Genomic DNA, 71,260 nt, shown 5'->3' with positions numbered 1-71,260 from the left:
TCATAACCAAATGTATGTAATAACTAATAATCACTACTCATAACCTGATTGTTCACTTGGTGCTTCCATTCAGGGGTTGCTCCATATTGAAGCCAAGTTTGTGACCTCCCTAAATTTTTTTAGGCTCAATATAATTAAAGTTTAGCAACAAACTTGATTATAGACTAAGGTTAAAACTCTACTTAATCTTTTTTTATTGGATGTAAATTTTGACAAATCTACCATTAGATTATATTTTTTTTCTTCTATTCTCCATGCTTCCAAAATTTCTAGAAGATCAATGGTCAATAGCTATATCATCAATTAAATGTTTAAATTTCAAGTTTTTATAGTCTAAAATTATACATAAAAAATAAGTTTATGGATCAAATAGTAAATAATATCCGATTAATATGAAATTTGATATGTGTTTTAAGAACATTAAAAACAATCAATTCAACAGTTAGATTTTTAAAATGTGTAATCATGTCAATTTGTTTCGTGAGAATTATAGTCTTAGGTTACAACTAAATTTGCACCCAAACTTCGTTCTTATACTTTGGTCCTCTTAGCAATATATTAGACCCTTACCCAAAAAAAAAAAAAAAAAAAAAAAAAAAAAAAGCCCAAGAAAATTTTTCTCTAACTAAAATTTTGAAAGAGATATAACTTCTATCATTAATAATGAGATTATCATGCAATAATTTCAAAATAAGAAAACTTGTAAAATGAAATTGTAAGACTTTATGTATTTACATGTTTTTTTTGGTCAATACATGAAATTATCTCTTTATCAGATTTTGTATAATTTAAGTTGGAAAATTATTAGATACTCCTAGAGTACCATAAATGGTGAGTCCCACATGGATGGTGGGTCCCACCATAAATTTAATTAGTGGGACCTACCATTTATGCGATAAGAGGGACTACACATTTTTGGTAATCCGGGAGTACACAATAATTTTCCATTTAAGTTTCTTAGAGCATTAATTGACATTGGGGATTGTAAACCCCTTCAAATTGTAAATTTATAGCATCCAAACCTTAAAATTGTGCATTATCAGGAACTCTAATTGGAAAAAAAAAAAAAATTGCAATTGTGCTACAGTATAAGATGGTACTGTAGCATAATGGTATTTTAAAAAAAATAATGTTTTATTGGGTTTTGAGTTTTATTTAGATATTGGGTTTTGTTTGGATATTGGGCTATATTTTTTTTATTGTGTAAACATCATATACTATATAATAAAAGTTAAGTTTAGAAGTCGTGGTTGCGCCAAGTGACTGCACTAAATTGCACAATTTTTTTTTAGAATTTTTTTTTTTTAAATATAATTTTTTGTACTTATCTTTTTCTCCTGTAATTTTTAAATTGATAAAAATCTTAATTTGATTACAATCCAAACTCTTCATCCAATCCTTTTATTATTATAATTTATAAGTTGATAAAAATTTAAATTTGATTACAATTCAAACTCTTCATCTAGTCATTTTTTTTTATTTAAATTATATTATTGCGTGTAAAAAAAAAAAAACAACATAGTACACTTAAAAAAGCAAAATGCAGCAACAATCTCCATCTATTTCTTTTTTAAAATTTAAATTATATTACTTTGTGTAAAAAAAAAAGAAAAGAAAAACATAATACCCTAAAAAAAATAGCAACTTATTCAATAGCAAAATCTTCCTCTTCACACGTGAATTTTTTTTTTTTTTTTTTTTTTTTCAGATAATTATTGTTCATACCGATTTATCAATTTTTATTTTTTTATTTTTTGCATAAAGTTCTTGGTTGCACCAAGTGGCTGCACTAAGTTGCATAAATTTTTTAGAATTTAAAAAAAATGAATATAATTTTTTTGTACTTATTTTCTTCTCCTATAATTTCTGAATTGATAAAATTTTTAATTTGATTACAATCCAAACTTTTCATTTAATCCTTTTATTATTATAATTTATAATTTGATAAAAAATTTTAATTTGATTGCAATTCAAACTATTCATCTAATCCTTTTTTTTTTTTTTTTTTAATTATATTACTACATGTAAAAAACACAACAACATAGTACACGTAAAAAACAAAAAAACAGTAACAATCTCCATCTATTCATTTTTCTTTAAAATTTAAATTATAATACTTTGTGTAAAAAGACAAAGAAACATAATACTCGTAAAAAAAAAAAAGGCAACATATCCAACATCAAAATCTTCTTCTTCACACGTAACTTTTTATTTTATTTTTATTTTTAGATAATTATTGTTCATACCGATTTAACAAAAATGTTTTTGCATATTGTAAAAAAAAAAAATGTAAATAAGTATTTTTTTTTTTGAAAAGAAGGTAATAAGTATTTGAGTTTAAAGTAAACACCTTCTCTTTCTTTTCCAAAAAAAAAAAAGTATCTATATATAAGAAACGTTTGTTTGTTTTTTTTTGGTTATAAAAGAAAAGTTTCCTTTTTTCCATAAAAAAAAATGTTTTCTTTTTTCTTTCTATTCATATGACCTTTTTTTTAATCCACCTTTTAACGGATTTATGAGATAGCAACAAACAAATTGATTAGAAATCTTGATTTCAATAGGATTTAAATTCTATATCAAATGAAACTCTACCTATATATATATATATATATATATATATATATATATATTTGAAGTGAAGTTTATTCCAATATGTGAATGCCTAAATCCCATGACAGGTGTGCATTCTTTCTTCATTATTACTTTTTCATTTTGTTTAAGTTATTTTTCTTTAACTTTAAAAAAATTAATAAAAACTTCTCACATACGTTTTAACCCAATTCATATATATATATATATATATATATTTGAAGTGAAGTTTATTCCAATATGTGAATGCCTAAATCCCATGACAGGTGTATTCTTTCTTCATTATTATTTTTTCATTTTGTTTAAGTTATTTTTCTTTAACTTTAAAAAAATTAATAAAAACTTCTCACATACGTTTTAACCCAATTCATAATATTAAACTTTTGTACTCATTTATTCTCTTCTACAATAATTGGTTCAAGTTTTAGTTACATACTCACACTTTCATCTCTCAAAGTGATAAAGAAAACAAATAGGTTTGTTCTTAGTTCTTTTTCTAAATTTATATCTTAATTTATAATTTGTGTTAATTTCTTAATTTTAAATTATGAATAAGTTTGATTATATTCTTTATATTGAATGTAAATTTTGTACATAGGTTTTTGGTTGTGTTATATTCTTCGGAAAAAAAAAAGAAATAAAATAAAATAAAAGAGTTTATATAAATTTGGCAACAAAACTAAATAGATTAGCTTAAAAATGTTTACTAATAATAGTTTTATCAATAACTTTTTATTAACATGATTTAAAAAAAAAAAGAATAGAAAGATGATTTATTAACGTGATTTCAACTCCACTAAAACTTTTTTAAGGGATTGGTTTAAAAAAATTTCAAAGTAATTTTCTAATTATTAACTACTATGTGCTAATTTCTAACCACCAAAACCCACAATTGAAATACTAATCCGTATGAGATACCTCTTTCAAAGATTAATATCTTAGTTATTATTTATTATATGTTGACTTTTTATTTTTATTTTTTCCTTTCAAAAGAACGGTTTCTCTCTCTCTCCCTGCAAAACAAAGGGATTATAACAAGAATTAGCTAGACATAGGTAAGACTATACCACCTCTATTCTACAATAAATGTTAAATTCATATCATTTTTCATGCACATACACATGTTACACGGAGGGATTATAACAAGAATTAGCTTGACATGGGTAAGACTACACCACATCTTTTCTACAATAAATGTTTTTTTATTATTATTATTTTTTAAAATTTTTTATACAATATAGAATTTTTACTCTAGCCTAATCTAAGTGTATATGTGTGTGAAGCTCCTTCATAGAGACTTAAACCCCAGTCCTTACCCCCCACACCCCACAAACACATATATTTGTGGAGTGACCATTGCATCAATGGTGTGCGGTGGTTACAATAAATGTTAAATTTAGATAATTTTTCATGCATATACACGCTACACAAAAGGATTATAATAAGAATTAGCTAGATAGGGGTAAGACTACACCACCTCTTTTCTACAATAAATAATAATTTTTTTTTTGAGAAACTTCTACAATAAATGTTAAATTCATATAATTTTTCATGCATATACACACACATGTAGCGTGCAACGTACAAGACTTAAACTTTAAGTTTAAACTTAAATTTGGTAGGGTGAAACTCACTCAAGTTTTAGTGCCTTCTTCCATGCCTTTAAGGACAAAAATTAAATTCTCATGTGAGTCTCCCTGTACTTCAAATTTTTAAATGTTTAATAATTTAGATTATTCTTAATTATTGAATTGAGGTTCACTTAAAGATGATTTCAATTATTGTTTTGGATAGTTTTTAACTATTAAATTCAAGGGTTTTCCGTTTAAATATATGTGATTAATTAAGTCTTAAAGTTCAATATATTATTGAAAATAATTATATATGTATATATTTTAGGTACTTCTACCATCTTCCATTCAATTATATATATATATATATGCATTTTATGATACCTTAGTCTCACATAGCATGCATTCATTATAAAACTTAAAAGTAAAATATTCATTTACTTTTATTATTTATTTTAACTAAATTAATAAAAAAATTATTTACATATAAATTTTTATTAAGCCGTGCATCGTACAGACATAATACTAGTTTTATATATTTTAATGTGTTACATGGTAAAATATAAGTTAGAATGTAAGTATATTGTTAAATAATATAGTATAATAAATAAAATAGTTTTCAAAATTGTAAAATAAGATAGATGCTCAGATCAACGTCTTAAAAAATATTTTTAAAGCCTTTCACCGCTTCCATTAGGCTCAAACTCTTGCCCAGTACAATGCCAGGTCAGTCAAACACGACGCCATCGCCCATCGGGTGAAGAAAACTAGTGCTTTAGATATTGGGGCCCACGCAGAAACTAGAGCTGTAGATGCATGCATCCAGGAGACACAAGTTGGATGGATCCATTGAATTGTTTTTGTCAGACCAACTTCAAGAAGAATAAATTAAATCGCAAAGCCCCACCTTCTCCAAATCGTCACTGCAAACGTCATTGATACTCTTAGTCCACTTTTGTATGAAATTTTTAATTACACAACAAATTTTATAATTTTTACTATAATTATTTTACATTTTGATTGAGTACATATCATTTTTTCATAAATCTATTAATTACTTTTTTTTTTGACCACTTATAATTTATCATGTATACAATTGTGATAAAAATTGTGACTTAGAAGCTAAAAGTTTTTGCTCCATTTTTAAGCCTTGCCCATCCTCTTATACATTGATCCATCTATATAAATCTCACATATCTCAAGTACAAAACAACTATTCTATTTTTTGTTTAGAATATTCAAAACCCATATCAATTATCAAATAATCATGTTGAAGCACCAGCAAAGCCAATTTGTTATAGTCACATATCCTGCACAAGGCCATATAAACCCTGCCTTCCAATTCGCAGAGCGCCTCATTCGCTTGGGAGTGCATGTCACCTTCTTCACCACTGTTGGCGCCCACCATCGAGGCATGATCAAAAGCCCTCCTCTTGTCGGCTTGTCGTTCGCCACCTTTTCTGACGGCTATGATGACGGACTTGTACCTATGGAAGATGCCCAAAAACGAGGGGATCAGCTCAAGCGCAATGGCTCCAAAGCTCTCATTGACCTCATTGTCTCCGACGCCAATAAACAGTGCATAGTCTACACAACGTTTCTACCTTGGGTTGCTGACGTGGCTCGTGAGCTTCATCTTCCTTCCGCCCTTCCTTGGATTCAGCCTGCAATGGTTTTTGACATATATTACTATTACTACAATGGTTTTGCCGATGTTATTGGGAACGACAGCGATGACCGGCCCTCCTGTTCGATACAGTTACCAGGTTTGCCATTACTCGCTACTTGTGACCTTCCCTCCTTCTTGCTTGCTTCAAACCCTTATGCTTTTGCACTCCCTACAATTCAACCCCAATTTGAAGTGCTTGAAAAGGAGAGCAATCCTAGAGTTCTTGTAAATACTTTTGATGAACTAGAGCCCGAGGCTTTAAAAGCACTTGAAAAACTTAATTTGGTTGCAGTTGGACCGCTAGTTCCATATGCTATTTTGGATGGAAGAGATCCGTCTAATGGCTCAACTCGAAGTCCAAATTGATGAGGTGCAACTTCGTCAGTCTCAGTAGGCAGATGGAACTCCTCGTCGATGCCTGGTCCTCTTATGAAAGGTGGTCACCTGTGTGGTGCCTGTCACAACGGCTCCGATGCCAAAGTTAGAACAATCAAGCTGTTTGCAGAACTAAAAAACAAGAAGTGTATCTTCAGAATCTTAATTGTGTACCTTATGCTGCAAATGTTGGAGCTTTATACCTGTGAGCCTGCCTGCTAGCCGTTGGAGTGTAAATGTTCTTCTTTCATAACGCCTCAAGCCCAATTATGGGGCTTTTATTAGCTTCCAACGGTCTGCTTTGCTGGTTTCGTAACTGCCTAGGTTACTTACTGGCACCATTGAATGACCTTCCTTTCCTCGTCGTTGTTGGTTTGTTGGTCATCATGGGATATCCTCGTCATAACGCTACCTCGTCATCATTACATGTTCTCGTCAATCCCATCAATTGCCCCCCAGGTTCTGTGGTCGTCAGTGACGTGTCAGGAGGGCCACAGAAGGTGAAAAGTTTCGTTCATTTGAGTTGTTTGTGACGCTTGGGATTTCGTTTCGAATTTAATGATGGATGGCGGCGCGGTATGGAACGTGGCCACGTGGCATATGCTGATTGAGGGTATTAATGGCACGACCCTTGGGTTTCCCGCTACTTTTCAGTTTCCTTGGGTTTTTGAGTTTAAAAAACTTTTCTTTTCCTTCATTCTGGTTTTTCCCTTCCTACTCCGAGCATTTGCCCCTTTTGTTTCTGTCACTATTTCGTTCTCATTCCGGTGATTTTGACCTTGCTCCAGCGACAAATTTCTCCGACCTCGACTGCTCCTCTTTTCAAGGTACGTTATTTCTTCGATTTCTCAGATTATTCTTTTATGAACCTCTTTGCAAATTCCTGATTTTCTCTTTGTCTTTTTCTTTTGTTGTTGTTGTTGTTGTTTTTTTTTTTTTTTTTTTTTTTGTGTTTGGGCGTTTAGGATTGGGTACCCCCCTTTTCATGGTTAATTCTTCTGAGGTTTGGGAAGCTTGCCCCTCAGTTTCTTTCTTTTTTGCTCGCTTAGGGGCGGCTTTGGGTGTTTCTGGGGACTTTTTTCCGTTGATTGGGGATTATCTCTTTGAAGGTAGTGGTTTGAGTGTGGTGTTAGGGGAGCTATCTCCGATTTTGGGTCGGTCACTGGCTTGGTTTGAGAGAGAGACGAAGAGGATGTCTGAGGTGAGGTCTAGTGAGTTAGATACTGGGTTGTCGTCTAGCGGCGGCCCAGTTGAAGGTGATACAGTCGTTTCTGCCCCTCGTCAGGTTAGGGCTTTTTATTCTCTCAACGAGGAGTGTGGGCTGGACGCTGATACAGTGGCCAGGTTTAAAGATAGGTTTCAATTTCCTGCGTGGGTCCACGTTTGTCGGCCTGGTCCTGACGACCGGGCTTGTCATTTCTTTCCTGGGGAAGTGTGCCTCTACGAGGCTGCTTTCACTTCAGGACTCAGGTTACCCGTCCATCCCTTTGTGATGGAGCTCCTGGACTACTTTGGCATTGCCCCCGGGCAGCTTATGCCTAACTCCTGGAGGATAGTTATTAATTGTATGGAAATATGGCTAGCGGCCAATGAGGACATGATCAAAGTGAGTGAGCTGGTCCATATCTATCATTTGAAGGAATCAAAGGAGTATGGATATTATGAACTAGTTCCTTGGACGAGGAGGGATAGGATCGTTAAGGGTCTAGCCTCGTCATTCAGGTACTGGAAGTCACGTTTCATTTTCGTGTCCGGGGATGGCTTTGAGACCCCTTCTAGCGAGGCTTGGGGTGATATCCCAAGGTTGCTTCGTCAGTGGGGAACCCCAGACTTAGGTGCGTCCATGTTTCTTCTTGTCTGTTTATTTTTGCCTTGCATGTTTGGTCGTCTTTAACTGCTTGCTCATTTTCTTGTGCAGTTAAGAAACACCCAAAGTTGAAGAGCAAATACCGGGTTCGTGTCCAGAAGGCGATTGAATACGCGAAGACAATTGAGAGCTGGGACGACCTTCTTGATCCACGAACACTTTCTTTCTACTGCTTAGGCCCGGATCCGTCTCCGTACGTTCTGCGCAGTATTACCATCGAAGAGAAGAAGAGTAAGTGTTTTCTTCGTCGGTACTGTCCTTTACCTGCATACTTTGGATTTCTTAAATTTTTTTTTTTTTTTTTTTTTTTTTAGAGATGACGACCAAGTTTAATAATGACATGTACGCCAAGATGAGGGCCAAGAAGGATGAGCCCTTGTCCAATATTGGCAAGAAGATCATTCGTGTTACGGGGAAGGGACCATCTGTTGTCCCCCCTGCAGATGCCACTCCAATCGTCTCGACAGTTGAAGGCGTAAGGGTGGCCTCCCCAGCTACCTCAGTTGAGGAAATCCCCACCCCGTCGTCCAAGAGGCCGAGATTGTCTGCCAAGGACAAAGAGAAGGAAAAGGTTGGCTCGTCCATCTTTGACGACGAGGGAGTGGCCGTGGAGCGGGCACATAACATCGTGCGGGCTGAGGACCTTAAGGTATTTTCTGGAGTGCCTGTCAACGTGGTTGCGGGTCAGCACGTCCACAAAATTGTACAGGTAAGGTCGTCACATGTTTTCCCTGGTTCCCTCTTATATCGATCTTCACTTTTCTTTTTACTGACGCATTTATCTTCCTACGTCAGGTGTTGGGTGAAAGCCTTCACCTTGCCTCTGAGTATCTTACTCAAGAGGCCAAGGTGGCTTCTTTGACGTCCAGGATGGAGGCTCTGGAAAAGGAGAATTCTGCACTCAAAAAGGACCTCATTGAGTCCATGGACGGGGCTACAACCTTGAAGGAGCAAGTCAAGGCTTTGAACTCTGATCTCAGGGTTGAACGTCAGCTGAACTTAGAGAAGGACGACCAACTTCAGGCGGCGAAGGAAAAACTGAAGACGATTTCGGCTAGGTCCGTCGAGGATTTCCAGCAAACTGAAGAGTATTCCACAGTACTCTTCAGTTGGTACTTCAAGGGCTTCGAGCTCCTCCGCAGATACCTCGTCAAGCACCCTGCTGGAGTTGATCTACCGTCTCTGGATTTGGAAGTGGTGGATCAAGAGATGGCTGCTGACGAGGCCACCCAATCCTCTCTGCCTGAAGGTGATGCTCCTGGTGGCGACGCCCCTAGTGCTGAAGACGCTTCTACTGCTGATGGCCCAGTTACTGACGCTCCGGAAGCCCGAGCTTGATCCTTGGAAAAATTATCTCTCATATTTGCCCATTAAGTTTTAGGCCCCCTTTTTTTTTTTTTTTTTTTTTTTTTTTTTGAGATGTACGTTGGTACTTCAAGGGCTTCGAGCTCCTCCGCAGATACCTCGTCAAGCACCCTGCTGGAGTTGATCTACCGTCTCTGGATTTGGAAGTGGTGGATCAAGAGATGGCTGCTGACGAGGCCACCCAATCCTCTCTGCCTGAAGGTGATGCTCCTGGTGGCGACGCCCCTAGTGCTGAAGACGCTTCTACTGCTGATGGCCCAGTTACTGACGCTCCGGAAGCCCGAGCTTGATCCTTGGAAAAATTATCTCTCATATTTGCCCATTAAGTTTTAGGCCCCTTTTTTTTTTTTTTTTTTTTTTTTTTTTTTGAGATGTACGTATATATTTTGTTTTTATTTTTAGAACAATATCTTTTGGCCTTGTTAAGAGAAACAAGGATAATTGCCCTATGTTTTTGGGCTTTTCTATAATTTAACGTTTATCTACTACTGTCTGTGTTTGTGCCCATGTGCGTGACTTTAGTATAAATTTTTTTGGCGTACCTTGTATTTGGCTGGTACTTAGTGCAAATTCCTTGTGATTTGCTCGTTTGTTGTGGATATTTGTCTTTTTTCTTGTTCTTTCCCTTGTCCAAGTCCTTGGTTCGTTCGGTGGGACTTTGCCATTTGCGTACCCCTCGTCAGTGATTTACATCCGTCTTGGCGGAATCTTATCACTTGGCTCTTGTTTTCCTTTGTTAGGGTGACTTATATCCCATTAAGGAATCTCGTCTTTTATGGCTTCGTCAATGATTTACATCCGTCTTGGCGGAATCTTATCACTTAGCCTTTTTTCCTTTTTTAGGGTGACTTACATCCCATTAAGGAATCTTGTCACTTAGGGCTTCGTCAGTGATTTACATCCGTCTTGGCGGAATCTTATCACTTAGCCTTTTTTTTTTTAGGGTGACTTACATCCCATTAAGGAATCTTGTCACTTAGGGCTTCGTCAGTGGTTTACATCCGTCTTGGCGGAATCTTATCACTTAGCCCCTTTCTCATATTCGCTGACTTTGTCGTCAATGACATATACTCGTCAAAGTTGTCGTCAATGACATATGCTCGTCAAAGTGGACTCCTGTTAATTTGACTTACGATTGACTGGACCTGTCTGCACAAAGACATCAAAAGATAAGAAATTTTTATTGAATTCAGGAGCAATTGCCTTTGTCTATTACATTTACTGGTGGTACTTTTTTAAATGCTCAATATTCCATGGTCGAGGGAGTCTTTGTCCGTCCATGGTTTCCAGGTGATAACTTCCTTGTCTTGAGTAGTGAACAACTCGGTAGGGACCTTCCCACGTAGGACCCAGCTTTCCCTGGGTAGGGTCTTTAGTTGCAATGGTGGTCCTGCATAGGACGAGGTCACCTATGTCCAGGCATCTCAGTTTGACCCGCTTGTCATAGTATTCGGCCATCTTTCTTTGGTACTTCGTCATCTTGCTGGAAGCGTTGACTCTTACTTCGTCCAGACAATCTAGGTTCAATCGTAGTTCGTCATCATTGATTTCTTTGTTGAAGGTTCCACGCCTGATACTTGTGACCCCTACTTCGACTGGGATTACTGCTTCTGTACCATAGGTAAGCCTGAAGGGGGTTTCTCCCGTTGGGGTTCTGGCGGTGGTTCTGTAGGCCCACAGGACATTTGGTAGCTCTTCTGGCCAGGCACCTTTTGCATCGTTCAGTCTGGTCTTGATAATCTTGAGCAGTGTCCGGTTCGTCACTTCCATCTGCCCGTTTGCCTGAGGATGCCTTGGGGATGAGAATTGATTCTTGATCCCAAGGCTTGAGCAGAATTCCCTGAAGCCTTGACTGTCGAACTGCCTCCCATTGTCTGATATGATCGTCGAGGGAATCCTGAACCTGCAGATTATGTTCTTCCACACAAAGTTCTGGATCCGAGCCTCAGTGATCGTTGCTAGGGCCTCTGCTTCAACCCATTTTGTAAAATAGTCAATAGCAACAAGAAGGAATTTTACCTGACCTTTACCTTGGGGCAGAGGACCGACGATATCGATTCCCCATTGTGCAAATGGCCATGGGGAAGTTATGGTCGTCATTTTCTCTTCTGGAAGCCGTTGCACATTTCCGTATCGTTGGCATTTGTCGCACCTCCTGACGATCTCAGCTGCATCCGCCTGCATGGTTGGCCAAAAATATCCTGCCCTTACCACTTTGTTTGCTAGGGATTTGGAGCCAGCATGGTCGCCACAAATTCCTCCATGTACCTCCTCTAAGATGTATTTGGCCTCTTCCTCGTCGACGCACTTCAAGTAGGGCATTGAGAAGCCTCTCTTGTACAAGACGTCATTCAGGATCGTGAATCTGGCTGCCCTCTTCTTGATCTTTTTGGCTTCTTCAGTGTTTTGAGGTAGGTGCCCGTCCTGGAGGAAGGATATTATGGGCGTCATCCAGGTGTCGGTGCTCTGGATGGTGAAGGTTGCAACTTCCTCGATACTAGGGTGTTTTTGGACTTCCATCGCCAGGTCCGTGCAAGTCCCTTTTTCTTTTGACGACGCTAGTTTTGACACTTCGTCAGCTCCCATATTCTGGCTTTTTGGGATTTGTATGAACTCCACTGTATCGAATTCCTGGGCTAGCTGTCTTGCCAACTTGAGGTACTTCTGCATCCTTTCTTCTTTTGCCTCGTATTCTCCCTTGATCTGTCCAATCACTAGCTTCGAATCACTTTGGATCAACAAATTTTTGGTTCCAAGAGCCTTCCCAAGTCTCAGTCCCGTCAGTATTCCTTCGTATTCAGCTTCGTTGTTGGTGGCTGGGAACTTTTGCTGGACCCCATACTTCAGCACCTCTCCGTTAGGGGTGGTTATGATGACCCCTACTCCCCCCTTCTTTTGAGCTGACGAACCATCAGTCTGTATTATTAGTTTGTCTGCTTCGTCGGTAACCCTGTCTTCGTCAGGGATCGTGAATTCTGCGATGAAGTCTGCCAGAGCTTGTGCCTTGATAGCTGTTCTTGGATGGTACTCAATGTCAAACTGGCTAAGCTCAATTGCCCACTGGACCATTCTCCCTGCTGCTTCCGGCTTGCTCATTGACTTCTTGATTGGTTGATCCGTAATTACTAGAATAGGATTTGATTGGAAATATTGCCTGAGCTTGCGCGAGGCCATTATAAGTGCAAACGCGATCTTTTCTATCCTTGGGTATCTGGACTCAGCCCCTTGGAAAGCTTGGCTGACGTAATAAACCGGGAGTTGCTTTTTGCCTTCTTCTCTAATCAAGGCTGCACTTACTGCCGAGGCTGACACCGCTAGGTACAGGTATAGGTTTTCTCCTTCTTTGGACGGGCTTAGGAGAGGTGGACTGCTCAGGTATTGCTTCAGCTCTTGGAACGCAGCTTCGCACTCGTCGGTCCAAGCAAAAGCTTGCTTCAACGTCTTAAAGAAAGGCAGACATTTGTCTGTAGCCCTAGAGACGAACCTATTTAAAGCTGCTATTCTTCCTGTGAGTTTTTGAACATCCTTGACGGTTTTGGGTAAGGCCATGTTAATAATAGCTCGCACTTTCTCTGGATTTGCTTCTATTCCTCTTTGGGACACCATGAATCCCAAGAACTTCCCCGAGGCTAACCCAAAAACACACTTGCTTGGATTCAGCTTCATCTGGTATTTTTTGAGGGTTGCAAAAGTTTCCTCCAAGTCGTCCAGGTGTGTGAGCTCTTCCTTGCTCTTGACGAGCATATCGTCCACGTACACCTCTATGTTCCTGCCAATCTGTTGGCTGAACATCCTGTTTACCATTCTCTGATATGTAGCTCCAGCATTTTTCAGCCCAAAAGGCATCACCTTGTAACAGTAGAGTCCTTGGCTTGTGATGAAGGTTGTCTTCTCCTGGTCTTCTTCAGCCATCTTTATCTGGTTGTACCCTGAGAAGGCGTCCATGAACGTCAGTAACTTGTGTCCGGCGGTGGAGTCCACGAGCTGGTCTATCCTTGGTAGAGGAAAGCTGTCCTTTGGGCATGCTTTGTTCAGGTCGGTGAAGTCTACACACATTCTCCATTTTCCGTTTGCCTTCTTTACCAGGACGACGTTGGCGAGCCATTTTGGATAATATACCTCCCGGATGAATCCAGCTGTCAGGAGTTTGGTTACTTCCTCTGCCACTGCCTGATCTCGCTCTGGGGCGAAAGTTCTTCGTCGTTGCTGAACGGGCTTCCTGCTGGGGTCCACATTCAGCCTATGCTGGATGACTTCTGGAGATATGCCTGGCATGTCCCCGTGACTCCATGCAAAGACATCTAGATTCCCTTTAAGGAATTTTATGAGCCTTGTTCTCATCTCGGGGCTTAGCGTCGTCCCTATCTTGGTCGTCTTGTCTGCCTTCCCTTCTACCAATTCCACTGTTTCCAAGGTCTCAATCCCGTCTATTTCTTCTTTTTCAATCGTCCACGTGTGGTTCTCCTTTCCTGCCAGCACTGCCTGATAGCATTCCCTTGCCAGGACTTGATCACCTTTCACTTCACCCACGCCGTTGTCTGTTGGGAATTTCACCTTCAAACAGTAGGTTGACGTTGTTGCCTTCCACTTGTTGAGGGTGGGCCTCCCAATGATGACATTGTAGGATGACGGGCAATCTACCACCAGGAAGTCTACTTGTTTGGTCAACTGCAATGGGTAGGTCCCAGTTGTTACCGTTAGCGTCACTATACCCCTGGGGTAGACTCTGTCTCCACTGAAGCTGACGAGTGGAAAATCAAATGGGCGAAACCTTTTTGGATCTAATCTCAGCTGCTGGAAGGCTGGGAAGTAGATAATGTTCGCTGAGCTCCCGTTGTCAACAAGGATCCTTTTGGTATTGAACCCTTCTATGTTCAGTACTATGACCAGGGGATCGTTGTGGGGCTGCTTTACTCCCCTGGCGTCTCCTTCACTGAAGGACATGTCTTGGCTTGTTCGTCGGTGTTTGGATGGAGGCATGGTGTGGACGCTGTTCACTTGTCTATGGTATGCTTTTTTGAGTGATTTAAATGATCCTCCTGAGAATGGTCCTCCTGTGATTGTGTTTATCTCCCTAATCACCTTGCGTGGAGGTTGGGACGGATGGTCGTCATCGCGAGTGAAGGATTCACACTGGGTCCTGGTGTCGTCTCTGAACTTGCTATATTCTCCTTTCTTTACATACTTCTGCAACTTCCTTTTCCGTATTAACTCCTCTATTTGCTCCTTCAGGTCTCTGCAATCTTCTGTGTTATGGCCGAGGTCTCTATGGAATCGGCAATACTTGCTCTTATCACGTGCATTGGGGGATGAGTGCAATGGCCTGGGCCATTTGAGATAGTGCTCGTCCTTGATCTGCGTGAAAATCTTGTCAACAGGCATAACCAAGGGAGTAAATTTTACCGTCCGAGGATTTTTATCGTCCTTCCTCCTATTCCCGTCATTGTTCCGACGGTCTGGTCTGTCTCGCTTTTGCCCCCTACAGTCGTCTTCCCTCTTGGCCTTGTCTCCTGGCCTCTCGTTATCTTTTATGGCAGCTAGGGCATCCTCCGCGTTCATGTACTTTTGTGCCTTCAGGAGCATCTCCGCCATCGTCTTTGGGGGGTTCTTTGCAAGAGAGGCCACGAGGTCTCTGGATCTCAACCCTGGCTTGAAGGTCGTCAGCTGTACCTTGTCGTCAGTTTCGTCTACTTCCAGAGTTTCCCGGGTGAATCGCTTGACATACGACCTCAGAGTCTCCTTCTCTCCCTATCTTATGGTGAGCAAGTAATCTACTGGCCTCCTTGGGCGCTGTCCCCCTATGAAGTGGCGCAAGAAGGCACTACTCAGCTGATCGAAATTGTCTATGGACGAGTTTGGCAACTTAGTAAACCATTCTCTTGCACCTCCTTTGAGGGTTGTTGGGAAGGAACGACACAATATCTCGTTAGGTGGTTGCTAGAGACCCAGAGTCGTCTTAAAGGTATTAAGATGATCCTGGGGGTCCTTGAGTCCGTCGAATGGCTCCAATTGAGGCAAGCAAAACTTTGACGGCACAGGGCATTCGAGTACCGCAGCAGTGAATGGCGAATCCGTAGCCCTTATCATTTTATCTACGCTTCGGTCCGTCTTCTCCTTGATAGCGCTCCTTAGTTCGTCCATCTCTTTCCTCATTTCTCGAAGAAGATTTGAGTTTTGTTCGTCCGGAGTAGCTGGTCTTCGGGGGGTTCCTCTCCGTTGGCTATCCCCTTCTTCCTCCAAGTTATCTTTGGACCGGTTTTCTTCCTGTTGAGCTTGTTGAACCTGCTGGAGCCGTAGCTTCATTTCCTGGTTCTGTTTGGTGAGTTCTTCAATGGTAGCTGCAAGGGCCTGGACTTGCTGGGCCAAAGCTGCTGAGTCTGGGTTGGATTCCATCTGAATGTAGAGGGTTGATGGGAGCTACGTTCTCAGATATGAATCTGAAAATATCGTCCCCACAGACGGCGCCAAACTGATGAGGCGCAACTTCGTCAGTCTCAGTAGGCAGATGGAACTCCTCGTCGATGCCTGGTCCTCTTATGAAAGGTGGTCACCGGTGTGGTGCCTGCCACAACGGCTCCGATGCCAAAGTTAGAACAATCAAGCTGTTTGCAGAACTAAAAAACAAGAAGTGTATCTTCAGAATCTTAATTGTGTACCTTATGCTGCAAATGTTGGAACTTTATACCTGTGAGCTTGCCTGCTAGCCGTTGGAGTGTAAATGTTATTCTTTCATAATGCCTCAAGCCCAATTATGGGGCTTTTATTAGCTTCCAACGGTCTGCTTTGCTGGTTTCGTAACTGCCCAGGTTACTTGCTGGCACCATTGAATGACCTTCCTTTCCTCGTCGTTGTTGGTTTGTTGGTCGTCATGGGATATCCTCGTCATAACGCTACCTCGTCATCATTACATGTTCTCGTCAATCCCATCACAAATCATCGGTCATTTATGTTTCATTTGGAAGCTTATTGGTGTTAAAAAAGCAACAAATGGAGGAAATTGCACGCGGATTGTTGGATTTTGGGAGGCCTTTCTTGTGGGTCATAAGAGCTAAGGAAAGTGGGGAAGAAGAGAAGTTGAGTTGTAGAGAGGAATTGGAACAAATGGGAATGATAGTGCCATGGTGTTCCCAAGTGGAGGTTTTGTCACATCCTTCACTAGGATGCTTTGTGACACATTGTGGGTGGAATTCAACTTTGGAGAGTTTGGTTTTAGGGGTGCCAATGGTAGCATTTCCATAGTGGTCTGATCAAGGGACAAATGCGAAGCTAATTGAAGATGTGTGGAAGATAGGAGTGAGGGTGACAGTGAATAAGGATGGGATTGTTGAAGGTGATGAGATTAAGAGATGCTTGGAATTGGTTGTGGGAGATGGAGAAAGAAGGGAAGTAATTAAAAGTAATGCCAAGAAATGGAAGGAGTTGGCTATGAAGGCTGCCAACGAAGTTGGTTCTTCTTCCTATAACAATCTCAAAGCTTTTGTGGATGAGATTGATGAAGTTAATGTTGTTGTTAAAAGAGTGTAGGTTTGCTTATGTGAAGCATCATAATAAGCTACAAGACTAAGTGCCCATAACATTGCCAATGAGATTGTATGTTTGCTGATGAAATAAAAGAGTTATTATTGAAAGTGATTCTAACACATGTATAGATTCCCTCTCATCTACTAAGGATAGTATTCCCTCGGGGACTAAATCATTTTGTAGAGGCCATCTATGTGGCATGTTCCTCGCTAGTTTCAATTTCTTTTGGTTGAAAATTTATTGTGAGGCAAATATGGCTGCTCATAAATTAGCTATAGAGAGGTTGTCTTTTTTTTTTTTTTTTTTTTTTTTGTTTCCTTGTAATTTTCTTTCTATTGAATAACATTTTTAATTTTTCAAAAAAAAAAAAGTTTTTGTTTTTACATCCATACTTTTGTATATTAAAACGTGTAATTTTTGCATTAATTGTGGGTATTAATGTAAAATAGGAGAGATAAACAAGTTTAACAAGATATTTTGTATGCACGGTTTATTTATGTTTTTTTGCCTTTGTCTTATCTTGTCTTTTTTTATTGTTGCTAGGTTGGCAAATCAGCTAAGTAGTTTGGAAAGTATATAATTATGGTTTGGTTTGTCCAGTTGCTATTTGCTTATTACCTCTTCTAAACATTTGTGGATCACATTCTATAATATAAAATTGGTCGATAGCAACTAGCAAATTACATCTTAATGAAATTTCTTGTACTTCACTATCTAAAATTAAGCAAACCTGTTTCTATCCCAAAAATTAAAAAATTATAATAATAAAAGATTAATCAAATCCTACTGGTGATTTTTTTATTAATGGAAAATGTCACTTCTAAGTTTGAACATGCTAATACATAAGAAAATTTCTAATGGTTGAATAAAAGATCTGAAATTTAATTTTCGCATATACCAAAAACCAATTAATGCCTTGGTCTTATAATAAATAAAGTAATTATCAAAAGTGGATAGTTGAAACTCTATAAAAATATATATATATATATATATATATTTTTAAAAAAAAAAAAAAAAAAAAAAGTGCTAATGCAAATAAACAACTGAAGCTAGTAACACACCCAAGCGTGTTTCATATGTTGTATGCACAAAGGTCATTCATTCACATTTGTATGGAAAAAGAAAGAGAAGATAATTACTTGCATATTATTGTTTTATATGTTGTATGCACAAAGGTCCTCTGTTCATATTTGTATAGCATAAGAAAGAGGAAGATAATTACTTGCATAATTTTATTACTGGTTTTTTTCCTCTGTCTCTTTCTCTCTAGATTTTCGAAGTATGAACTATGAAGAGTTTATGTGTGTGAAACTTCCTCTCTTTCTCTTGATTTTTTTTTTCCTTTTATTGTTGTAGTGGGCCTTTTTGTGGTTAAAGTGGGCTGGACTACCTCCTGCGGTATTGGGCCCGAGTATTCTGAGTAAGGGAGTTGAGACCGGTCTAACTGCAACTCAGTTTGGTCCGGCTTGTGCGCAAACTATGTCTCGCCTGCCAGGAGCACGCTTACGGCGGGCAAAACGTGGTGCTTATCCTCTGTTTCTACCGCAGAAGTAACTTTTCCCCAGTTTCTGCCGCAAAAGGAACTTTTTTCCAGTTTCTGCCGCAAAAGGAACTTTTCTCCAGTTTCTACCGCAGGACTGACTTTTTTTGCTATATAGCAAAACTTTCTGCTGTGCGATTAAGCTTCCTGCTATGCAATAAAGCTTCTTGCTGTGCAGTAAAGCTTTCTGCTGTGCATTAAAGCTTTCTGTCATAAAGCCTTCTGCTATGCAATAAAGCTGTCTGCTGTGCTTTAAAGCTGTCTGTTGTGCTTTAAAGCCTTCTGCCGTGCAGTAAAACCTTTTGCAATGTGTATGACTACTCTTCGTTTTTACTGCAGAAATACTTTTCTACTTCCTGCACATAAACAAATCTAAAACCCAAAGAAAATACCCATAAAACAAATGTTAGTTTAAATGGGTTAGCATATTCTCAAATATATACATACATATATGAGTATATATACTAATATGTATTCACATATACATATATAAAATATATTTTGCAGAACATGAGAAACAAGATATATGTATATATATATACTTATGGCAGGATAATGATTAGTTTGTGTCAACAGTGAAACACGCAATAACAAATAAAGAAGAAAGCTTCCGCAGAAAAGGTTTAGTTAGTATAATAGCTAACACGGTACATATAATGAAAATGTGCTACAGCAGAATAACTAGTACAAAAAGTAAAGATACCACAGCAAGGCAACTGATGCAGCAGACGTGATAAAAACGTGCTACGGCAGGATGACTAAATACAGCAGATATAATTTAGAATGAGAGAAATCAAATATATTTGCAATCAAAATCAAGTATTGAATCTTCTCATAGGATAAGTAAACCAGGAAAGAACCCAAACCCTAACTTGAACAACCTTGTCATAGACTTTTGCCATCAAAGTTGTGCATTTTGGAGAATAGGCCTAAATGGCTACTAGTTATTACTTTTGGGGACATCAAAGAGTGGGTTTGCTAAGAGGGAGGGAAAATATGGTCTATTGATGCATGCCCCTATTCCTGCCGTATTTTCTCTCTTTATTTTACCACTTTCTTTCTTTCTCCTCGTTCTTTCTTTACTCTTAGTTTCTTATTACTCTCCTGTCGTGGATTGTTCCCCCTTTTTGGTCTTTCCTTTTCTTGGGTACCTCTCTCTGGGTGCTTATTACTCTCTTATCATGGGTTTTCCCCCCCTTAAGTGCTTCCCTCCATTGGGTCTCCCTCTTTTAGTGTTTTTCTCTCTTCCCTTGTTTTTTTCTCTTCCATTCGACCTCTTTTTTCTGCCTGGTTACCTTCCTTTTATAGCCAACTGATTCAATGAGATTTCTCCCTTTTACCCGTAGGGCTTCACCAACTATTTTTGGTTTGTTGTAGGCATCCTTTCAAGATTACCCACTCACCCATTGGTTGCCTAGACCACTGCCATTGTTCAGTTCATGTTTGCTGCACCACTACCCATTTCACGACAAAATTCCCTTTTGTTTGTTCCTGCTGTATACCTCTACCTCATTACCTAGCTCTATGGCATGCATCAGATGGTCCCAACCATTTATTACTTCTTTTGGGTAAGATACCATCCTAGCAAGATATATTCCCCAAAAGAAGTCACGGCAGGAAACCAAATATAGACCCCCTTTTCCCTCCACCACCAAACCACGCCCTCTGAATCCCCTTGACCGTGGGCCCACCTCCCTTGTATTGTCTGGGTACAGGTTGGTGGTGCCCCGGCCCTTCTGTGCTTGCTCCACTGTCTTCTGTGTTTGTCTCCCACGCTGTTTCTGCCGTAGCAGATTAGTTTTGTTTTGGTCTGCTGCGTGTTTTGTCTTATTTCTTCACGCGTTTCCTGCTATGTTTGTCATTTTCCTTTGGTTTGGCTTTTCTTTCCTTCACGTGATTCCTACTGCTGACACTTCCTGCTGCTCCTTGTTTCTTTTCACCGTGCTTCTTTATATTAGCTTTCACGCCTATCCTTTTATACAAAAGAATTTGGGCCTTTGTAGGCCAAATAATGTTGATTGGATCAAAAGGGTCTTGGGCCTAATTTGTCTTTGTCTACCGAAGCCATTCTGCGAGGGAATTGTATTATGCGGCAGATCTGTATTCTGCGGCAGATTTGTGTTTTGTTGTAGATTGCTTTCACTTGCACTTATTTCTTTGGACCTTTCTTGCTCTTCGGTCTTCCTGGTGGGTCTTTGGGCCTTGCTTTTCATTGGGCTTTCTTTCTTATGGCTTTTGGATATGGATTTGCAAAATTGGGCATCAACAATTGTTAATCAACTTCATTTTTACAAATTCAGAAAAAAATAATAACGATAAAACTCCATTTTAACAAAAACAACCACAGACCATCAGAAATTCAAGACATATCGCACTAGATAAATTTAAGCTTGCTAAGTTCCACTATTTTCTTTAGTATAGAACTCACCAAGAATATTATCCTTTGTGGATAAATAATGCCAGTCACAAAAAATGCCAAAAACAAAAATCCATGGGCATCTCATAATTTAGCCTTTTCTTCCCTTTTTGCTGAGCATGGAGGCATTAATAGCTCATTTGTCAAATGTTTTGTTGTGAAATAGATGTCACATTTAGTAATGCTATAGTTTTTTGTTTCACAATTGACAAATTAATTAGTTGTATTTGAATCCAGCAAAAAAAAAAAAAAATTGTGATTGATGAATAATAAATCCCTGCTCACAACTCTTATTAAGTACCAATGACCTCATATTATCTCAATAATTATATAAAAAACTATAAAAAATTTCGAGTCATAGTGATAATTGTTGGGTCCCAAATAATATTATCGCAAATATTAGCAATCCAAAATAGCAATCACACACAAGAACACAAATATTTACGTTGAAAACCCTTTCTCTTTGAAGGAAAAAATCACGGGACAAACTCCGAATAATTTCACTATTGTCAAATCAATTACAATAATTCTTGTGTATGCCTTACGGCTAAAGAAAAAAATCTCTCTTATTTTTCTTTGCTCTCTCACACACAAATTATCTTTCTCAATGGTGGCAATCCTTTTTCTCTATTCTTCAATATGCGGCAATCTCTTTCTTTTTCTTATGTGGCACCTTCAAAGCCACATATAAACCTTATTTAAGTAATCGCAGCTGCAACCCCATCCTAGTAGCACACAAATACTAAATCCACTTGAACTAGGAATACTAGCTAGCCACAGAATAATACTACAAGCTCATATGTGGGCTTTTGCTTTTGGGAAATTATTGTATATTCCCGAAGTACCACAAATGTGTACTCCCTCATCTCAAACGAATGGTGGGTCACACTAATTAAATTCATGGTAGAACCCATCATTTATGTGAGAGGGGAGAGTACGCATTTATGATATTTCAAGAGTACCTAATAATTTTCTCTTTGCTTTTTGGGCTGGACCATGTGCTTTATGCATCGAACAATAATTGTAGAAAAAATAATTAATAGCAACTAATCAATGACCATACATAATGGAATGCCTTGACACCACAAACTTAGAGTTAGAGTCAAAGACTCATGGAAAGATTTATTTGCTACACGAACAGATTTAAGTTATCTTATTCACAATGCCAAGTAAAACATGACAGGTGAAGAAACCCATTTTGTTTTGATATTGGGGCCACGCAGAAACTAGTGCTTTAGATGCATCCACAAGAAACAAGTTGGCAGGGCGTAGCTAGGATATTTTGCTTGGGGGCGAATTATATATTCCTATGTTAAATTTATAAATATATGGGCCTGTTAAATTTATAAAAATATGGTATGTTAGGTTCTAAATGTTTAGAACAATTGGCAAATCGTGAACACAAACTTGTCTAGATATAGATTTTAGAGTCTATAGGTATTATTAGACAATGTTCAAGTTGATTCAAGTCAAGATTCAAGAATATACAAGCTGCAGGAAAAAGATTTCATAATCTACCTGGTTCGATCGATCGAAAGACCTCAAATCTTGTACTCTATTTATACTATACCTGAAATCACTATCGAAAAAGGGCTCTCTTTTTAGGCTAGGGAGTGAATCCACTTTAGACAAGTCTAGCAAAGCAGCTCATCTGGTAAGACGATCATTCGTCCAACCTCTATCAATCGGTCTTTCCTCTTTCAATCGCTTGAGGCTCGACTGATCAAAAGTCGTATCTGCAGAATTTTAATTAAGTCCAAATAGCAATTCAAGCCCATTAAGGATTAGGGTTTCAGATCTACTTCTCCCAGTATATAAAGGAAACCCTAATCACTTTTTTATAAGGCTTTTTAGAGAGAGAAGAGTATGCCTCTTTTGTATTTAGGGTTTTGTTCCTAAAAAGCTCTCTCATATCTTCTACCAGTGTTATTACTTAAAGAATCTCAAGATCCGGTGTTGTAGAAATTGTTGCCTTCTCTAGTCATCAAAGATGCTGATGATCTAAACATTCAAGGGTGGTCTTAGAGTCACAAATAGGAGATTTTGTTCTGCTAAACCTTTGAGTGGGATCTTAAAGTCACAAATGTGGGTGTTTGTGTTTTGCAAAGGCCCAAGAAAGAAGGAGTTCGTGGTCTCGGAGTTGTCATGTGGTCGTGGTAGTAAGTTTTCTACATGAGGTAACAATAGAATGTTAGTGGTCTAAGTTCTATTGTATAAACTTCAATTCTTTCATAGTGGATTTACTTTTTACCTTGAGGATAGTTAGGTTAAATCCTCTCCAGGTTTTTTACCGGTTTGGTTTTCTTGGGTTATCATATTGTTGTGTTCTTTATTTTCCGCATTTTGCAATAATATGATATATGTGTGTTAACCTAGACTTGATAATTTGACTAAGTAATCACTTAGCTAATTACCTAGGTTAATCTAGTTGTGTTTTAAGGGATCTAAAAACGTACAAGTGGTATCAGAGCGGGTAGCTCTTTTGTTTTAGATCTTTTGATCTAAGAGCTGATCCTTGACCCCTGTTGTCATGGATAATTTAAAGTGTCTTTTTGATTATGTTTCTGCTCATGTTTCTATTGATCTTATTGATACCTGTGAAACTCTGCGTAAGGAATTATTGAAATCTATGAAAATTGCTAAGAAATTCAAGGAAGTGTTAAAATTGGCTAATCTTGAAAAAAGGATTTGGTTGTTAGATTAGATGAATATAATAAAAAGAATGAATTTTTGAGAAATCAAATTTCCTCTCAAGATGAGAAGATGAAAAGCTTGAAACAAGAGTTAGTTGAATCTAAAGCTAAAATTGAAAATTTGACTAATACCAAGCCTGCTGTTGATAACAGAAGTGTTTCTGTTTCTTTTAAGCTTAAAACTGAGAAAGTTTATATCCCTCCTTTCAAGAGGAATAATAAAGAAAATGCTTATTTTGCTAGGTTAAACAAAGGTAAAAGTTCTGATGTAGACGCTGATGTTTCTAAACCTATGTCTAAACCTACTGTTAGAGAGCATAATAAATCTATTTTTGTGCCTACTTGTCACATTTGTGGTGCCATTGGTCATATTAGACTAAATTGTTCTTTGTTGAGGCAAAAACCAAAATCTGAGACTAGATTTGCTGTTAGGAATACTGATGTTCCTAAATGTGTTCCTGTTTGTCACTTTTGTGGTGTCTCTGGTCACATTCGTCCTAATTGTTGTAAATTGAAATTTAAGCATTTTGTGTTTCAGTCTAGGATATGTGATGATATTTCTCTTGCTGTATGTGCATACAAATTGTTTCATATTCTTTTGAAAAATTTGAGCTTGTTGGCTTGTGTAAGGAATTTGCAGGATTTCAGTCTCTCTCAGAAGATTGGTGTAATCCCTCAAATACACTCTGTCTCTCATGGATTTTCACCTACAAAGCCAAAGACTCGTGCTATATGGGTGAGAAAAGATTCTCTAAGGTGAGTATTATTTACTTGTCCCTGATTTAATTCTTTCAACTGTTTGTGGACATGTTTTGTTTTTGTTTTTGTTGTTTTTTATTAAAAAAAAATTTCAAAAACATTGAAAATTTTCAAAAAGACAAAAATATTTTATTTTGTGTCTTGTTTTATTTGTTTTGAGGATTACATAAGTTATAATATCTCTCTCTTGATCTAGAACATGCTTGACATTGTGGAGAAACTTGATTAGTATGTGTTATATATGTCCTAAGCTATTTCTGATTTTATATGAGTATGTACTAGTTTGTACATGTACTTAAGGGTTAATTAAAAAATTGATATTTCTTGTTTGTGTACCCTTTATAGCTTAGTTAAGTATTGTCATGCATTGCATTTTTAATCATCTAGCACAATGTGTGTTTTTTGTTTTTGGTCATAAAATTTTTTAAAACCAAAAAGATTTTTGGTTTTGTATTTCACATCTTGGATTTATAATCAAGGATTGACCATATTATCTTTACATAACATGTTTATGTACCTTGTTTAGCTTGGATGAACTTAGTTATTGCACTTTACTAGTTTGAGCTTTGTAGTGCATATTGTGTGGGAGATGTTTATAATTTTTTATCACTTGATCTTGATCTTGAAGTCACATGCCTTTGATTGTCGGACTTGAACTTTTTGAGAAAGGCATAACTAACCATCTCACCACTGTTCACTAGCCAATCATGAACACCTTAGAGCATATCGTAAGATTTTGTGCTCGAAAAAGTGTAGCACATGCAAAAAAAGAAAATAAGGTGTAGTCTTGGTTAAATTGCTTAAAATTGGTGTGTACATTATTGGACTTAAAGTTTAATCAATCAAATAAAATTGGTGTGTACATTATCCTGACTATTTTAATAAGTTTCTAATCAAATAAAATTGGTGTGTATATTTTGAGGCAAATCAAGAAACTTACATGATTGCAAGCTTTTATTCTAGGAGATGTGGGAGTTATATGATGTAACTCTTTAGGTGATAGTTTCTTTCAAATTCTATGTGATGAAATTTGTAGACATTGTGCTTGATTTTTATTTACATATCACCTCACATGTATCTCAAGCTTTTGCTAGTTGCACACATTACACAAGTTATTCTTTGCTAAACTTAGTACATGATATATGTGTGAATTTGTTTTGGCCATCCAAGATTACATGTACCTTGATTTTAACACAAAATGTGTTTAATGTTTGTGTTCTTGAGGACATTTTGATTGAAAAAAAAATTTGTTTTTGGAAGATCTGGGTTGAATTTTAGTGTTTTTGAAAAACTTTTAATCTCATACTCATGCATTTCATTCATGAAACACTATGCTTTGAGGAGTTTCTGCATTAAATTGTTCTGTTTTTCAAAAATTTGATTTTTCCAGATTTTCAATTGATCGAATCTGTCTCTCGACCGATCGAAATTGTGATAACAATTTTTGGTTAGAATCTGCTTGGCTCGATTGGTATTCGATCGATGCTCAATCGATCGAAATTGAAAAAATTTCAGTTTCTAAGTTTTTGACCAAAAATTTTTTTATGCATCATTTATGTTTAGGATTCACATGCATTGCATTGATTTTTTGTATCCATCTTGCAGTTTTGCAGTCATATCTCTCATTGTTTTCACACATAACATGCATACACTTTGCTAAATTGGGTACTCAACTTGATTTAAAAATTGATTGATTAATTTTTGAGCCCTTTGTACATTTTAGTATATGCTATTTTTTATGTGTGCACTGCAAAAAATATTTTTCTTAAGAGATATGATGGATAATCAATGTGCAAATATTTTTTCTACTCATGCAACTGTTTATGGGTCACATAGTGTCAAGTTTGCATTTATTGAAAGAGAGAATATTTTTTTTCATGTGTATCCTCAACTTAGTTTTTAAGTTTGGTTTGTGTGTTTTTATTTTTCCCACCTCTTAAATTTTTTTCCCAAAACTATTTTTCCCAAAACTTCTTGTGTTTTTCCTGTTTTTATAGGAGGAGTTGTCTCTATTTTCTATAGAGTTGAATTGTTTTGTGTTCCCTTAATTCTCTATTTTCTCTTGACTTTTGTTGCGTATGTTGTCTGTTTACTCTTTGTATGAGTTGTCTTTGTCAATATGTGACAAAAAGGGGGAGATTTAGATGAAATGTTGGGAATATGTGGGAATCCTGTTTGTTTTGTTTAGGGGGAGATAAAATTGTTTTTCAAAGGAGGACAATATAAAAACTTTTTGATGTATCTAACTTAGGGGGAGAGTTAGAATTTACTTTTGTTTTTTATATTCTGTTTCATATTATTATTTATATGTGTTTCTTTCCACACATGCGGTGATGTGTTTGTTGAGTGTTTTAGGAAAGACAGGTACATTCTGTTCAAGACCTTCTACCTCTTCTTGCAACTTCTAGGTTAGGAGTCTTAGATTGGGATTTGTGATGTAATTGGGCATTTTATTGTATTGGGTTGTTCTTGTATTTGAGTATTTCATATTGTATGTAAGTTTTGTCACGAATTGCCAAAGGTGGAGATTGTTAGGTTCTAAATGTTTAGAACAATTGGCAAATCGTGAACACAAACTTGTCTAGATATAGATCTTAGAGTCTATAGGTATTATTAGACAATGCTCAAGGTGATTCAAGTCAAGATTCAAGAATATACAAGCTGCAGGAAGAAGATTTCATAAAGGATTAGGGTTTCAGATCTACTTCTCCCAGTATATAAAGGAAACCCTAAGCACGTTTTTTATAAGGATTTTTAGAGAGAGGAGAGTGTGCCTCTTTTGTATTTAGGGTTTTGTTCCTAAAAAGCTCTCTCATATTTTCTACCGGTGTTATTACTTGAAGAATCTCAAGATCCGGTGTTGTAGAAGTTGCTGCCTTCTCTAGTCATCAAAGGTGCTGATGATCTAAACCTTCAAGGGTAGTCTTAGAGTCACAAACAGAAGAGTTTGTGTTGCTAAACCTTTGAGTGGGATCTCAAAGTCACAAACGTGGGTGTTTGTGTTTTGCAAAGGCCCAAGAAAGAAGGAGTCTGTGGTCTCGGAGCTGTCACATGGTCGTGGTAGTAAGTTTTCTATATGAGGTAGCAATAGAATGTTAGTGGTCTAAGTTCTATTGTACAAACTTCAATTCTTTCATAGTGGATTTGCTTTTTACCTTGAGGATAGTTAGATTAAATCCTCTCCAGGTTTTTTATAGGTTTGGTTTTCCTAGGTCATCATATTGTTGTGTTCTTTATTTTCCGCACTTTGTAATAATATGATATATGTGTGTTGACCTAGACTTGATAATTTGACTAAGTAATCACTTGGCTAATTACCTAGGTTAATCTTGTTGTGTTTTAAGAGGTTTAAAACATTCATGGTATACAAAATGATCAAATTTAAATTATAATAATATTATTTCTAAACTCAAATGCATCTAAAACTAAAATTAAAATATAAAATTAGCTAGATAAAATATGAGATGATGACAAAAAGATCAAATTTGTGAAGAAAAAAACTCATAAGTTTGTGTTGCCAATGCACAAAATATACAAAGGAAACAGTGTACTTTTTTTTTTTTGGGTAACAATACAGTGTACTATTGGATGTAAGGAACACAATGCACTACACTTTTGTAAGCTTATAAAAAAGAAAGGACACATGGCGTCTACGCATTTGTTAGGCTTTGATAAAAGTTTATACTTTAATTGGGTGGGGTCTACTTGATAAACTAACAGTAAGGAAAACTAATTAAATGAGTCATCATTTGATTTTAAAAGAAAGAATAGGCAAACTCACTTATACTGGGATCTATGAAATTTTTGTGGGGGCCAATCATTACAATTTTAAAACCCTAACCTATTTTAATATATTATTATAAAGGGATTTCAAAGTTTTGGGGCCGCCATGCCCCCAACGTTACATGTGCCAAGTTGGATAGATCATTTATTCATATTAAATGCATGAAGAATTGGATTGTTTTGGTCAGACCAACCTAGGCCCTTAAGCCAATAGTCCTTGTCCTCTCTAGACTTAATTCAATGAAAACAACAAGAAGAACAAATTACAAATCACAAAGTGACACCTTCTCCAAATCGTCACTGCAAATGTCATTAATACTCTTATGCAATCCCTTCTATTTTGAGTAATTCTAGTATTATACAAAATGTCACAAATTTTGTTATAATTATCTTATATAGAAAATTGCGATTGACTATCTATTACTTTCAAATAAATCTACTACTCACAATTTGCCATGTAGACAATTGTGGCCAAAGTTCTGATTTAAGTTGTGCTCCTAATATTTTTTGCTCCATTTTTTAAGCCTTGCCCATCCTCACATGCACTAGTCCTTCTATATATATCTCATTGATCCCAGTGCAAAACATCTATTCTGTTTTTACTTTGGAATATTCACAACCCATATTAAAGTATCAAATAATATGGCAAAGCAGCAACAAAGCCACTTTGCCACAAGCATGATCAAAGAGTTACTATCCCAAAATACCAACCTACAGTTGAACCTTTCCACCAATCCCCAATTAGACTTGTTCTTATAGAATACTTCTTCGCATGCACAGATCCTAGTACATGACTAATTCCAAGCAATTTAAAAATTGTTGTTGGTTGCAAAGTTCTTCACTTCAAAGCTCGTTGAAGATTTGGAAGCACTTGGTTATAAAACCCTAAGGCACACAATACGCAGTAGCTTCTCACAAAGTGTATGAGTTCTCTAATTGAGTTTTTGTGTCTTTGATGAATTTAAAATGAGCCTTTTATATGGTCTAGGATTGTAGAGAGAGAAACCCTAGCAATCCAAGTCATCCTGGGCCAAATTTCAGATCTGCGAATTCTGAAATCGTAGATCTCAATAGATTGAGCTTGTGTCTAGCTTCTCTTCATTAAACCTCGATAGTTACTAGTGTCGAGACTTACTGAAACTACTTTTCTTCACTTGTTTTTGGATCAATCTTCATATCTTTAATGATACCACTTAGAATGTAGACTTCACATACTTCTTCATACATTAAACCCAACTTAGATCTACCCAATTACAAGTAAAATGCGTTTTGTCAAAAAATAAGCCAATACATAGAAAATATGACTCTAACAAAAGTATTTCTTGTGGTTAGGTTGCAACAATATTCCATTTGCTCATTAGTAATCTGCAATTTAAAAGGCCTTCTGTTAAGGACATATATATATATATATATATTTATGTAATTGGCTAATCCTTTGAAAAAACACAATTTACTTGTAATTGGTAGATCTAGGTAGGTTCAAGATGATTATTACAAATGGTTAAATTGAAGACATGAAGATTACTCAAAAACTGCTCAAGAAAAGTCCAATCTATAGGTCTTGATACCTCTTCGATAGAAGCTCGATCCGTCGAGATTCATTAAAGCTCGACACATGTCTCGATCTATCGAACTTACGGGATTCAGACTATAGCCAGCAAAGTTTTTATTCTAAAAGGCTATTTGTTTGTGGGTTTGTATAATCCTTATTGGACTAGGAAAGCCCAAGATTTGTATAAACCTATTTGGAATAGGAGAGTTCATTAAGCTCCTATTTAAAGGAGGTGGAAAAAGAAAAACCTAACACTAGAGAGCTTCATAAGGTTTTCTTTTTGAAACCCTAACCTCCTCCTACAGAAGAAAGAGTTCTTATTGCGTTTCTTGTACACCTTTGGATTTTGTAACCAAGCAAAGTCTATTGCACCAATATTGAAGATCTTATTGGTGTTTCTATGTGAAGCTACTGCAAATCAATTACAACAATCAAAGGGTTGCTATGGAGTTAGTCATGTACTGGGATCTGTGCATCATTGGTTAGTCACGTATTGGGAGCCGTGCATTGAAAGGAGAGATTGCCGCTACATTACAAGTCCAATTGGGTATTGGGGTAAGGGTTCAACTGTAGGTTGGTATAAGGTACTAGGATTCTTTTACTTGTAACCGCTTCTTTTGATAATAGTGGATTCTCGGAAGTGGTGGCCTTAAATTCACTTGGTGGGGTTTTGCCTTGATGGTTTTCCCCATTCATAAACAAATCACTGTATCAATTTATTTTCCGCTACATACTTAGTTTAATTGGTGATTTGTTTGTGCTACCACGCATCTTGCATGTTAATTTGATTAATTAATAAACTTGGCTAATTAATCAATTAATTCATCACAAGGGGTCAATACATTCTTGGCCTATCACCTTCTAATCTAGAAAAGGAACTTAATATCACCACTAATTCTCAAAGCTAAGGTTCCATTATGTATGACCTATTATCTATCCCTTTAAAAGAAAACAATTATGAAAGGGTTTGGGAGTGATAGAGATTAATGTAAACATATTTTTTTTTTGAAGTTAGATCAAGAGATGCACTTATCGAGGTAAAAAAAAGGGAACAAGAGTTGCAAATTTTGAAACAGAGTCAATCCTAATGTACAATCAAAGAGTAAAAACCAAAGAATTGTTTAAATCTTCTTACACAATAGCTTTTTGGTGCATCACATGAATTAACGACTAGTTTTTCAAATATCACAAGAATCGAAAGATATATCTAGAAAAGCTAATAAATGAGATTTAAGGCAAAGTTAGTAAACCCAAGATTAGTGGTGGGAGTTTGATGTAAGATCAAGTTTATTAAGACCAATCAGCCAAGATAGTGGGTGGGTTGATGTTGTAGAAAATGGACTAGAGTAATAAAATAAAATCCCGAAACCCCTTATATACCTAGAGTAATAGTTCTATATATTGTCAATTTATAATTTAATCAATTAGTTTTTAACATTGAAAAGAGCGAATTCTACCATCAAACTAATTAATGTTAGTGAGTGTTTGGATTGTGTCCACGTCTGCGTAAACATCTGCGTTTGCGTTTTGTCCCAGCTGGTGTATTTTTTTAATGAGTCTCATGCACTGTTCACAGGATCCGCAAGTACTTTTTTCAGTAAAAACAACTTTAAAACTGGATCTTACGGCACTATTCACACATTTAAAAATTATTTTGCTACAGTATTTTCAGTTTTCAATTTTTAGTAATAAACGGTATTCAAACAGACCCTTAACGTAGTGATATACTCAAGCACAATAATCTACAGAAGCGGTACAAAGATACAATTGTTGTATTGAAGACCATACAAGGACAATTGGATTTGCTGCAACAAAACCTTGGTAGTTTCACTGTGTTTTCTTCCATGGTGGTTGTTTCTATTTGGCTGATAATGTATGTTAGTTGAGATTTTTATATGCACAAAAAGACTTGTAATATTTACTATTTGTTAATCAACCAAAACACTAGAAAATCTTATAAACAGAGATTGCATTTGAGCAGAGGGAAGACAATTCAACTTCATGCCAAAACTTTGCTTGTTTATCCTTTGTAGTCTCCCTTTAATGCCAGTAATTTTAATTCTATTAATTGCTTTAATTCCTTGTTCAATTTAGTTTTATGTATTGTTACTTTTTGTTCAAGTTAGTTCAGTTTAGCATTCAGTTACAGTTAATTTAATCATGCTTGGTCACGTCTAAATAGGAATAAATTATCACACTTTGGTTTGTTAGAGATATATATTAGACATACTAAACCCTAGACTACTAGTACAAGCAGGATTAAAGTCTTCTTTGTAGAGGTAATATCAAGGATGGGACTTCCACATTTAGATTGTGAAGCATGAAATTGCTGCCTTCACATGGCCTCTAACTAGCCTAATTGATACGTTGCTAAGTTATGCAGTTGCTGCTGAGAATTCCATATACAACTGAAATTGACAAGAGACTAATAGCATTCATTTTTATTAGTTTGGAAATTAATAATGCTCAGGTGAAACTTTAGAAATCAAAATGACAAAATTAAAATGCTTAATTATTAAACTTCAAAGATTAAAAAAAAAAAATTTAGTAGATAAACTTCATGAATCAATAGAATATTTCAACAAAAAAATTATGAAAAATTAGAAGTGCCTTTTTCATAATCATAGGGCATACAATCCATATCAACTAATCGATGATCAGCCATAGTAAGATGCCTTGACCCAACCAGCTAGAGTTAGACACTCATGGGAAGCGAAAAGTATCTATGCTTCTCTTTCTCACAACATATTATATATCTAGGAAACATATTTTTTTGTACTAGTTCTCATCTACTATTTCACATATATTTCTACAATTGATAATGTAGAAATGTTTAAATTTTTAAAAAAGTTCACATTTTAACCTATAAAAGTGAAAAAAAGTAGATGTATGAGAATGAAAAATTTTTATATATCTATATGACCTAAGGATAAAAGCTATTACACACATTTACACACCACATGTAAAAGTAATTGATGTGAACTACTTGTTAACGTGTATAGTGTTGTGGGCTTTAGGCCCAACTAGATTACTTGTATAGCACACATTCTTGTATTATACTCTTACTTGTATTGCACTCATATGCCTCCTATATAAAGGCACTTATGTATATTCTTTCATTTGAGAAATATAATATACTTATTCAGTATTTCTAACATGGTATCAGAGCTACTGCCCTAATTTTCTTGTGTCTTGCAGTCTTGTTTAGTCGGTATTTTCCGTTGCCTCAACTTTTGTGGTCAGTAAACCCTTTCAGTGCTCTCTCCAGATTGCTCCGCCGCCGTTAGAGGTCCTCAGGGTTGAATCTCTACCGCTAGAAGCTCCTCCTCTGCCGCCAAAACCAATGCCATCATTGGATCTGTCACCTTTGACCTCCGATTAGGACATAAGACATATCACTGTGTAGATTTTCAATCGCTCTACACATCGCTGCCACAAACATCCACATCTAACCATCCACGCGTCGCCACGTGTCGATCAACGTTTCAACAAATAATTCCACGCGCTTCACGCGCCACCAGGGTAGCTCTGATCTTGTTGCTGCCAATGCCATCAGAATCATCTTTCTCCAATCTGCATCATCGGAAAATAATCGGCTTCATCGGATAGTCCACGCACCCTCACACGCTGCCCTAAGCTTCGGCGAAGTTGATCCACGCACCCCATGCGTCGCTAGGTTACCTGCTAACGTCATCACTACCACGTCAGCCTTAGTTGACGTCACCTGCTTACGTCAGCACCAGATCATCTACTGACGTCATCTCCAGTCAGCTTGCTAATGTCATCCGTTGACCTCTCTCTTTTGACGATTGACTTTGACTAGGTTTGACTGTTGACTTTTGACTTTTGGCCAGAGTTGACTTTTAGCAGTCCAGGTGCTCTTTACCCAGTTTTTTGTGTAGATTTCATTTTTGTAGTCCATTTTTGCATATTTTGCTTCTAAATGAAGAATAAGGATAGGTCTTCTTCTTGTTGCAATAATCGTTGTCGACAATCCAGCAAACGTTTTTGCAATTTTTGCAAACGTTTTAGCCACAATATTGAGACTTGCTATCATCGCAACAAATCAGCTGTTTCAATTTCTACTGCTACTGTTGCTAATACTAAGAATGTCCTACCAATGGTTCCTATCTCTGCACAGTCTAAGTCTTCAGGACGCACTTTCACCATGTCCACAGATGACCTTAAAAATATCGTCGCCAATGTCATTTGTATGGTTGGTAATGCATCTTATTCCTCTTCTCTTTCAGCTTTATCTGGTATGTCTCCTTCCTCTTGGCTTATGGATTCCGCTTGTTGCAATCACATGACACATCACTCATCCTTATTTTCTGAACTTAAACCTGCACCACACCTTCTTAATATTCGCACAGCAAATGGTTCCACAATGTTTGGTCATAATACAGGTTCTGTTTTGACCTCCAACCTCTCAGTTCCTAGGGTCTTTAATGTTCCTGACCTTTCTTACAATTTATTTTCTGTGGGACAATTAACTAAGTTGGGTTATCGCATTATATTTGATTATCCTGGGTGTATTGTGCAGGATCTGAGGACAGGATAAGAGCTTGGGACCGGTCCTAGAGTTGGGCGTATGTTTCTCGTGGACAACCTTTGTCTTCCACTTGTTGCTCCTGTTTTTGTTGCTGCAGCTACTACAGTTTCTTCAATTCCTTCCCTTGCACTTTGGCATGCTCGACTTGGTCATGCATCTTCCTTTCGGGTACAACAATTGGCTTCTAGAGGTTTGTTAGGTTCAGTGTCTATAAAATTTTTTGATTGTATTTTATGTCAGTTAGGAAAATAATCAGCTTTGCCTTTCAATACTAGTGAATCAATATCCATTGATATCTTTAACCTTATTCATTCTGATGTTTGGGGGCCTTCCTCTGTCTCTAGTATTGGTGGGTCTCGATATTTTGTTGTCTTTGTTGATGATTACTCTCGCTATAGTTGGATTTTTAATATGAAACATCGTTCTGAATTGTTGCAAGTATATTCTAATTTTGCAAAAATGGTTGAAACTCAGTTTTCCAAACGCATCAAAATTTTTCGATCTGATAATGTTCTTGAATACACTCAATATGCCTTCCAAGCTGTTTTGCATTCCTATGGCACTGTTCAACTAACTTGTCCAGGTACCTCTCAGCAAAATGGTAGAGCTGAATGAAAATTTCATCATATTCTTGACACTGTTCGTGCTCTCCTTCTCTCTGCTAAAGTTCCTGCTCTTTTTTTGGGCGAAGCTGCTCTTCATGCTGTTCATACTATTAATCGCATTTCAAGTCCTGTTATCCAAAATCAAACTCCATATGATTGCCTTTTTGGGTCACCTCCAAACTATCACCACCTTCACTCCTTCAGTTCTACTTGTTTCGCTCTTCTTCAGTCACATGAGCATAACAAACTTGAGCCTCGGTCAAGGTTTTGTTGTTTTCTTAGCTATGGCGAAACTCAAAAGGGGTATCGGTATTATGATCCTGTTTCTCATCATCTTCGTATCTCCTGCAATGTTGTCTTTTGGGAACATCGCCTCTTTGTCGAGCTCTCTCACTTCTGTGCCTCCCTATCTTCCTCCTTTGTCTTAGATCTTTTTCCAGATGAGGCACATGATCCACCTGTAGTTACTCCTGATTCTCCTGTAGACTTCTCTGTCCAACTACCAGATATCGTTGATCCCTTTCCTAGTTCACCTTTTAATGAACAGGTGGAAGATGAACAGGTCAAAGACGAGCTACCTAACCCCAACCTTGAGCTTAGGTCCCTTGCTCCTGCTCCGCCTGAAGATCTTGCACAAGACATTCCACCTCGTCACTCAACTTGAGTAAGATCCATTCCTGCACATTTACTTAACTATTATTGTTACACTACCCTTGCTACACTACACGAGCCTCACACCTATCGTGAGGCTTCCACTGACCTTTTATGGCAAATTGCAATGAAAGAGGAACTTGATGTATTATCTAAAAACCATACTTAGGATTTGGTGACACTCCCCCCTGGGAAATCTGTGGTTGGTTGTAAGTGGATCTACAAGATTAAGACTCGCTCTGATGGGTCCATTGAGCGCTACAAAGCTCGTCTCGTTGCAAAAGGTTTTACACAGGAGTATGAGATTGATTATGAAGAGACCTTTGCTCCAGTTGCTGCCAGTAAATGGGACCTTTTTCAGATGGATGTCAAAAATGCATTCTTTAATAGGGATTTAAGCGAAGAAGTTTATATGCAACCTCCTCATGGTCTCTCTGTTGACTCCAACAAGGTTTGTCACCTTCGAAGTGCACTTTATGGCCTTAAACAAGCTCTACAAGCTTGGTTTGCCAAATTCAGCTCTACCATCTCTCGCTTGGGTTATATGGCTAGTCATTATGATTCTGCCTTATTTCTTCGTCGTACTGACAAAGGCACTATTTTACTTCTCCTGTATATGGATGATATGATCATAATTGGTGATGACCTTAGTGGCATTCAAGAACTCAAGGATTTTCTTAGTTAGTAGTTTGAGATGAAAGATCCTGGACATCTTAGCTACTTCTTGGGTCTTGAAATCACTTATTCTACAGATGGACTTTATATTACTTAAGCCAAGTATGCCTCTGAACTCTTGTTTCGAGCTGGACTCACTGATAGTAAGACTGTTGACACTCCAGTTGAGCTTAATGCGCATCTGACTCCCTCAGGGGGGAAACCATTGTCTAATCCCTCTCTTTACAGACGCTTGGTTGGCAACCTAGTTTATCTCACTATCACTCATCCAAACATTTCCTATGTTATTCACTAGGTGAGCCAGTATCTATCTGCTCCACGATCGACTTACTATGCTGCTATTCTGCGCACTCTTCAATACCTAAAGGGCACTCTCTTCCATGGTCTTTTCTACTCTACTCAGTCTCCTCTTATTCTCCATGCATTTTTTGATGTTGATTGAGCAGGAGATCCCACTGATTACAGGTCCACCACTGGTTATTGCTTTCTTCTTGGTTCTTCTTTGATTTTTTGGCGAAGTAAGAAACAAATTCATATGGCCCGCTCTAGTACTGAAGCAGAATATCGTGCCCTTGCTGATACCACATCTGAGCTCCTTTGGCTACGATGGCTTCTCAAAGACTTAGATGTATCTACATTCTCTGCTACTTCTCTTTATTGTGACAACTAGAGTGCCATTCATATTGCTCACAATGATGTCTTTCATGAACGAACTAAATACATCGAGATCGATTGTCAGTTTATCTGTCATCATCTTGTCTATGGTGCTTTCAAGCTGATCTCAGTCTCCTCTAAAGATCAACTTGCAGATATCTTTACCAAGTCACATCCTAAAGGACGCCTTCATACTTTGGTTGACAACCTCAAGTTTGTCTCACATCCACCTTGAGTTTGAGGGGGGCTGTTAACGTGTATAGTGTTGTGGGCTTTAGGCCCAACTAGATTACTTGTATAGCACACATTCTTGTACTACACTCTTACTTGTATTGCACTCATATGCCTCCTATATAAAGACACTCATGTATATTCTTTCATTTGAGAAATACAATGCACTTTTTCAGTATTTCTAACACTACTCATAACCAAGTGTATGTAATAACTAATAATTCACTACTTATAACCTTATTGTACACTTGGTGCTTCCATTCAGGGCTACTCCATATTGAAGCCAAGTTTGTGACCACCCTAAATTTTTTTAGGCTTAATATAATTAAAGTTTAGCAACAAACTTGATTATAAAATAAGGCTAAAACTCCACTTATTTTTTTTTTTTTTTATTGGATGTGAATTTTAACAAATCCACCATTAGATTTTTTTTTTCTTATATCCTCTATGTTTCCAAAATTTCTAGAAAATCAATGGTCAATAGCTATATCATCAATTAAATGTTTAAATTTCAAGTTTTCATAGTATAAAATTATACATAAAAAATAAGTTTATGAATCAAATAGTAAATAATATTCGGTTCACATGAAATTTGATATGTGTTTTAAGAACATTAAGAATAATCAATTCAACGGTTAGGTTTTTAAAATGTGTAGTCATGTTAATTTGTTTTGTGAGAATTATAGTCTTAGGTTATAACTAAATTTGTAGCCAAATTTCGTTCTTAAACTTTGGTCCCCTTATTAATATATTAGACCCTTACCCAAAAAAAAAGAAAAAAATAAATACCAAGAAAATTTTTATCTAATTAAAATTTTGAAAGAGATATAAATTCTATTATTAATATTGAGATTTTCATGCAATAATTTTAAAATAAGAAAACTCGTAAAATGAAATTGTAAGACTTTATGTATTTACATGTTTTTTTTTTTTTTTTTTTTTTGTCAATACATGAAATTATCTCTTTATCAGATTTTGAATAATTTAAGTTTCTTAGAGCAATAATTGACATTGGGGATTGTAAACCCCCTCAAATTGTAAATTTATAGCATCGAAACCTTAAAAGTGTGCATTATTAGGAACTCTAATTGGAAAAAAAAAAATACAATTGTGCTATAGTACATCTTATAAATAAGATGGTACTGTAGCACAATGGTATTTTAAAAAAAATAATGTTTTATTGGGTTTTGAGTTTTATTTAGATAAATGAATATAATTTTTTTGTACTAATCTTTTTCTCCTATAATTTCTAAATTGATAAAAATCTTAATTGATTACAATCCAAACTCTTCATCTAATCTTTTTATTATTATAATTTATAAGTTGATAAAAAATTTTAATTTGATTACAATTCAAACTATTCATCTAATCCTTTTTTTATTTAAATTATATTACTACGTGTAAAAAAAACAACAACATAGTACACGTAAAAAACAAAAACCAGCAACAATCTCCATCTATTCCTTTTTCTTTAAAATTTAAATTATATTACTTCGTGTAAAATGACAAAACAACATAATACTCGTAAAAAAAAAAAAAAAAAAAAAAGCAACATATTCAATCACAAAATCTTCCTCTTCATATGTGGCTTCTTTTTTTAGATAATTATTGTTCATACCGATTTACCAAAAATGTTTTTGCATAAATTAAAAAAAAAAATTGTAAATAAGTATTTGAGTTTAAAGTAAACACCTCCTCTTTCTTTTCCAAAAAAAAAAAGTATCTATATATAATAAACGTTTGTTCTTCTAAAAAAATGTTTGTTTGTTTGTTTGTTTTTTTTTTTTTTTTTTGGTTATAAAAGAAAAGTTTCATTTTTCCATAAAAAAAATATTTTCTTTTTTCTTTCTGTTAAGACATATGAATGTTAGGAATATATGTCAACATTTTATGTAATTGGCTAATCCTTTGACAAAACGCACTTTACTTGTAATTGGGTAGATCTAAGATGTATTTAATACTTCAAGAAACAAGGTTTCAAGTTCAAGTTTTAAAGACATGCAAGTCTGTCCAAGAATTAAGTAATGAAGTGTTGGATTTTAAAGCTCGATAGTTATCATCTATTGAGGTTTAAAAGCTGCTGAAACCCATGGCTTGACAACTAGTTCAATAGATGGTTATCTATTGAGGTAAACTTAGTTTTTCATCAAATTTGTGGGTATATGTTTGGGCTTTCTTTTCTCACAACCCTAAATATAAATAAGGATTATTTTGAGGGCCGTAAAAAGTTACACAAGTTGCACTAGAGTACAATTCCACAAGTGTGAAGAAAATTGTGACTGGAAATCTAGTTTGTCCTAGTTAATCTTTTTCTTGAAGAAGTTGCTGTGTTTGTATACCGTAGGGTTTTGTAACCAAGGAGCTTCTTGATCTTCATCGTGTGATGAACTAAAAAACTTTGCAGTGTGATGAACTGAAAAACTTTGCAACCAACATTCTTCTCAAGTTGGTGATTAAGTCACATATTGGGATCTACGCATCTATTGGTTAGTCACGTACTAGGAGTTGTGCATTGAAAGGAGAGATTGTCACTACAGAACAAGTACAATTGGGTATTGGGGTAAGGGTTCAACTATAGGTTAGTATAAGGTACTGGGATTCCTTTACTTGTAATCGTTTGTTTTGATAATAGTGGATTCTTGGGAGTGGTGACCTTAAAATCACTCGGTGGGGTTTTTGTCGTGTAGGTTTTCCCCATTCATAAACAAATCATTGTGTCAATTTATTTTCCGCTGCATACTTAGTTTAATTGGTGATTTGTTTGTGCTACCACGCATCTTGCATGTTAATTTGATTAATTAATAAACTTGGCCAATTAATCAATTAATTCATCACAAGTGGTCAATACATTCTTGGCCTATCACTTTCTATTCATATGACTTTTTTTTTTAATCCACCTTTTATGGGATTTATGAGATAGCAACAAACAAATTGATTAGAAATCTTAATTCCAATAGGATTTAAATTCTATATCAAATGAAACTCCACCTATATATTAATATATATATATATATATATATTCTTTTTGAAGTGAAGTTTATCCCAATATGTGAATGCCTAAATCCCATGACAGGTGTGCATTCTTTCTTCATTATTATTTTTTCATTTTGTTTAAGTTATTTTTCTTTAACTTCAAAAAAATTAATAAAAACTTCTCACATATGTTTTAACCCAATTCATAATATTAAACTCTTGTACTCATTTATTCTCTTCTACAATAATTGGTTCAAGTTTTAGTTACATACTCACACTTTCATATCTCAAAGTGATAAAGAAAATAAATAGGTTTGTTTTTTGTTCTTTTTCTAAATTTATATCTTAATTTATAATTTGTGTTAATTTCTTAATTTAAAATTATGAATAAGTTTGATTATATTCTTTATATTGAATGTAAATTGTTGTATATAGGTTTTTGGTTGTGCTATATTCTTTGGAAAAAAAGAAATAAAAAGAGTTTATATAAATTTGGCAACAAAACTAAATAGATAAGCCTAAGAAATGTTTACTAATAATAGTTTTATCAGTAACTTTTTATTAACATGATTTAAAAAAAAAATTGAATATAAAGATAATTTATTAACATGATTTAAACTCCACTAAAACTTTTTTAAGGGATTGGTTTAAAAAAATTTCAAATAATTTTCTAATTATTAACTACTATGTGCTAATTTCTAAATACCAAAACCCACAATAGAAATACTGATCTGTATGAGATACCACTTTCAAAGATTAATATCTTAGCTATTATTTATTATACGTTGACTTTTTTTTTTTCTTTCAAAAGAAGGGTTCTCTCTCTCCCTGCAAAATAAAGGGATTGTAACAAAAATTAGCTAGACAGGGGTAACACTACACTACCTCTATTCTACAATAAATGTTAAATTTAGATAATTTTTTATGCATATACGCTACACGGAGGGATTAGGACAAGAATTAGCTAGACATGAGTAAGACTAAACCACCTCTTTTCTACAATAAATGTTAAATTCAGATCATTTTTCATGCATATACACACACTACACAGAGGGATTATAACAAGAATTAGCTAGACAGGCGTAAAACTACACCACCTCTTTTCTACAATAAATGTTAAATTTATATAATTTTTCATGCACATATACACACATGTAGTGTGCAATGCGCAAGACTTAAACTTGTTTAAACTTAAACTTGGTAGGGTGAAACTCACTCAAGTTTCAGTGCCTTCTTCCATGCTTTCAAGGACGAAAATTAAGTTCTCATGTGAGTCTCTCTGTACTTCAAATTTTTAAATATTTAATAATTTAGATTGTTCTTAATTATTGAATTAAGGTTTCACTTAAGCATGATTTCAATTATTGTTTTGGATAGTTTTTAACTATTAAATTCAAGAGTTTTCCATTTAAATATATATGTGATTAATTGAGCCTTAAAGTTCAATATATTATTGAAAATCATTATATATATATTATGAGCGTACCACTACTACGCATGTGTGGTAGTGGTACACTCATGGTTGCTCCAAGGGCTTCTAAGTTATGAGTGGGGCGCATCTCCTATCGATGTGGGACAAATGTGTCAAGCCAAAATGGCTACAAGGTAAAGCCCTTGGCCTGAGGTGAAAATCCTGGACTTTCATACTCGGGGCCAAGAAACAAAACCTTGCGGGCTTGGCTCCCCAAAGAGGACAATAAGCTTGCGGGGCGTGGAACAAAATCCTTCCCCACAATATATATATATATATTTTATGATACCTTAGTCTCACACAATATGCATTCACTATGTAACTTAAAAGTAAAATATTCTTTTGTTTTTATTATTTATTTTAAGTAAATTAAAAAAATTATTTACATATAAATTTTGATTAACCTAGGCATCGCATGGGTATAATGTTAATATTATATATTTTAATGTGTTGTATGGTAAAATAAAAGTTGAGATATTAAATATATTGTTAAATAATATAGTATAATAAATAAAATAGTTTTTAAAACGATAAAATAAGAGAGATTCTAAATACCGGATGCTAATGCTCAAATCATGGGTTTGAAAAATATTTTTAAAGCCTTTCACCGCTTCCATTCGGCCTCAAAGTAGGCTCTAACTCTTGCCCAATACAATGCCACGTCATACACGATGCCATCGCCCATCGGGTGAAGAAAACTAGTGCTTTAGATGTTGGGGCCCACGCAGAAACTAGAGCTTTAGATGCGCGCATGCATCCAGGAGATACGAGTTGGATGGATCACGTATTCTTATTAAAATTTGCATCGACCGACTAGTCCTTGTCGTTTATAATGAAAACATCAAGAAGAATAAATTAAATAACCAAGCCCCACCTAATTCTCCAAATCATCACCGCAAACGTTGTTAATACTCTTTCCCAGTCCACTTTAGTGCGTATTTTTTAATACTATAAAAAATTTCACAATTTTTGCTATAATTATTTTACATTATCACTGATTACCTATCCTTTTTTTATTAATTCAGTAATTACTTTTTCTCCATTACTTATAGTTTATAATGTGTACGATTCTGATGAAAGTTGTGACTTAAAAGCTAAAAAATTCTGCTCCATTTTTAAGCGTTGTCCATCCTCACATGCATTGGTCCTTCTATATAAATCTCACAGATCTAAAGTACAAAACAACTATTCTGTTTTTGTTTAGACTATTTACAACCCATATCAAATATCAAATAATCATGTTGAAGCAACAATTTGTCATAGTCACATTTCCTGCGCAAGGCCATATAAACCCCGCCTTCCAATTCGCAGAACACCTCATTCGCTTGGGAGTTCATGTCACATTCTTCACCACCATTGGCGCCCACCGTCGAGGCATGATCAAAAGCCCTCCTACTGACGGCTTGTCGTTCACCACCTTCTCTGACGGCTATGATGATGGAGTTGTACCTATGGACGATGCCAAAAAACAATGGGATCAGCTCAAGTGCAATGGCTCCAAAGCTCTCACTGACCTCATTGTCTCCACCGCCAATAAACAGTGCATAGTCTACACAATGCTTCTGCCTTGGGTTGCTGATGTGGCTCGAGAGCTTCATCTTCCTTCTGCCCTTCTTTGGATTCAGCCTGCAATGGTTTTCGACATATACTACTACTATTACAATGGTTTTACTGATGTTATTGGGAACGACAGCGATGACCGGCCCTCCTGTTCGATACAGTTACCAGGTTTGCCACTGCTTGCTACTCGTGACCTTCCCTCCTTCTTGCTTGCTTCAAACCCATATGCTCTTGTACTCCCTCAATTCCAAGCCCAACTTGAAGCTCTTGTAAAGGAGAGCAATCCTAGAGTTCTAATGAATACCTTTGATGCACTAGAGCCTGAGGCTTTAAAAGCGCTCGAAAAACTTAACTTGGTTTCAATTGGACCGCTAGTTCCATATTCTATTTTGGATGGAAGAGATCCGTCTAATGGCTCCAAAAATTACATCAAATGGCTCAACTCGAAATCCGAATCATCAGTCATTTACGTTTCATTTGGAAGCTTATTGGTGTTAAAAAAGCAACAAATGGAGGAAATTGCACGCGGATTGTTGGATTGTGGGAGGCCTTTCTTGTGGGTCATAAGAGCTAAGGAAAGTGGGGAAGAAGAGGAGTTGAGTTGTAGAGAGGAATTGGAACAAATGGGAATGATAGTGCCATGGTGTTCCCAAGTGGAGGTTTTGTCACATCCTTCACTAGGATGCTTTGTGACACATTGTGGTTGGAATTCAACTTTGGAGAGTTTGGTTTTAGGGGTGCCAATGGTAGCATTTCCACAGTGGTCTGATCAAGGGACGAATGCGAAGCTAATTGAAGATGTGTGGAAGACAGGAGTGAGGGTGACAGTGAATAAGGATGGGATTGTTGAAGGTGATGAGATTAAGAGATGCTTGGAATTGGCTGTGGGAGATGGAGAAAGAAGGGAAGCAATTAGAAGGAATGCCAAGAAATGGAAGGAGTTGGCTATAGAGGCTGCCAAAGAAGTTGGTTCTTCCTATAACAATCTCAAAGCTTTTGTGGATGAGATTGGTGAAGTTAAAGTCGCTGTTAAAAGAGTATAGGTTTGCTGATGTGAAGCATCATAATAAGCTACAAGACTGAGTGCCCATATATAAAATTGCTAATGAGAGTGTATGTTTGCTGATGAAATAAAAGAGTGATTATAGAAAGTGATTCTAAGACATGTATAGATTCCCTCTCATCTACTAAGGACAGTAATCCTTGGGGACTATATCATTTTGTAGAGGCTATCTACGTGGTATGTTCCTTGCTAGTTTCAGTTTCTTTTAGTTGGGTTTATGATGAGGCAAATATGGCTGCTCATAAATTAGCTATAGGGAGGTTGTCTTTTTTGTTTCCTTGTAATTTGCTTTCTGTTGAGTAACATTTTCAGTTCTTAATAAAAAAAAAAAGTTTGTTTTTACATCCATAATTTTGTATATTAAAATGTGTAATTTTTTGGGAGAAAATGGGCAAATACCCTTTTTCTCGAAATTAAACATTCGTTTGCCCTCTTTCTGAAACTAAATAGGGAATTGCCCCTCTTTTGTAACTCGACAATATAGAAATCGAGTTTTAATGAATAACTCGATATTATTATAGTCGAGTTAGTCTGACCTTTCGAATTTTCCCGAATAAAAAAATGTTTGTGTAGACGGCCATAACTCGGGAAACTGGAAATCGAGTTATGTTCAGCGGTTTGAATCAATAGGACCCTAACGTCTCACAACGCTATTCAGTCACTCACTCTCTCTGTACACTCTCTTTCCCTCGCTCTCTGCCATCACTCTCTCTCCACACTCTGTCTCTCTCGCTCTGCGATCAGGCTTCCCCACTCTTCCTCGAGTCTCCATCAGTCGTCGTTGGTTCCCGCCGCCGCTGATTACAGGTACGGTCCTCTCCCTCTGAAATATTTTCTGACGTTGGTTAATGTTAGGTTGCGTTTTGTGTGGGATTTTGATTATTTTGTTGAAACTTAAGGAAGTAGTAAATTTACTAATGAAGATGAGAATTTTGTTGTCTTTTATATGCTGCAATGATGATTTTCTCATTAATGAGTTTAAATGTGCTTGGGGTTTTGATGAGGGGTTTTGGCAAATCGAGTGGTGTTATAACTTATATTTTCAGAAATAGTTAATTAATAATTATCCGAAGCTTTAAGAAGTGATTTAAATAGTTCTGAAATAATTTTTTTTATGGCAAGTTCTTATTTATTTAAGAAGTGATGTTGAAAATCTTGTGCTCAAAATATAATGTCTTACTGAATCTATGCTTTTATTTTATATTAAATGTGGTTTACTTGTTAGAAAATTGCTAACAATGTATTTGCTGCCATGTCAGATATGCAGGCACTAGATAGAGTGCGGCCTGGACCCGATGTGGATACCCAGTTGGCCCAGCAGCCGAATCATCGGTCAAGTCCACTTTGGAGGTGCGCCGCTGACGAGGTATGTAGTAGTATTATTAATACATGTTTGTTTTATAATTACCTCGTGTTTAATCTCCTAACAGAATACTCGTCCGTGTGCAGGAGGCGCCTGGCATGATAAAGGTTCGACGCCGTAAATGTGTATTGCCACAGGGTGGGTTAGATCCACGTATCATGCAACACATAGATGCAGCAGGGTTGACTGGTTTATTCAAGGTTCCTGATATGGAGGTCGACCACGCCTTGATCACGGCGTTGGTTGAGCGGTGGCGTCCGGAGACGCACACGTTCCACTTACCCCATGGAGAAATGGGTATCACCTTGCAAGATATGGAGGTGATGCTGGGGCTTCCGGTGGATGGGTTGCCTGTCACTGGGAAGACAGACTACAAATGGAGTGAGCTGTGCGAACAGTTGTTGGGCCATAAACCTCCACCCCCGATACCAAACTCAAACAAGTCTACCCTTGCTGGGGCGAGGATAAGATACACCTGGCTTGATGCACAGTTTGCCGCTCCCTTAGTTGTGGACGCTGCTGACGAAGTCGTGCAGCAATATGCCCGCTACCACCTACTTGTACGGATGGGGGCCCTCTTGTTCATGGACAGGTCTGCGGACCGGGTCTCACTGCTGCCTCTGCAGTTGCTCAACCCAGTCAGCAATGCGAGACGGTATAGCTGGGGTAGTGCAGCATTGGCCTGGCTGTATAGGCAACTTTGTGGTGCATCGAAGAAGGATGCGATGCAGATTGGAGGAGCACTCTTGTTGGTGCAGCTATGGGCCTATTCAAGGTTCCCACAATTATGCCCTGTTGTGAGGCCGCCTCTACCGCCAGTGCACTCAGGGCCCCTTGCCATTAGGTACGTTCATTGAGTTCTCGTTATTTGTCTCTTTCATATAATTAAAAGTATGCCAAACTAACAAACGAAAGAAACTTATCAATGCTTAGTATATGGATGTGAAATATAAAAGCAAAGTTTGTTAAATGTAAGGTTCAGTAATGAGCATTTGTCGACATCTCATGTTTGGTAGGTGGAGCGGGCCAAAATGCACCGCAGAGCATGCCACACACGTCCTTGCTGCGTACCGGGCGTCACTGGCTACAGTACGGGCCGAGCAGGTATTCGGTTAATTTAGTTTGAATTCTTATGACCACGTTTCCCTCAATTCTTATAACTACGGGCCGAGCACGTTTTCCTCAAATGCACCGCACATGCTTTTATTTTCGTTTCCCTCAATTTTATATTATTTTGAATTCTTGGATTGTTGTAGGAATGAGTTGATTTCATAATACCATCCAATCATTTTGTTTGGTACTTGGATTTCCATCCCATCATTTAACTCAATTGGAATGTCCATCGTGAAGTACTTCACATTAGAACTTCCATTTGTAGCACCTGCATGAATACTTGCTCGTCCTTACATAAAGTAAAACAAAAGTAAAAAATTCTTGAATGTTAAATCAAAGGGTTTTTTCCAAATTGGGTTGGATTGAAGGGTTTTTTCCAATGCAACCCAACTAACATGACTCAGGTTAAGTTGGGTTAAATCAATGGGTTATATATAAATTTAGTCATATATATATAAAGTAGAATTTGGCTATATTCTTCATTATGTACGGAAACGTTTGTGATTTACACGGAAAAAAAAAAAAAAAAACACAGAATAAATTGTCCCTTTTCCAAGATGTATGAAGCATGTGCAACATGCGCAAAACATTGAGCATGAAGTCTTCGTTTAGTGCAAGGCAGTGAGTTCAAACTTGTGTTGCAACCAAAAAACAAAAACTCCACCAATTGTTACAAATGTCATTAAGCTGATGCAATGAAGAGAAGACGCACATATTGGATTATGTAATTGGTTATAATTCAATGAGAAATGAATTTACCTAATAGTATACCAAAGATGATCAGATTTGTCTTTGGTTGTATTTGTGTGCTCAAGTAATTCATTTGATTTTAATGATGCATCTTCGAAACTGACGATGACATCTTTAAATTCTTTCCAGCTACTAACTGAATCAAAAGTTTGTGTTCATTTTCTGATTATGTTATTATACACCGTTTCAACCTACTTAACATGAGAAAATAGAACTTTTAGCCTGCTATGAAAATGAACTAAAAAATTTCAAAACAATATTTCTTAAGACTTTATATAAGGCGAATGATTGTAAACGCAGAACCAGCATGGTCAATTAAATTCTAAACAACAAATTTCTAACTATAAACTTGACAAATATGGGTCTTTTCAGAACAAGGGAATCAAGGCATATTAGAATACAAATGATATTTTCAAAACGCATGGCCCCTGCGCAAGGATGACACGCATAAATCGAGAAATGGTCCAAATTTTTTTCTTTCCCTAATCCTTGTGTGAATTCTGCTTCACTGTCTTCTTCGTTGTTTTTGCACTTTCTGCTTCTTTACATGCGTTTTGGAGTCTTGCTCAACAGGTTAGCCCAGACTTGTGCTCATAATTCTTTTAGAGAGAGTTTGAATCTTTGATAGTTGTTATACTTCAATATTAAAGCTTTAAAATAGAAATTTTTTTTAGAACTGTTGAAGCTTATTAATATTTCACACCTTCTGGATTCGCTATAGTTTTGGTGGTTGACTTAGATATTACCACAATTATATTCCAGATTTTCGTTGAATTAAATTTGCTGAGTTAGAGCTGCTCTTCACTGTTGTAATATAGTTGGCTGTTAAATCTCATAAAATGATAAAATTCTTTAAATTTAGAACGTTGGGAAAGCTGCAAATGTTAAACTACGAAAATTTTATCTAATTATTGTGTAATCATGACATGAGAGCAAAAATATAACCCAAGTTTGCATTTTTGGCCTAAGTACAGAAACAGAGGGAATGATGACATTATTGATCATTGGCCCGTAAAACACATGATCACTTCTCTGGCTTTCATTGAAATTTGAAATTAAGCAAACTAAAGGATGGAGTTACTCTGACTTGAATGTCATAGAGTGACCATAGGCTAAGCCATTGCCATAGCTTGTCCTTGTCCAATGCTGGATGGTTGTCATTGCTTGGGTCCACACTGTGAAATTTCCAAAATACAAAGCCATTAGTGCCCTCCCAGTAGGAACTCGAGAGTCCAGGGTATAGGTTAAACCCTTTGTGAGATTTGGGGTTGTTTAGGATGCCAGAGTGAGCACCGAAGATAGTCTCAATTGTTGCTTTGCCTTCAAAAACTTACTAATGTTTGGAGTTTATGCATTTCACTACCCCTGTGACAGAACATAGCAATATTTAGTATTAAGTGACCATCTAAGGTTAATATAAACTTTTATGTTATCTAAACATCTGTTTGGGATGTTCTAGTTGATGGTGTTTTCATAGGTAGTCAATGTGAATCTAAGCTCTTTACAATTCATTGGTGCCACTGGTGCTGCAGGTGGTTTGTAATTTAAGCTTGTACGGTTTGTAATTAAGCTTGTGAAATCACTTGTAATTAATTAATAAAATGTTATGAGCTTAAAACCATAGTTATTGCTCTGCCTAATAAGTAGACAATTTAGTATTTCTTCTTCTAACATAGGGGTATCCAGGATTACAAAAATTGTTATTGTGATGCAAAAAACATTGTTACATTGTACGTTATAAATTACCTTTGCTGAATTGAAGGTTATATTTTTACAGTCTAGTAGAATACTGTTTGACTTCGATTTACGTATTCAAGTGGTATATTTTGAATATGCACAGCCTCGATTGTCTTCTTGGAAAACAATGGCCTAAGTTTAAAGAAACAAATAATTGTTAATCAGTGATATATGAGAAAACATAAAGACGCTTGACACATTACCTCTTGTTGTTGACCTAAATGAAAAGTTAGTTCGTGCTCCTTGCACCAAAGTTGGAGAGCACAATTTAATTGCAGCATGCAACTCCTTAAGTTGTCCCCACTTTAGCTGCCTTAATAGTCCTAAAATTATTAAAAGCTATGGATTATTAACGAGTACTTTATTCATATAATTTTAGAAGCGTGCAAAATATGCTGATCACCATATTCTTCAAGAGGAATGTAATTTTAGACATTGACATGATTAGTTTGAGATAACTAAAAGGCTTACGTAATTTCCAACACTAAAATTTATAAGAAATATATATTTACATAGAAATATAATAACAGTATTTGATGAGGATTATACCATGTAATAATTTACATAGCTTCCATTTCTTGCAATATAAAGTGGTACTTGAAATGCAATGTCTTCAGTAGACCTTATAATAGTCATTTTGTTCTCATTCATTGAAACATTGTTAATGACTAATGCAATTAATGTAGCACAATATTTCTATTACGATAAAAAGATTTTGCGAAATCATCAACTTGGATTCATCTTACAGCCATAAGGATGCTGTAGTACCCTCCTCTAAGTTTGGTTCAGATTGAAAACCCTAGTATTTGATGGTGTCAGTTAGCTTTGAACCCTGTCCAGCATATGAACATGGGGCTGAAAATGGTGGACATGAACAACCTAGATCTTTTAATATTTTTTGCAGGTCAATTTTGTTGTTCTTTTAGTTTCTGCCCAATAATCCCTGAAGATTTTGTGTACGACTAGAAGCTAGAAATTCCATGCTTTGCATATTACATATCACCTACATAATGTTAAATTAGTATGATGTCTCACTATCACAAACATAATCTACTTATGCAGATTGTATGGGAGCCGTACACGCATACGCTAGGCTCCCTACCTGCGTATTGCACTGCTGGGCAGCATATTTGGAGGGCCGAGGTGCCGTTGATATTCTTTTGGATAGTGGAGTGGCATCATCCTGAGCGAGTCCTCCGTCAGTTTGGGATGAAGCAACCAGTTCCAAGTGTCGTGGATACGTCGACTACCCTTCACAAGATATCCCTTCAGGGTAAATGGGAGAAGAACTGGGAGGTAGAACATGATCCCTTTATTCGGCAATGGGCCAACCGAGTGAATGTAGTTCGCGGGTCCGATCTCCTAGACGATGATGATACGTATCTCGTTGAGTACATGATGTGGTACAATCGCCACACAAGGCGGTACATAACACCAGAGTCTGCGTATTGGGAACTCATGGTGAGGCAACAATTCCTATTTTATGGATGAAACCATTGTTGGATTAAATATCCTCAGTAGATTTATCATGCATATTTTGAAGTCCACAATAGTTATTGTTGTTACATCTCTATAAGTTTCTCTGTCATGTTGTTTTAAAGTGAAAAAATACTGCATGACATGTCATTATGTTTTAAAGTCAAAATACTGCATGATTTAAGTTGTTCATAACAAACTGAATTTGTCTTGATCCAATTTGTTTGCATGAGGAATGGTTAATGGGCAATGACTAATGATGACCACACCTTTGTTCATATAATTACATTCAACTTTTAAAAAGGGTAGGTTGGGTTGGGTTTTATTGTATTTTATTTTAATTTTTTTTAATTTTTTTTTTGTTTTTGGTTGGCTTGTACTTTAAAATGGACGGTGCAACTCTGTGTAGTAGTGATAAATTCGCATTTCATGATAGTTTAGATAGCCTTTCCTCCAGGACTGATTAATGTATTACATATTCCTTGATAGATATTACCTCTAGGATTGGGAAGTCCCTTACTAAACTGTTGGTAGAATGCAATTCCCAACAGCTTAAAGGTCATTTAAAATCTTGCAAGTATGCAGCAAGGAGATGTGCATTTATACTAGATTCAAGTATGATATATGTTCTAAGTTTTTGGTACTTCCCTTAATTGAAACTTGAAGCTTGCGTTTGATATTTTCAATTCATTTGATTTGGGCGTGTACGTTAGGAAATAATAACTTCAAAATATGTGTCCTGATTGCAATGTGATATTAATGGAGTTGTAAATCTCGTGAAGCCTAGATACAGAAGTGAAATTCTGATATTTTCACTTATGCTAAGATTGAACTTATGTACAACCAACTATACGTGTTTTTTAGAAGTATTATCTCAATGTTTAGATTGCGTAGCGATAAACATAACAGGAAACATACAACCTCTTGAGTGTTGGGTTGGAACTATAAATTCTTGCACAGGGGGGGCCAACCCCTATTTTTATACACTGTCTTTTTAAAGATGCTTCATAATTATAAGTAATATAAGGATTTCATTAGCTATGTTTGCTACTTTTTCTTTTGATTTTGGAACAGATTTATCCAAGTTTTGCATCATACTTGCGTTCTTGCTTTTATGACGCCCTTGTTTTGTAGGTTCGGACGATGATTAGGTCTATACCGAGGTGCGATGAAGGTTCTGACATGCACACTGACCTTACATTTACACTAGAGCTTGTGGAGGAGCTAGGCCGACTTAAATTGGCGAATGCGCTTGCAGAAGCAGTTGACATTGATAGACAGGCCCCAGTTCGTGGCGGGCAACGTGGTGGGTCTCGTGGGGGTGGACATCGTGGAGGTGGTCAAGCTGGTCGCAGCCGTACGACCGAGTCGGCTCCCATCTACGAGGAAGGGAATGAGGAGGGTGTAGAAGAGGCATGGCTTGGCACTGATTGGGTACTGTCTGATGACGACGGCAGGACACCGCGATGCACGCCTGGCGATGGTGCTGGGCCATCCCATAGCGTCGATCATCAGGGCACTGTTCCAGCCCACACTACATCCCATGGTGCTAGCACGGACTTTGAGGGCCCTCCTCGTATGTCGCCCCCAGTTTTCAGTGGATCTGCCCATGATGGTGGATGCATATTTGTCCCCACACCAGGCATGCCCACCCCACCTCTAGTGCAAGTGGACCCCACCATGTCAGCTCCATCTCAAACCGCCCACGGAGAGGCTGTACAGATTGAGCAGATACCGGCTGAGGACATTGAGCCGGTGGAGGCTTTGCGGAGATCGCGACGCCTGCGTGCGCATGCTCCCGATTGCGGGACCGGTGATGGTATGTACTTCGTCTACACTTCCCATCTTCTTGAGCTACTTGTACTGTGCATTTGATTGATTATGTTAATTTAATTATGCTGTTGTGTCTGATGAAACAGGTAAGATTAGACCTGTCAGGGCATATGGGCGGAAACGAAAAGATCATTAAATGCCTTAGTGTATGCTTATACTTCCTGCCTATAGGTGACTGCATAGTTACGTTTCACTTTTCTTCTAAAGTCGTATTTTTTTTTTTAGACCTAACTGCAATGGTGGACACGAAAAGGCCATTGAGCTGGATTGTCCTTGTGTGCTTATTCTTCATGTGTATAGGTGACTGGAATAAGCATGCAAAATGTTCTACTAATTGGGGAGAATCTTGGTGGCTGTGCATCTATTTCTGGATCATTGCTTGGGGAGAATACTGGCTGTCAATGTGTTTGTTGTCAAGAAATTGATATTTTGGAGAAAACCCATAAGGCGTATTGTATTTATTGATGTATTAGGAAGTTTTTCTGCACTTGGAGTTTTGATTGCAATTTGACAAATGCCTGGATTGGTATTCATTTGAAGCCAAACTTTCTTGTGTTTTTGTATGTTGTTAGCTACAGTAAAGTGGGTTGTAAGAGAGTAATTTGTTTTTTTATTTTTGTTAGTTTTGTGAGAAACAAATGTGTGGTATTGTTGATAAGCAAGAAGAAGTAATTTGATACTTTCTGTAAAAGAGTTTGATGACGAAGTTTATGCGGATCAATGGCAGAACCAACTCCTTTGTAGCAAATCATTTATCCGAGTCTCTACAATGCATGGCTAGGTATGTGTCTCTCTCCTAATTTTCTGATTCGCCTTCCCTACAATTCCTAGATTGGTACATCCTCCTTCCCATTTTATTAATTTTAATCTCCTTTAAATCCCCTCCTCTCTAGAATGATTAGATCTGTGTACATTTGATTACAAGTTCGTTAGTAGGAACTTTGGAGAATAGAATTTATATTTTTTTCTAGCATTGTTCTAGAGCAGCTCACAATATAACTTACCCAAAGCTGAAAACGGCAAAAATCTTAGTTATGTGTGCATGTTTTGTTCCTTTTGCTTCTTGGGGTTTGTAATTGTTATTTATCATTGTATATATTACCTTTTCATTTTGGTAGCAAATTGGGAACCCAATGAGAAACATTTAATTGATTATTGATTTTTTCATCAATTAGCCTTCTTATTTTATGATTTTCAGTATATATATATATATATGTTGTGTGTGTCATTGGCCAATGAATCAAATCTTGTCCATCATTTGCTTTAATGAAATGATGGAGGCATTAATGAAAAATTTGCATACTGTTTGAATGTTACTTTTATTGTTTGTGTATTGCCGTTTTTTGGGTTTGAATTATTATCTATGCTTACAAAGGTATATGCATTTTTCTCAATAATTTTCGGTTAGTATCTAATGTCTCCTTCACCACAGCACATTAAGACGTTGGAGAAGTGGCCAACCTTCAGAATCCTGGGAGGCTCATAAGGCAGCAATCCAAGCACTCATAAAGCTGCCTTCAGGCGAGCTTGTTACAGGTATAATATGATTAAGTAGATGACTGTTCTGCTAGATATTGTTTTAGATTTTGTTGGTAGTTGGAATTGGTTACATCAGATTGGAATGCATTATCAACTACGAATGTCTTTCACTATGAACTTATGGGGTTCATTTTTATGCTACCACGATTTTAGGTTCAAGTGATACAACTTTAAAACTTTGGAGAGGAAGCAAATGTACACATACTTTTGTTGGGCATACAGGTATTTTTTCCATTTATTTGCCTTCATTGTGCTTTATATATATATATATATATATATCCTTATCTGCAATGTGTTGAAATCATGTGGGAATGAAAATAATTGTAGATTTTGCAAACTAACGATGCTGTAAAATTTTCTTCTTACATGTCTGTTTGGTGATCATCAAACATATTTTCTTTGAGCTTCCTATAAGTTAGAAGTGGAAGAAGCATTTAATAAGACTTCTGATGTATAAGTTGGCATTAATTGAATTGACCAAACTGTTGACATGGGTAATCCTCATATGTTTAGTGCTTTACATGGTTTGATTGCTAAAAAATTTAGACATGATGATACTGAGTTTGTCTCTTGTGGAGTATTTAGTGGGAAAGGAATGCTTGCACTTTTGACGGAAGTGCAAGCATTCTTGATTTGAAGTTCTTCCGGACTTTATCTAAGCGGACTAATGCTTTGGCATTCATTACCAATCTGACTGGTTTTCTATTTATCTTCACATGATTGAGAGTTGTGTTATTTGCTTCAAACTTGGCTTTATAATATGGCTTTATATATCATTGATAAAACAGATCAAATATAGGCTGATGCACTTGTTCTGAGGGGGATCAGTTGCACATTTGAGGAAGGGCACAAAATACGTATTGTTGGCAGAATTGGCAGTGGCAAGACCACTCTCATAGAGATGAACCTGTTTTGTCCAGTGGAGCTAGCTAGAGGGACCATTGTAATGTATCTATTGAAACCTGTAGTATTCCATGTAATGTTCACGAGATTACGTAACTTTTAAATTTTAAGTGTTCATTTTTTTTCTAATTCAGAATAATACTACAAGGTACATCATAATTTTAGGGTTTTATTTACTGTGTTTGGGATTCAAGAACCTTTATATAGCTGTGTTATTTGTTTTTTTAGTTGGTTGGTGTCAATTTTTATTCATGGTCATTTTGTTCTGGACTTTCTATATTGTGGCTATTAAAATTTTCAGAATTGACTTGAAGAATTTAGATAATTTTCTAATGTTGGACGATTTATCATGTATGAATAATTCCAATCCTAGCTTTTTTAAACTTTGAATTTTCTTTGATTGGTATGGATTGCAGTGAATCCTCCAACGAGGAGGATTTCCAAATCGTTCATGTAGAGGTTATGCAATTCATTGTTGTTTTTTACGTCATGTACATTCGTTAATCGTGGCTCATTGTGTATAGGCTGATGTAGTATTTTGTAAGTACACAATAATGGACTGCAGTGAATCAAATAGACGGGGTACGACCAAAGGTGACTGAATAGGATCAAATAGAGTAAATAGAATGTAGTACACCGATTTTCCTAGAAACCACAGTGGACCGAATAAGACCAAAGTAGATATAATGGACCGAATAAGACCAAAGTAGTCCAAAAACAAAAATAATAAGGTTATTTTTCCATATATACATATCTGCCAGTGAAACAATTGGAAAACGATGACACTTCTACTTAAAGCACACATGACAACAGATGGTACTTGGAAGTATACATATCTTACTAAATACCACAACAAGAAGTCGTACTTTTGCATTCATGCATCCGTACGTTGTCTCGTGGGTGCATCAACTTCATCATCCCCCACAACGTGAGCCACCACTTCATTCAACATGTTTGCACTCAACGTTGCGATCCTCCTTGCGTGGTCACGCTCCTCAATGGCAACTTCCAACTGATACCTTAACAAAGTGTGCCTAATGTCTCCACTGCCATAGTTGGTTCCTTCGCTTTGAGAAGTGCTAGGTGGAGTTGAGGTTGATATGTTTGGAGTTTCCCACGACGTAGACACACCACCATGCACGCCCATACCATTACCATGCAAATACTCCATGTATGCAGCTTCGGCTTCCCTTCGATCTTTATATGATTTGTGATTGGCGTTTGGGAATTTATGAACTTGTCTACTCGCATCTAGCCAACTGTCGTATATGCCTGGAACACGACCGTTAAACACAACATAGGTTCGTCCCATCCTGCTCTACAAAAACGCAATGGTGGGAACTCTTTGCACTAGAATAACATGGCTGCACCTTCTAACGTGTGAAGTGAGCTTTTGTAGTGGAAATGGGGCCACAACTCGATTCCATAGAAATCGAGTTATAGCATGCGGAGTTACATGTAACTCGACTTCTCATTAACCGAGTTTCTGAAATGCCGTCATTTCAATACGTCTTGTCAACAGTAACTCGATTTATGTGGTATCGAGTTTTATATAAAATCGATGTACTTAATATCGAGTCATGTTGTCCCCCTCCCCACATTTCAGAATCCATGCACGTGTCTGGCTCTATCTGTGTTGAAAACCTTCACTGTCTGGTCTCTGAAAAAGAAAGCCTATGAGGTGAACAAAGTTTGCTAACTCTTCTGCCATTTTCCTTGTCATTATTGCATCCTCACCAGGCGTGCTGTTGCTGTGGTCCCCTTCTTCTTTGTTCTGGCACATCTTCCCTGACAGGTATATATTCACTTACATAACTACTTATAAATGGATTGACTTACATAACTACTTAAGGGTTTGGATTGCTTTCTACAACTGTCTTATTCTGACATTATGTGTGTGTATATATATACATAAAGAAAACATTGTATAGATATATGTATATATAGACAAACGTACTTACCCATATAATAAGATGTATATGTGGCATTCCCAAATATATGTATATATATATACACACACATACACACACACACACATATAAGGGGAAATATATATATATATACATGTATGTATGTATGTATATGCAAATATATGTAAATATAAACAAAGCTACCTACCCATATATGATCACATGTATATATATATATATATATATACACACACACACATGTATAGGTATGTTTACATATAATGTATGTGCTTAGGGCACCAATTTTTTGAAACATTTTTGTTAGGAATTGCAAAAACTGTTAGTGCATTGAAAATCCTGCAAAAAATTGTCCAAGAAACGATTAATTATTGTGTGCTCTTATGACTTATGTGAGATTAATCTTATATGTGTGTATGTGTGTGTGATAGTGACATTGTATACATATTGTTCCTAAATATGTCGAGTTTTATATAGTAATGTATATAATACTTTTTTTTGAGAACTCTTTTGGGAAATATGTATATAATCATTCTAAATAAACATATATATAAACAAACATTGTACGGTGAATTCATATGATGACATATGCATTCATTCGTAACTACACACTAATGATGTGTAATGTATACTGAGGTTTAAATTGTATGGCTCTTTCAGTTCTGAAAGTCTTTGCTGTGTGGGTTCTGAAAAAGAAAGCCTGCGAGGTGAACAAGTTTTGCTGACCATGTTTGCATTTTCCTACTCCATATTGCATCCTTACCAAGCGAGTTTACAAACACCCTAATTCTTTGTTGTGGCACGTCTCCCCTAAAAGGCCAATGTTTGTGTTCAAACGAATCAAGTGTGTACACCTATAATTAGGATAGCATCATAGTGCATCTGTAAAAGAGTAATTACTGTTGCATTAACATAACCCCCTATCTTCTGCATGATAACCACAATTAATTGTCCTTATCCAGGTCTGCCATGGGTCGTCACTGCTTCTACGTTTACTATGATGGGGAACAGTATTTCCATGACTTGCATGGGCTGTCCTATAAAGGCGAGTCAGTGAAGCAGAAGTTCATTGAGTTGAAATGGGGAACACACTTGAGAAAAATGCACCGGAAGATAATGGAAGCTCTACGGTTGGACAAGGAGTCACATAAGATATCCATTGTGTACCGTGCCCCCCAGATACTTGTGAGTACTCAGGTTGTCTACAACTCAAATCCGTTGGGTTGCGATGCTGACGTGGACATGATGTGGGCAGTGATTAAGCGGACCCCCCAGTTCATAGCGTCTGACTTGTATGTAACTGTTGAGGCTGTTGGGTTCCATGGTAGTGCAAGTTCACAGCATGCCAGTGGGGTGGAAGAGCCACACTCATTGTCGGTTGACGTGCATCCTCCCTTTGCCTATGCCACGCCTTTCCCCTACAATAATCAACCATGTGCAATAGATCATTTGGACAACACCGAAGTGGTGGGCGCCACCAATACACATGATGTGGGAGGGTCTACTCACACATATGAGCATGTCCAAGCTGATATGGACGGGGGAATTGATATTGATGCCAGCCGAGATGTGTATGAAGAGTTCATTGATACAGATGGACCAGTGGACGACGCGGAGGTCTTAGATGTACCACTGATTGAAAATAACGAGGAAGATTGCCTTACAACAGTTCCTATCCCAGAATGGTTCACATCAAACACATGGGACAATATTAATGACCTTTCACCTGCATTGGGTACAGGACATCTTACAAGTTGGCATAAAGATGACCACCCAGCAAGGGGGATGCTATTCAAGAATAAAGCCTCTGTTCAATATGTGTTGACCCTCTACTCTGTGGAGCATAACAAGCAATACAAGTTCATCAAGTCTGACACCAATAGGCTGGTAGTGCGGTGTAAGAATGAGGCATGTCTGTGGTCAATTCGGGCCAATTGCAGCAAGAAGCACGGGATGTGGGTTATCAGTACATGTAAGGGTCCCCATAGTTGCTCATCCCTCCAGCTACCAACTGATGGGCGGATGATGGATTCAAAGTTCATCTCCATTGCACTTGAGAAGTATGTACGGGAAGACCTAACCCGAAAGGTAAGGGACTTGCGTAGTATGTTGCATGCAAGGCATGGGCATGATGTAACTATGTACAAGGTTTGGGAAGCCAAACAGAAGGCAGTTGCACGTATTTACGGGGATTTTGACGAGTCGTACACAGAATTGCCACGATTTCTAGCTGCATTGTCTGATGCAGATCCGGATACTGTGACCACACTAAAGTGTGACCCCAATGTCCCGGGGACTTGTATATTCAACTCCGCGTTTTGGGCTTTCGGTCCGTGTATTAGAGGGTTTAGGCATTGCAGGCCGGTGATAAGCATAGATGCAACGCACCTTTATGGCAAGTACAAAGGAAAGCTGTTGATAGCAATGGCAACAGATGGTAACAACGAGGTTTATCCACTCGCATTTGCCGTTGTCGAAAGCGAGAGCACGGAGACATGGGGATGGTTCTTGGCATGCCTGTTGACCTATGTTACAGACCGCACCAATTTGTGTATAATATCCGACAGGCATCGTGGGATACAATCATGCTTCGATGACACCACTAGGGGCTACTTGCAACCGCCCTTAACCCATCACCGGTATTGCCTCCGCCATTTAGTAAGCAATGTTAACACTAACTTCAATAGTGTGGCCTTGAAGAACTTGGTATGGAACGCAGCAACTGCGAATCAAGTTAGGAAGTTTGAGAACACCATGGATTGCATCAAGAATGTCAACCCGGCTGCGTACGACTATCTTAAGGAGGTAAATCAAGAAAAGTGGACACTTGTACACGACCATGGGCACCGATATGGGGCAATGACAACCAACCTGTCAGAGTGCTTCAATGGGGTACTTAAGGGCGCACGTAGCTTGCCCATAACTGCAATGGTGAAGTTTACATTTTACAAGGTGAACTCATACTTTGACGAACGTCGAAACAAAACCCTAGAGAAGTTGGAAGAGGGGCAAGTGTGGTGCAAATATGCCTATGACAAGTTCGAGGAAAATCAAGAGAAGGCGAAGCTCCATATTGTTAGAAGGATGAGTGCGCAACAACGGTTATATACAGTGGAGACACAGTCTTCACTGTTGAACACTGGCGGGGGAGATCACACCCATAGGGTTTCCCTCATAGACATGACATGCACGTGCGGCAAATGGGAAGCAAACAAGATCCCTTGTTCCCACTTGATAGCAGTTTGTGCCAAACACAACCATGATGCCACTGAGTATATGGATCATTTCTACCGCCTTGAAGAACGCTATCACAGCTATGAGCCTATATTCCAACCACTAAAAGATAGGTTAGAATGGCCGGAGCCAGCAGAAAGGAGAACCGTAATGCCAAACCAGCGGTTGATCCGTGAAAAAGGTCGGCCCAAGTCCACGAGAATCCGCAATGAGATGGATGACGAGGATAGGGAGTTGCCAACCTCATTGTGGATTGAGAATGGACCAAAGTTGAAGTGTGGGTTGTGTCGCCAAGAGGGTCATAACCGTCGTACATGTCCAACTCGAAATGTGGCTTCAACAAGCCATGGTGCTATGTAGCAGGTAAGAATTACAAATCTTAGTAACAAGGGGGTATCATAAGTTATTCTTCTTTACATGTTTAGATATTACATTATATGAGTTATAATTAAGATGTGGGCAGTAATTTGTAGTATTCTTTCAATCTTATTGTTTGTGGTGTACATATTCTAGTATTCATGAGGTCTCTATTTCCCTAACTGTATATGTTTTGCTGCAGATTTGTATTCAATCCGCAAGGTGTAACTGTAGATGCTCCTCATTTAAGCAGGCAAGCTTGAATGCTCTTCTATATTTGTCAATTCAATTTATTGATTACCATGGGTTGTATACTAATTTCTGTGTTGGCTACTCCTCAGAAAGGAGGCAACTTCTGAAAAGAACAAAAAGAAGGTGTCACTCAAATGCTATGACTCCATGTTTGCCTAAAACCATTGTTGGCGGATGCTGTCCAAGTTTCAACTTACAATTGCTATGACTGTTTAAAATGCAGAAATGGAACTTTTTATTTTTGTACATCAACTGATTAAAGCTTTAGAGGCTCTTTACTTACAAATAAGCTTGTATATATGGATGATTTTTTCATTCGCGTAATGCAAATGGGGGAATGTTACTGATGGATGTGGTTGGTTATGATTTGTATGGATGACTTGTTGTTCACAGCATGGTTGTCAGCAGGTCCACTTTAACCATGAATAAGCACGTTACTGAATGCGTGTGAACAGTGCAAGTAGCAAGCAAAACTACAAGTAGAAAGGTTATACTAAATGAAACTCGATTTTCTAGATAACGAGTTACGTTGCAGTCCATTTTCAACCCCCTACGACTGTATCCACTCTCAATTGTCAAGTATCTGAGTTACTCGATTTCTAGATATCCGAGTTACCTTCAACATACCTCGATTTATAGGGTACCGAGTTACGTTGGAGATTCCTCTTGGACTGTATCTGGACCAGTCCAAATATCTGGGCTGGTGTAGGAAGCCCAGTCAACTTAACTCGATTTCATCCTTACCGAGTTATGTTGAGAGTAACTCGATATATATAGAATCGAGATACGTTGAAGACCGTTGTCTCCACTTAGATTCCTCTTGGACTGCCTCTGGCACCAGTCCAAATATCTGGGCTGGAAGCCCAGTGAACTTAACTCGATTTCATCCTTACCGAGTTATGTCGAGAGTAACTCGATATATATAGAATCGAGATACGTTGAAGACCGTTGTCTCCACTTAGATTCCTCTTGGACTGCCTCTGGACCAGTCCAACTATCTGGGCTGGCTCAGGAAGCCCAGTCAACTTAACTCGATTTCGTCGTAACCGAGTTATGTTGAGAGTAACTCGATCTATATAGCATCGAGATACGTTGAAGGCCGTTGTCTCCACTTAGATTCCTCTTGGACTGCCTCTGGACCAGTCCAACTATCTGGGCTGGCTCAGGAAGCCCAGTCAACGTAACTCGATTTAGTGGTTACCGAGTTCTGTTGAGAGGAACTCGATATATTTAGAATCGAGATACGTTGAAGACCGTTGTCTACAATTGTTGCCGAGTTATTCCCAATTTCCCATGTAACTTAACTCGATTTCTTTATAAGCGAGTTAGTCCCATATAACTCGATTTCTTGGATATCGAGTAATTCTACTTTAACCTGATGTTCAGGATATCGAGTTACTTCAAATGGACTTCCAAACCACCACACACAACATGGATTCCTCTGAGATACACTGCGCACAGCATGGACTCCTTTTAGTCCCAGTACACATAACTCGATTTCTGAATAGTCGGGTTATGTGTATGACCAACCCACTATTTAGTGCTCAAACGTACGAAGCAGCAACTGTTCAACTTCTTCTCAGCGAAAGTTTGGAGAACCAGAACAATGGCTTCTCAATGGCGGAGAGACAACGACGATGGTCCTGCTGATCGGTCCCCACACTTTTTCAAGATTATTCTGCAGAATGCTGTTCAGGAAGGAAAGCTTGTAAGTATGCTCAAATTTATAAATTCTATCATTGTCTGAAAATCATATGCTAATACACTTCGAACACTTCATCTTCTTTATTTGTGATTGTTGAAATATGTACATTTGTTACATGTAGTCAGAAAAACTTTCATTTTGCAATACGTAGGTTACACTTTAAGAAGAACACAGTCACATAACAGAGTACTTTTGCATCGTACAAGTAGATATGAACAAAAAATGGAACAGGGATATAAGCGCATGGTAGAGATTGAGGAAAAATATGAAGGAAATTCACAGTTTAATATATATTCTTTTGCAGTGGACCTGTCAAATGTACAACATTTCCCCAAAATTTTTTACATTTCAACAACAACAGAGAAATGTAAAAGTGTAGAGGTTGATGGTTATTTTGGTTATAAGATTAGGTTGTATAAATTGGTTTCAAAATTCATAAGAGTTGTTACTGTTATAGCTATTAAATATAACGTCAATGTTGCAGGATTACATTTTATTTTGTTTGATTTTCTTTTCTTTTTTGTGTGGGGGTGGGGGGCTGTAACTAAGAAGTATAAGAGGGTCATTCAAACTTTTATTTTCTAGCATTGTGTATAAGGATTGATTGCATGTGTTTATTTCCCTAGCCTGCATTTATGTTATGGAGATTCTTTTTACAGCGGATTCCAGATAAGTGCGTGCAGAAATTTGGAGTGGACCTGTCAGATATGGCCTTTCTCACTATTCCAAATGGTAGAAAATGGAAAGTCAAGTTGGCACAACATGCTGGGGGGGTTTGGTTTCAAAATGGTTGGTCCGAATTTGCAAGCTCTCATGGTGTAGCCGTGGGGCACTTGCTGGTTTTCAAATATGAAGGAAATTCACAGTTTCATGTACTCATATTTGATGCCACTGCAACAGAAATAGACTATACTTTAGACGACGAACAACATGTACATCATAGGATCGAAGATGATGAGAGTGATGACAGCTCTGTTGAAATCATCAAACACTTTTATAGGGGAGAGGGTTCAGGTTTGAATGTTACACTTTTGTAAGCAACTGCTTGATTTGTTTAGCTTCTGCTCTATTAATTTTATGTGCATGACTTCGTATTTTCAACTTCTTTCAGGATCAGCCCATCCTAAGAAAGACGGTGGTGTAGCTAAAAATCTTGTTATAGCCAATGCTTTTAAATCAGAAAATCCCCTTTTCACTGTTACCATGCGTCCATCCTACATTAATGGCAAGGATCGTGCGGTAAGCTTTTAGCTTCAGTAAAATGGAATATTTTTGTAATTTAGAAATGCAACTCCCATTAACTGTCATTTTTCATAGATCAATTAGAAAGATTGTCACACTAGATACTTGTGGCTGGACATTTTGTTGGTAATGATTTGTTCTTATTTGTGTTTTTAGGTGAAAAGATGTAGATCAATTAGATACTTGTTGCTGGAATATATTTGTTAAATATCTATTATTGTTCCTTGTACAGAGTTTACCCCAACACATTATCAACTACTTACCAAGAGACGGGTTTACCAAGGACTACACCAAAGCAAGTATACTCCCTGTCAAGCTCCAGATTGTGGACCGATTATGGCCTGTGAAGCTATACATTTATGAACGAAGTGGGGGTTCATCATGTGTCGTATCAGCTGGTTGGTCTGCGTTTGTGAGGGAAAATAGTTTGCAAGTAGGAGATGTTTGCGTATTTGAGCTGATTATGAGGGACGGTGTTGTGTTAAACGTCCACATTTTCAAGTGCCAAGACTAAGTGGTTAGGGTGGATGCAAAGTGATGATAATATTATGTGATGTTTAGAGTGTGTTTACTTTGCAACTTTACTATTCATCCCTATTTTGTTCATCCCAGTTTGCAAGTTTATTGATTGGGTACTTTTGTGATGTTTAGAGTTTCACTCTTGGGAAATTTTTAATTACTATGATGAACTTTCATATGTATTTTAAAATGAAAGTGATGCTGTATTTTTTTCTACGGTTTTGTTTGGATTTTGGCCTTTTTTGCATGGCGACTCTTGGATTTTATTTTAGGGGGGTCAACATTGTTATTGCTATAGGATTTTGTTCTTTTCAGATGACATTGTTGTATGTTTTGTATATATTGTAACACTTTAATACAATAACACCATGTGCAATAATTTGTAGTCATTATTATAGATGTTTGCAAATTTAGATGTTTATAAAATAAGTGAGAAGTTAATCCATCAATTGTGTCAATCAATATAATGTGGCAACTTGAAAAGCTTGAAAGCTAAATTTTCAAAATTTCACTTGGTAGCAATTTTTCAAATGTTATAGATGAAGTTGGAGGAACGTTACTTCAGTTACAACTCCTGGAGTAACGCCCTCATTAATGCTGCCCTCAGCCACGCAGCTGGATTGGGCTTCAGTGTCTGCAATTATTGAGGATTTAGTGCTGCCAAAGTCCACGCCAATTAGCAATAAGTCCAACTCAATTAATACACCTTCTATTTCGGTGGAGGTATTACAGGAGGATACGTTTTTGGCAAATATAAATAATAATGAAGAGTTATTATTGGCAAGAATTGTTACACCCAATTTGGAGTCTACCAGCCAGCTAGCATGTACAATTGGAGTTAATCCAATTAATGCCTTGAAAAAATATTCCAAGGGAAATCAATTTCAAGTGGCGGCAATAGTGGTAATTCGGGATAATAATGGAGTTGTGATGGCTTCTTGTTCAGAAAAAATTCATCAAGCTTACAAGCCTGATGAGGTTGAGGCGCTGGCTGCTCTGAAGGCAGTGACATTTGCGCGTGAGTTGGGTTTTCAAAGAGCTACTCTCGAAGGAGATTCTCTCGGTCAGATTAAAGGTTTGAAGTCAACAGAGTGTAGCCTATCTCCAATAGGTCTACTGGTAGATGATGTGAAAAGGGTTGCTAATAGTTTTGAACGATTGTTGTATTCTCATGTTAAGAGAAACGACAATAGGGTTGCTCATAGTCTGCCGAAAAATGCATTACGCATATCAGATTTTCAAGTATGGATAGAAGATGTCCCATCGCATATTGTTTCGATTTTAGATTTGGATGTAATTGTTTCAAGTTAATAAAATAAGTCAGCTTCTTTCTCAAAAAAAAAAAAAAAAAAAACTTGATGAATCGTTGCTCAAAGAAAAATATCATTGTTTCCTGAAAAATCTTTGCTAATATACAAATGAATAACACAAAATACTGGTGAAATATGTACCAATACGCTATTTGCAGCCAAATTTTCCACGGCTCCTTTGCCAGCTAAAAAACCACGAACAAGAGGACTGTATGGAACTATTCCAATGCCAAGCTCCCTGCATGTACAAAAACATTAAAATTCGAGAGACCATACTCATGCTTCTGGATAAGATAATTAAATTATATTGAAATCAAATCTACACAAAATGGATGATATTTTTTTTTTTTTTTTGTTGCAGTAGTCCTTCAAAAGAACAGTAGTGTTGCAAACGCAAGGATGAATATAAGGGGAAAATAAAAAAGGAGAGAGATTTAGGATACACGGAAGCATTCAAAACACCAAAATTTATAGAAAAACATCATCTTTGAACTAAACAAACCTGCAAACAACATCTGTCAAACTCCTATCATAACTGCTGCCATTAACTGCTTATGAAAATGGGTCATCCACACGGTAGAAATGCAAGTAATTCTATCATTGTCATAAGGAATCATGAGTCTGGATTATTTCTAAATCCATTTTCTTGCTGAAATTTTCATAAAAAGTGTGAAACTTACATTTTATTGAGAATCATACCACTAAAAAATAAGTAAATAAAAAATATTTAATAAAAAGGCTCCGCATGATTTTTGGAACATGTATTAGAAGACTACTTGTTATTGTCAATTAATGTTGACAAATGATTACACCTAACAGGAAGATTAAGGGAGACCAGTGAAAATAACTCAAGTTCTACAAAATTGAGTAACTCTGCAAATAACTCGCTTTATGATGTCGCCATTTATATGCAAGCCATTACACACAGAAATTGCATTCTTGAGATATTCTACTGCAAATAACAGAGTACTATGTTATTTGTTCGGTTTTGTGCGAGGTAGCCATATACAGTTGGATTCCTCTTGGACTGCATCTGGACCAGTCCAAATATATGGGCTGGGTGGGTGCATGTGTACAATGTAACTCGATTTTCCAAATCTCGAGGAATTTGATTTCTTGTGAGTGTCCACTGCACAGAACTCGATTCAAGTAGAATCGAGTATTGTCGCAGGCCTACCTTTAAACTTCAATTCGTCTTGGACCGCATCTGGACCAGTCCAAATACCTGGGGGCCCATAAAAATAACTCGAGTTCTTTATAATCGAGTTATTTGAAATTAACTCGTTTTCTGTAACATCGAGTTATGAGAAAGCCGTTCCACCATTAACTGGATTCTTGTTATTTGTGCTACACATAACTCGATTTACGGACAGTCGGTTTATGTGCAAGCCCTTGTGCTGAAAATTTGATTGCATTTAACTCGATTATAGTAATATCGAGTTATATGGACATTACAATCTATTACCCATTTTTATTAACTCTTCCCCAGTTCTGCAGAACTTGCAGCTGTCCGAAATTACATCTTCGATTGCTCTCGCTTCATCCGGCTAGAACCCACAATTTCCCGCGCAAATTCGTCGAGGATTTTACATAGTAAGACTCTTTTAACGGTTGCTGTCTTTGAAATTACACATTGTTGGTGCATTATTCTCAAATTTTGCATTTTGATGCTTCACACTTCTATGTCTATGTCTATGAAGATTGTGATGAAATTGGGTGTTTGCCTAGTCAAATGCATTGTTGTTAGTAAGGTTGCCTATGTCATAGGTTGTCTTCCTTCCACAAAATGAACTTGCCAGTGGCTCCATATGTGTGTGGTATAGATATATGCTGGTTGTATGTCTGAACTGTACATTGTGCAATTTATTTTCTGTTTTTTGTAGAAGCTGGTGAAACTTACTACATGTAGCTACGATGGTATGATATATGTCAGTTCCTAAATCCACTTGTATGTTTCCTATATGATAAGACTTCTGTTATATACTCTAGGTCTCTAACTTCAAATTATTGACTCGGACCAAAATGCATTACAATTATTGCACCAACTAAACAACCCGTGAATAAGAATATTTGGTTTTCATTGTGTTGTTGTAAACTGCTCTAGACAGTATATTGTGTGCATGATTTTCTACACATGGTAGCTGGTTACTCTTCAATTTTTGTTCTCTGCTTCAAACTTCATTTTGGTTCTGTTTTTGTGTGAGCTGATCGTGTTTGCACTACTGACCATCGATTAGTTATGGGTCCGAAGAGGACTAAGAGGGGAAAATGCAAAGCTGCATCCGAACCTGAAGTGGTGTTTGATCAATTAAGGTTCCTCACGCCAGAAAATGAGCAAACCTTTGAAACCTTGATTAAGCGTAGGCGTATTTGGGGAGAAAGGCAAATCAATTTACAGGAGCTGCATCCTTTTGTTCGTGAGAATCTACAGTCTAGGCATTGGCTGTCCCTATGTACAAACATACAACCCCCTCCAGCTGACTTGATTAGAGAATTCTATTCGAATCTATCGGTGCATGAGGATCTTGGTGGTCACAAGGTGGCATCGTCCATACGTGGTGTACCGTTTACAATAACTAGGGAGCACGTATCTAAAGCCCTTGATGTACCTATAATTTGTACACCTACTTATCCAAACTCTATGTCTCCTCGTATTGATGATGTTATGGATGTTCTTTGTGGACGATCAAACATTCGGGATTCTGGCCGAAGTATTAGCTCAAGTGAGTTGACTGAGCTTAATTATATCTTCTTTAGGATAGCTTGTCACAATATTTTCCCTATCTCTCATATCCATACAATCCCTGTAGACAGGTGTATCTTGCTTTACGCCCTTGTCACCAATAGTTCCATTTGTTTTCCTTCCCTTTTCATCGAAACCATTGTCAAGGTGCGTAGGAGCAAGTATAAGAGGCATGCTTTGTTTTTCCCAGTTCTCATCCATAGGGTCCTCAAATATTTAGGATTAAAGAACTTTCCTTCCCACGAGTTGGTTCACATCCAAGCCCCTATAGGAGCCAAATTTCTGAAACAGCGAACTGCCCAAAAGAAGGTTGTCGACCTCAGTGTTGGTCCATCCAACAGACCACGAGTACGGTCTACTACTGGAGATGTTCAAGATGAGGACATGCATGGGGATCCCACATCTGTTGTTGCCGAGGATGGTGATGATGAGATAGATGTTGACACTGTTGATGCAGCGCATACATGCCCTCTTCCTCCCTCTCTTCATGCTATGATGGAGACCATTATGACGACTCAGGCAGCCCATGGTCAGCTTCTACATGGTCTTCTTGCCGAGGTTGGAGCTATGCGAGCGGACTTAGCTCACTATAGACGTCTTGTTCCACCTTCTACACCATCTGACTCTTGATGATTCCCATTGGGTATTGTACCCAAGGGGGGGACGATTTTCAGTTCGTGGTTGCTATAACATATTTGGAGAATTGTATGACAGTTCTATATTTTTTTATTTTAGTGGCAATTTGAAGAACATGGTATCCGTTGAAAGTAATTTGATATATTAATATGATGGTTAGTTTCATGCCCATCGTTACTATCATTAGTATTATTGAAATGGATGTAATGGTCTAAGAATTTTTTATGTTATTATGTGATTCTATATAATATCAAGTAGATCCAAGTCTGTGTGTAAATAACATTTATTTCATAATTCTGTACGACGCTCACGTGTTTTTAGATTATAGTAATTATTAATACAAATGGAAGGTTTTGTGAAAGCACAATTCGTTTACAGGTTTTGATATTAACGATGAACCACCTAGGAGATTTTCCTTGGAACAATGGCTGAAGCTATATCTTGACTTCAGGCAACTATTTTTATTGGAGGTTTTGCTGAGCTTACATGTATTTTCCACTAATTGGATATTTTTGTCGATCTTAAATCAGCAATTATATTATTCTGAATTTGATCCTCGCCTGGACTATTCCTCATGCATCATATTTTCATTACAAAATTTATTGATGAAACCTTGCAGTGCAGACTCGTCGAAAAATATAAAAGCGACACTTGGCATGACCTCATTCACTCTAGCATTAGGTCTAACGGATTTTTTTTAATCAAATATGAGAAATCCAAACCTGAAGTGGTTTGCTCTTCCCATGTATATTAGATAACAGTGAGCTGAAGATAATAAACATCGTGAAGTTTAAGTATGTTGTGAAGGACCAACCACGATTAAACAGATATAACAGTGACCTCAAGCCACTAACATCAAAGTTCTAAGAGCAAAGTGGTGCTTTCAACCTGTAAATTATTATGGCACGCGTTTGTTTGAGAGCTTAGTTTCAGGGTTGAACATGGTTTTACCTATATGCAATCTCTTCTAACCAACAGTCACGAATTATGGGAAGAGCGTTTTGACTACCATCCTTGAAAATGACCAACGACAATGACTAATGATGTTTAAGATTTTGTAAAGGTAAAGTCCACAATTAAACAGATATAACCAGGAGCTCAAGCCACCACCAACATCTACGGTATAACAGATGTGGTATTCAGACCAAATTGGGCCTCGCTTCAAACCGACAAGTCTTTGACCACGATGTTTGATCGAATAGTCGAGTAAGTAGGTATTCCCTCAAATGCAGTCTCACATCAATTGGCTACGATTACAAGAGAAAGTACACTTGTACATGACCTATGGCGCTACGTAATTTGTAAGAGTGATGGTTCTGAGACCAAAGTGATGCTTTTAACCTGTAAATGTTTAATGACCAAAGATAATGAACACCGTCATATTTACACACCATCATGTTTACAGACATTCAAAATGACCAAATCACAGAAAACACTGTGATCTTCATAATTTATTTTGTGAAAGACCAAACATAATTAATAAATTAATATTGCGAACTTGCTGGTGAAAGAAAAAACACAATTAATATAGCGAAGTTTGAAGGTGACCAAGTTCCAACTCTAAACACACGTCACCAGCCTGCTTCTGTAGCACCAACTGTAGTCATATCAAACTCCTTCAATCGCAGCACATGTGCCAACAGACGCTGCTGCTTAGTCAAGTCATGTTCGGTGCTCTACACGATGTGGATACCCAATTCGACACTGTTTCACACCCACACTCACGTGAATACAGAATTGTGAAATTGGATGCACAAATGTCTCATTTACATCTACTGTTGCAACTACTGCCCACCTTTGATGTGACATTAGGAACATTTAAAATCTTGTTCATATAGTGTTTTTCCTGAAGGGTTTGACATGACAGGCCCTAATAAGTGAAATTGTAATGCCTGGACCGTGAAATGAGGTTATAAATGCACCAGTGATATAATGTTAACTTTCTACCCCGCTAACTTCGTAGATTGATTAAGCTATGAGTCGCAATGCCTCAACATCAAATCGTACAATGCGAAACAAGTTTGGACCTACTTCAACAAATGCATCATCACAAGTTCCAACAGATCAACAACTACATACATACACAGACCACTATGGAGGAAAATGGGTTGGAAAGAAGAGAGATTTCGTTAATATGCCAATATACACGTATGAGAGTCTTGGAAGCGTCGGACACATCATGGTCGGCAAACCTACAAAACTAAGTACAGATACCACCGCAATAGAGTTCACTATAGCAGAACCACCATGGTCAACCCTATACGAGAAGAGGTGTGAGTTAGAGGTGTATTGTCGATGGCACGGGTTACGAGTTCCTAAGGCACGCTCTGCCGAGTTACCTAGAGATGAACCTGCCAACATAGTTGCTCGTCTTGAACAAGAGAACAATCAAATGCAAAGGCGACTAGACCGTTTTCACGCAATCCAAAAAGCTAGGAAGCATCGAAAGGGGAAGGCGCAAGAGCGAGCCATGAAGTCTATTAAT

The 71,260-nt window shown here is 37.2% G+C and overlaps 6 protein-coding genes, 1 long non-coding RNA gene and 1 pseudogene across 11 annotated transcripts; all 8 read left to right on the top strand.

The window, feature by feature from the left end:
- Positions 1–5,240: 5,240 nt before the first annotated feature.
- Positions 5,241–6,259, top strand: LOC126689135 (phloretin 4'-O-glucosyltransferase-like). The gene is made up of 2 exons (XM_050384191.1): positions 5,241–5,926; positions 6,122–6,259. Exons 1-2 carry the CDS (start codon positions 5,428–5,430, stop codon positions 6,193–6,195), a joined length of 573 nt encoding a protein of 190 aa, XP_050240148.1. The 5' UTR covers positions 5,241–5,427; the 3' UTR covers positions 6,196–6,259.
- Positions 6,260–7,189: 930 nt separating this feature from the next.
- On the top strand, positions 7,190–9,451 carry LOC126690293 (uncharacterized). Its single transcript, XM_050385407.1, has 4 exons — positions 7,190–8,039; positions 8,123–8,302; positions 8,386–8,780; positions 8,867–9,451. The coding sequence occupies exons 1-4, from the start codon at positions 7,190–7,192 to the stop codon at positions 9,407–9,409; spliced, it is 1,968 nt and encodes a 655-aa protein (XP_050241364.1). The 3' UTR covers positions 9,410–9,451.
- Positions 9,452–42,604: 33,153 nt separating this feature from the next.
- Positions 42,605–44,477, top strand: LOC126689124 (phloretin 4'-O-glucosyltransferase-like). Its single transcript, XM_050384181.1, has one exon. It carries the CDS (start codon positions 42,649–42,651, stop codon positions 44,113–44,115), a length of 1,467 nt encoding a protein of 488 aa, XP_050240138.1. The 5' UTR covers positions 42,605–42,648; the 3' UTR covers positions 44,116–44,477.
- Positions 44,478–44,518: 41 nt separating this feature from the next.
- LOC126689122 (serine/threonine-protein phosphatase 7 long form homolog) lies at positions 44,519–53,174 on the top strand. 5 transcript variants are annotated; one of them, XM_050384177.1, is made up of 8 exons: positions 44,519–44,942; positions 45,395–45,501; positions 45,585–46,342; positions 46,515–46,602; positions 50,161–50,559; positions 51,709–52,393; positions 52,494–52,553; positions 52,633–53,174. In XM_050384177.1, the coding sequence occupies exons 2-7, from the start codon at positions 45,397–45,399 to the stop codon at positions 52,541–52,543; spliced, it is 2,085 nt and encodes a 694-aa protein (XP_050240134.1). In that variant the 5' UTR covers positions 44,519–44,942; positions 45,395–45,396; the 3' UTR covers positions 52,544–52,553; positions 52,633–53,174. The 5 variants fall into 5 exon arrangements, with proteins under 5 accessions (XP_050240134.1, XP_050240135.1, XP_050240133.1 ...); XM_050384178.1 differs by having other exon boundaries at positions 52,494–52,578; positions 52,708–53,174; XM_050384176.1 differs by having other exon boundaries at positions 52,494–52,578; positions 52,661–53,174.
- On the top strand, positions 47,725–47,835 carry LOC126690687 (U6 spliceosomal RNA; annotated as a pseudogene).
- Positions 53,175–53,797: 623 nt separating the features above from the next.
- On the top strand, positions 53,798–55,074 carry LOC126689137 (uncharacterized). Its single transcript, XR_007644428.1, has 3 exons — positions 53,798–53,943; positions 54,100–54,168; positions 54,735–55,074. It is a non-coding gene; the product is annotated as an uncharacterized LOC126689137 (long non-coding RNA).
- Positions 55,075–58,019: 2,945 nt separating this feature from the next.
- LOC126690292 (uncharacterized) lies at positions 58,020–60,636 on the top strand. The gene is made up of 2 exons (XM_050385406.1): positions 58,020–60,374; positions 60,571–60,636. The coding sequence occupies exon 1, from the start codon at positions 58,020–58,022 to the stop codon at positions 60,369–60,371; it is 2,352 nt and encodes a 783-aa protein (XP_050241363.1). The 3' UTR covers positions 60,372–60,374; positions 60,571–60,636.
- Positions 60,637–62,226: 1,590 nt separating this feature from the next.
- On the top strand, positions 62,227–64,081 carry LOC126690291 (B3 domain-containing protein At4g01580-like). Its single transcript, XM_050385405.1, has 4 exons — positions 62,227–62,328; positions 62,985–63,339; positions 63,437–63,564; positions 63,800–64,081. The coding sequence occupies exons 1-4, from the start codon at positions 62,227–62,229 to the stop codon at positions 64,079–64,081; spliced, it is 867 nt and encodes a 288-aa protein (XP_050241362.1).
- Positions 64,082–71,260: the final 7,179 nt, after the last annotated feature.

This window comes from Quercus robur, chromosome 6 (assembly GCF_932294415.1).
Source record: "Quercus robur chromosome 6, dhQueRobu3.1, whole genome shotgun sequence".
NCBI lineage: Eukaryota > Viridiplantae > Streptophyta > Magnoliopsida > Fagales > Fagaceae > Quercus > Quercus robur.
Note: the sequence above shows the minus strand (reverse complement) of the source record. Positions and strands in the feature narration are given on the sequence as shown.

Excerpts from the sequence above, each read along its gene's own strand:
- LOC126689135 (XM_050384191.1), top strand. The coding sequence starts at position 5,428 with ATGTTGAAGCACCAGCAAAGCCAATTTGTTATAGTCACATATCCTGCA. Across the intron at positions 5,927-6,121 it reads CTGTTCGATACAGTTACCAG|TTGGACCGCTAGTTCCATAT; the intron begins GTTTGCCATTAC and ends ATTTGGTTGCAG.
- LOC126690293 (XM_050385407.1), top strand. The coding sequence starts at position 7,190 with ATGGTTAATTCTTCTGAGGTTTGGGAAGCTTGCCCCTCAGTTTCTTTC. Across the intron at positions 8,040-8,122 it reads GTGGGGAACCCCAGACTTAG|TTAAGAAACACCCAAAGTTG; the intron begins GTGCGTCCATGT and ends TTTCTTGTGCAG. Across the intron at positions 8,303-8,385 it reads TACCATCGAAGAGAAGAAGA|AGATGACGACCAAGTTTAAT; the intron begins GTAAGTGTTTTC and ends TTTTTTTTTTAG.
- LOC126689124 (XM_050384181.1), top strand. The coding sequence starts at position 42,649 with ATGCATTGGTCCTTCTATATAAATCTCACAGATCTAAAGTACAAAACA.
- LOC126689122 (XM_050384177.1), top strand. The coding sequence starts at position 45,397 with ATGCAGGCACTAGATAGAGTGCGGCCTGGACCCGATGTGGATACCCAG. Across the intron at positions 46,343-46,514 it reads TCAGGGCCCCTTGCCATTAG|GTGGAGCGGGCCAAAATGCA; the intron begins GTACGTTCATTG and ends CATGTTTGGTAG. Across the intron at positions 52,394-52,493 it reads CGATTGCGGGACCGGTGATG|GTAAGATTAGACCTGTCAGG; the intron begins GTATGTACTTCG and ends CTGATGAAACAG.
- LOC126690292 (XM_050385406.1), top strand. The coding sequence starts at position 58,020 with ATGATGTGGGCAGTGATTAAGCGGACCCCCCAGTTCATAGCGTCTGAC.
- LOC126690291 (XM_050385405.1), top strand. The coding sequence starts at position 62,227 with ATGGCTTCTCAATGGCGGAGAGACAACGACGATGGTCCTGCTGATCGG. Across the intron at positions 62,329-62,984 it reads CTGTTCAGGAAGGAAAGCTT|CGGATTCCAGATAAGTGCGT; the intron begins GTAAGTATGCTC and ends TTCTTTTTACAG. Across the intron at positions 63,565-63,799 it reads TTAATGGCAAGGATCGTGCG|AGTTTACCCCAACACATTAT; the intron begins GTAAGCTTTTAG and ends TTCCTTGTACAG.